Raw genomic sequence first — 72,089 nt, 5'->3', positions numbered from 1 at the left:
TGTCACCGAGCATTCGCTGGATATCCGAGCTGGAGCCCGACCCGTGAAGCAGCCTCTGCGCCGATTCGACGTAGAAAGGCGCAGAGCCATAGGCGAGGAGATCCACAAGCTGATGGCTGCAGGGTTCATCAAAGAGGTATTCCATCCCGAATGGTTAGCCAACCTTGTGCTTGTGAAAAAGAAAGGTGGGAAATGGAGGATGTGTGTAGACTACACCGGTCTAAATAAAGCATGTCCGAAGGTTCCCTACCCTCTGCCTCGCATCGATCAAATCGTGGATTCCACTGCTGGGTGCGAAACCCTGTCATTCCTCGATGCCTACTCAGGGTACCACCAAATCAGGATGAAAGAGTCCGACCAGCTCGCGACCTCTTTCATCACACCTTTTGGCATGTACTGCTATATTACTATGCCATTCGGTTTAAGGAATGCAGGCGCGACATACCAAAGGTGCATGAATCACGTGTTCGGAGAGCACATCGGCCAAACGGTCGAGGCTTACGTCGATGACATTGTAGTCAAGATGAGGAAAGCCTCCGACCTCCTCTCTGACCTTGAAACGACATTCAAGTGTCTGAGAGCGAAGGGCGTAAAACTCAATCCTGAGAAGTGTGTCTTCGGAGTCCCCCGAGGCATGCTCCTGGGGTTCATCGTCTCCGAGCGGGGCATCGAGGCCAACCCGGAGAAAATCGTGGCCATCACCAACATGGGGCCTATCAAGGACTTGAAAGGAGTACAGAGGGTCATGGGATGCCTTGCGGCTCTAAGTCGTTTCATCTCGCGCCTCGGCGAAAGAGGCCTACCCCTGTACCGCCTCTTAAGGAAGACCGAGCGCTTCACTTGGACCCCCGAGGCCGAGGAAGCCCTCGAGAACTTAAAGGCGCTCCTTACAAGCGCGCCCATCCTGGTGCCCCCCGCTGCGGGAGAAGCCCTCTTGATCTACGAAGCCGCAACCACTCAGGTGGTCAGCGCCGCTATCGTGGTCGAGAGACGAGAAGAAGGGCATGCATTGCTCGTCCAGAGGCCGGTCTACTTCATCAGTGAAGTACTGTCCGTGACCAAAATCCGCTACCCGCAAATTCAGAAGCTACTGTACGCGATAATTCTGACGCAGCGAAAGTTGCAACACTACTTCGAGTCTCATCCGGTGACTGTGGTGTCATCCTTCCCCCTGGGGGAGGTCATCCAGTGCCGAGAGGCCTCGGGTAGGATTGCAAAATGGGCGGTGGAGATCATGGGCGAGACAATCTCGTTCGCTCCTCGGAAGGCCATCAAGTCCCAAGTCTTGGCGGACTTTGTGGCTGAATGGGTCGACACCCAGCTTCCAGCAGCTCCGATCCAATCGGAACTCTGGACCATGTTTTTCGACGGGTCGCTGACAAAAACAGGAGCGGGTGTGGGCCTGCTCTTCATCTCACCCCTCGGGAAGCACCTCCGCTACGTGTTGCGCCTCCATTTCCCGGCATCAAACAACGTGGCCGAGTACGAGGTTCTGGTTAACGGGTTGCGCATCGTCATCGAGCTAGGGGTTCGGCGCCTCGATGCTCGTGGCGACTCGCAGCTTGTCATTGACCAAGTCATGAAGAACTCCCACTGCCGCGACCCGAAGATGGAGGCCTACTGCGACGAGGTTCGGCGCCTGGAAGACAAGTTCTACGGGCTCGAGCTCAACCACGTCGCTCGACGGTACAACGAGACTGCGGACGAGCTGGCTAAGATAGCCTCGGGACGGACAATGGTTCCCCCGGACATCTTCTCCCAAGACCTACATCAACCCTCCGTCAAGACCGACGACACGCCCGAGCCCGAGGAGGCCTCGGCCCAGCCCGAGGCACCCTTGGCTGCCGAAGGTGAGGCACTGCGCGTCGAGGAAGAGCGAAATGGGGTCACGCCTAATCGAAACTGGCAGACCCCATACCTGCAATATCTCCACCGAGGAGAGCTACCCCTCGATAGAGCCGAAGCTCGGCGACTGGCACGGCGCGCCAAGTCGTTTGTCTTACTGGGTAACAAGAAGGAGCTCTACCACCGCAGCCCCTCAGGCATCCTCCAACGATACATATCCATCGCCGAAGGTCAGGAGCTATTGCAAGAAATACACTCGGGGGCTTGCAGTCATCACGCAGCACCCTGAGCCCTCGTTGGAAACGCCTTCCGACAAGGTTTCTACTGGCCAACCGCGGTGGCCGATGCCACTAGGATTGTACGCACCTGCCAAGGGTGTCAATTCTACGCAAGGCAGACACACCTGCCCGCTCAGGCCCTGCAAACAATACCCATCACCTGGTCGTTTGCTGTGTGGGGTCTAGACCTCGTCGGTCCCTTGCAGAAGGCACCCGGAGGCTTCATGCACCTGCTGGTCGCCATTGACAAATTCTCTAAGTGGATTGAGGTCCGACCCCTAAAACAGCATCAGGTCCGAGCAGGCGGTGGCGTTCTTCACCAACATCATCCATCGCTTTGGGGTCCCGAACTCCATCATCACCGACAACGGCACCCAGTTCACTGGCAAGAAGTTCCTGGACTTCTGCGAGGACCACCACATCCGGGTGGACTCGGCCGCTGTAGCTCACCCCATGACGAATGGGCAGGTAGAGCGTGCCAACGACATGATTCTGCAGGGACTTAAGCCGAGGATCTACAACGACCTCAACAAGTTCGGCAAGCGATGGATGAAGGAACTCCCCTCGGTGGTCTGGAGTCTGAGGACGACGCCAAGCCGAGCCACGGGCTTCACGCCATTTTTTCTAGTCTATGGGGCCGAGGCTATCTTGCCCACAGACTTAGAATACGGTTCCCCGAGGACAAGGGCGTACGACGACCGAAGCAACCAGACCAGCCGAGAGGACTCACTGGACCAACTGGAAGAGGCTCGGGACATGGCCTTACTACACTCGGCATGGTATCAGCAGTCTCTGCGACGCTACCACGCCCGAGGGGTTCGGTCCCGAGACCTCCAGGTGGGGGACTTGGTACTTCGACTACGACAAGACGCCCGAGGGCGCCACAAGCTCATTCCTCCTTGGGAAGGGTCGTTCATCATCGCCAAGATTTTGAAGGTCAGAACATACAAGCTGGCCAACAGTCAAGGCGAGGTCTACAACAACGCTTGGAACATCCGACAACTACGTCGCTTTTACCCTTAAGATGTTTTCAAGTCGTTCATATACCTCATTCTCTTTACATACACAAATAGAGTCTAACCGTCAAGGAAGGGTCAGCCTTGCCTCGGCAAAGCCCGACCCTCCCTCAGGGGCTAGAAGGGGGGAACCCCCTCTGCGTCAAAATTTTCCTCGGAAAAAGTCTTTCTGCCAGAACATCTTTCGCGCTTTTCGACTACTTCGATAGCGGGATCCTGAAAACGACAGAGTACACGTAAGCGGCAAGGCCGACCGAGCCGAGGGACTCCTACGCCTCCGGGATACGGATACCTCACTCATCACCTTCTATGATAAGTAACTCATGCTCGGATAAGCGATTCTGCTGACCGAACAAGTCTTAACGCTCGAAAACTTTTCTGCCAAAACGACTTTTCGTGCCTTCTCGACTATATCGATAACAGAATCCTGCGGACGAGTAAGGGTACACGTAAGCAGCGAGGCCGACCGAGCCGAGGGACTCCTACGCCTCCGGGATACGGATACCTCACTCATCACCTTCCGCGATAAGTAACTCTCGCTCGGATAAGCGATTCTGCTACCGACAAACAATTCCTGATACTCGAAACAAGAGGAAAAGAAACGCAGCTTTATAACACGACAATGATATGTTTGGGCCTCGGCGGCCGCAAAAAACATACGCGTACTACAGACAAACTGTTCCTGCAGGTTCAGACATCAACAGGGGGAGCAGCAGCACCCTCGGCGTCGTCTCCACCTTCGGCGGAATCTGGCCCGGCCTCGGACGGCGACACGAGCGAAGGATCTCCACCTCGAAGGAAGATGTCAGCACCGCGCCTGGGCCATCGCCGCCAGGGTCTCCTCCAAGAACCCGACCCGAGCAGACGGCTTGACCGGCCGCTCCGTAGCCTTAGCCAGCTGTCCCCCGAGGACATCAGCCCGGCTCATGGCCTCGGCAGCCCGACTCCGGGGTTGGTCCCGCCAGTGGACAACCTGGCCAGGTTCCAACCGCCACTGCTACGCCTCCTCGGCCTGGGATGTCACCTGCTCCTGGGCCGACGAAGCTTCTTCTCGAGCCGACTCTGCCTCTGTCCACGCTGACACCGCTGCCTCCAGCTCTGGCTTATCGTAGAGCGGCCGAGGGTTTCTTTAACTGAGCGAGAGAAGCCTTGGGTGGCAAGGCCGACCGAGCCGAGGGACTCCTACGCCTCCGGGATACGGATACCTCACTCGTCACCTTCCGCACAGGGCAACTCACACTTGGTTAAGCGGTTCAGCTAGCCGACAAGCGAGTCCTGGTGCTCGAAATGAGGAAGAAACACAGTATTGCACCCAAATACCTTGATGTTCAGGCCCCGACAACCACAATGAACAAACACCGGCACTCAAGGTGCCATTACAAACGGAACTCCGGTTCCACTCCCGCGGGTATGAACAACCTCCACATCGGAGGGCCCGCGGGACGACAAACTCCGGGTGACTCGCCGGCGACCTCCGCAACAGCAGCGATGGTCCCAGGGCGAACGCTACCGCTGGAAGGCTCTTGTTCGTGTCCCCTCGCGGGGGACGAGAACCAGCTATTAAAGCCAAAGAGCCGGAGGCCCGGAGCGCAGATGGCACCGATGATCTCGTCGGCGGAGAAACCTTCTCCGGCTGCCACCACCTCAGCACCGACGGTGGCGTCCACCTGCCCACCAACACCGCACCAGCAAGCGCCGGCCGCCCCAAAGCACACCGGCAGGTCCTCACCCCCGTCCTCGCGATGAAAACGAGAACGGGACCATCCCAGAACACGAGTACCGCCCTCGCGGTGTACGACGTGTTGCGAGACCTTCCGGTGCGACCGACCACAGTCGCTCGGACAGAGGATGGAATGTTGCACCCTGGCCGGGCAGCAACAGTTCGCCTTCCCCCGCATGGCTGGAGGACGCCCCCTCCGCAGAACTGGAGGATGGTTTCCACCCCTAGATGCCGGAGGAAGAAGCGGGACGCCAGCCCACACGAAGGCATGCCCCGGCTCGCCCCGCCCTCCTCCCCAGCAAGGATGATGAAGATCCTTGAAGCTGAGGGCGGGGCAGAGGCCGCAGCCCGGCTTGCTTCTCCCCACCATCGAACTGGTGGTCACCGTCCTGGGTGACCATTGGTGAGGGAATGCAGCCGGGCTGCCTGATGAAAATCCTTGAAGCCGAGCAATGGCTGAAAGGTGCCAACCTTCGCGAAGTTGCGCTCCTCCAACAGCAGCAAGACGAAAGCAACACGGGCGCTCCCCATCCGGGGGCTCGGAAGGTGGAAGGGCGCAATGCATGAGGGGAGTGCGAAGGCGTGGCTACCACCCAGGGGGTCGATCCCTTTTTAAAGGCGACTCTCCCCACTCGCGTCCCCAGGCGTCGCGGACTAAGTCTTCACCAACGCGCTCCAGGGTCCTCCCCCTACGACACGGGGGCTGGGTCCCACACGTCATGCAAGCTGACCTGGGACAGAAGAAGCCAAACCGCCGCGCGCGGAGCGTGTAACCGCCCAGCGGTAACAAGCACTCCTCCATCTTCGCCTAAACCAGCGGGTGAAAGGGTGGACCCCCATGCAGGTGGCATGCAACTGCACCACGGAGACGCACCCTTTCGACTTCAACGCATCCAGCATGGAGGCCTAGGCCCACACGTCATGTAACCGGCGCGCCGGTTACTACGTGCGAAAAACTGCACCGCCACTTACACCAATGCCGCGCCTTCTCGACTGCGGAACCGGTGCCGTGACTCGAGGCAACCCTGTGCATGGCCCAACAGTGCCAACCAAGCACATCGGTCACGGGTCATTCAGCCGCGGGAGAAGGCGCGACGATCGATATGGCCAAAAGTGGGCCGACAATAATGACGGCAGCAGGCGGGCGGAAGCAGAAGTCAAATCATCTGTAGGCTCACATCCCCTCCTGAAGCAGCAGGGGAGCCCTCTCCGACGGCGTGAAGACGACGCGCCCGTGTTCCGTCCCTCGAACGGCTCGCACAAAGGCTGCCCCGCGAACCACTCGTCCTGTCGCATTAGCTTCGCAGCAGGGCAGGCGACACCTTTGGCAGGTAAAGCGGGCGACGTTTCACCTTCGCCATGATGACCACGTCAAAAAAGGTGCGCCACATCATTTAAATTCGTATCCTTTTCCTCTTCCCCTTTCTCTCTCTTGCTACAGGGACCGGGAAAGGGGATACTCCGAAAGGGATCCTTCTCCGCGAAGGAAGCGGGCCTCGAGCCCTCCTACTGATCAGGGGTTCGAAGGCTGGCCTCTCGGAAGGGTTCGACAGCCGCCCCAGAGCACTCGAGCTTCAGGCTCATTACTGATCTGAGGTTCGAAGGCTGGCCCCTCGGAAGGGTTCGACAGCCGCCTCAGAGCACTCGGGCTCCGCACCCACTACTGATCAGGGGTTCGAAGGCTGGCCCCCCGAAGGGTTCGACAGCCGCCCCAGAACACGCAGAGCGAGGGATGACTCTGGGTACGTCCGATACATGGCCGAGGCTCGGGCTACGCTCCCGAGGTACCCTAGGACATTTCCGAGACCAGCAGGAGCGATTCTGTAACGAAATCCCATCAGAGGGAGGCATCGAGCCCTCGGACCCTATCAAACGGGACCGGGTCCGGCAAATCACCTGCAGGTACTTTTGGAGCGCGCCTTTGGGCTACTAGCCGACCCTTATCGAACGGGGCACGGGTGTCCACTCGGATCACCCGTTAGCAACTCACTGGAGACACCATGTTCGGCGCCCTCCGAGGGCAACATGGCGCTTTCCCCCCCTCCTCCTTGCGGAAAGGCGACGAAGGGGCGTATGATAAAAGCCGAGTCAGTCCTTGACCGTCCTCTCGCTCTGTGCAGAGGCTCAGGGGCTGCTCTCGCAAACCCGGCTCTGGCCAAACCGTTGACAGCGTCAACATACCAGCCCGAGAACTCGGAACGTGACCATACACCCGGGCTACGATCAGATCGCATGAGGGAACAACCAGACCGGCCGAGGCGTCACAAAAGGCATTAAGACCTCGGAGGAGTCAAACCACTCCTCCGAGGCCTCGGGGGCTACACCCGGCGGGTGTGCTCGCGCGCACCCACCGGAACGAAATGTAACCAAGAAAGGCCGGTCCCCTTGCAAAAAAAGTGCGACAAAGCCTCCAAGCGAGTACCAACACTCCCTTTGAGGCTCGGGGGCTACTGTCGGGGACCATAATTAGGGGTACCCCCAAGACTCCTAAACTCGGCTGGTAACCACCATCAGCACAAGCTGCAGAAGCCTGATGGGCGCAATTTAGGTCAAGGCTCCGTCCACTCAAGGGTCACAATCTCGCCTCGCCTGAGCCCAGCCTCGGGCAGGAACAGTAGACCTAGGCGGATTCACGCCTCGCCCGAGGGCCTCCTCAAGCAACGGGCGCACCCTCGACTCGCCCGAGGCCCAGCTCGGACATGCTTCACAGTGAAGCAACCTTGGCCAGATCGTCTCGCCAACCGACCGTATCGCAGGAGCATTCAATGCAAGGATCGCCTGACACCTTATCCTGACGCGCGTTCCTCAGTTGGCAGGGCCGAAGTGACCACAGTCACTTCGCCCCTCCACTGACTGACCTGACAGGAAAACAGCGCCGCCTGCCCTGCTCCGACTGCTGTGCCACCCGCTAGGGAGAGGCTGACAGCAGCCGAGTCCAGCCTCAGACGCCATAGGAAGCTCCGCCTCGCCCGACCCCGGGGCTCGGCCTCGGAAGGTGGTCTCCGCCTCGCCCGACCCCAAGGCTCGGCCCCAACCTCGACCTCGGAAGACGGTCTCCGCCTCGCCCGTCCCCAGGGCTCGGCCTCAACCTCGACCTCGGAAGGCGGTCTCCGCCTCGCCCGACCTTGGGCTTGGACCGACCACGCCACAGGGGGGGGTACATCATTACCCTACCCCTAGCTAGCTCAGGCTATAGGGAACAAGACCGGCGTCCCATCTGGCTCGCCCCGGTAAACAAGTAATGATGGCACCCCGCGTGCTCCCATGACTACGGCAGTTCTCAGCCCCCTACAAAAGCAAGGAGACGTCAGCAAGGTCCCGACAGCCCCGACAGCTATGCTTCTACAGGGCCCAAGCGCTCCTCCGACGGCCACGACATCACATGCACAGGGCACTAGCACCTCTCCGACAGCCACGTCGGCATGTACATAGGGCTCTGGCTCCTCTCTGCCAGACACGTTAGCATATTGCTACACCCCCAGTGTACACCTGGACCCTCTCCTTACATCTATAAAAGGAAGGTCCAGGGCCCTCGTACGAGGAGGTGGCCGCGCGGGAGGACGGGCTGACGAACAGGCTCTCTCCCTCTCCCTCGCGAACGCTTGTAACCCCCTACTGCAAGTGCATCCACCCTGGGCGCAGGACAACACGAAGTTGCGGTTTTCCCCTCTTTGTGTTCCGTCTCGCGCCGACCCATCTGGGCTGGGGCACGCAGCGACAATTTACTCGTCGGTCCAGGGACCCCCGGGGTCGAAACGTCGACAAATGTGTTACATCGTTGTCCTGTCGGAGTCCAACAGGGTTTAGCGACGAGGGCTCTGAATTTGATTCATGGTCATCGGGTAGCGAAGGATGGCTGAGCCCCTTCGCAAGGATGGACGAGGAGTCCTCGGAAGAGGATTTAGATTTCTTTATTGCGTTAGATGTGTCCACGGTGGAATCTAGCATGGGAGAGTCTTCGTCTAGAGCCCCGTCGATTGTGGCAAAAAGTAAGAGAAGAGTTGGAGTACCGAAACGGAAAGTGGGAAATGTTGGCGTGCCGCCACGAGGAGGCGAAGGCTCCCGAAGGCATCACCGTATGGGACTGGGGGGCCTCGCCCACGGGTCTCGCTTTGCGAGGTGCTTCGCATGTCACCTCTGCGTCCTCAAGAACGGGAGAGGGCGCAGTCGGAAGATGGGCCTCACCGGATTGTTCTTGCACCAACAACTAAATGGGGTTTCAAAGAACAATACCTTAGGGCGCTTTTTCTGAACGGGGTTTCAAAGAACAAAACCTTAGGGCGCTTTTCAACGGCGAAGAGCTTAGACTTATGTTGTTTAATTTCTGGGAGGCTGGTCTAATCCCGAAGGCGTAGCCTTTGTAAATTTTGGAAGATTTGTATAGTCGTGGCTCGGCGGCTTGAGTGAAATGTTGCACTCACCCCTTCGCTGAGGGACGACTATGCGAGTCTTCGGTTCTTGAATGTACTGAGGCTGTGTCTTTTTCTGTGCCTGGTGGTTTGCTTTGTGTTTCGATGTGCATATCCGGCTGCACCCTTGAGCGACTTGTTGCTCAGATGCGTCTGTGGACGATTTCGCACCCTTAGGTGTTTTTGCGCACTTTTTTTGCTAATCCGGCTGCACCCTTAGGTGAATTTTTGCTCGGATAGATATTGCATCTATTAGACAACTTCGCACCCTTAGGTGTATTTGCGTACTTTTTGTGCTAATCCGGTTGCACCCTTAGGCAACGTTTTGCTTAGATTTGATTGTCGCACACAATGGCTGACTTAAGTCTTGTCGTCGTGGTGACTGTCCTGCCGTCGAATAGCGAAGGCCGACCTCGCGACCTTTTTCGACGTATTTGGGCCGCACTTCCTTCTTTTGTGGGGGGGTTCTACTGTTTATTTTATTACATGGTGCTACCTCATTAAAAACCTCACCCCTCTGCGAGGAAAAGAGTGTGGGCCTAAATGGAGCGATGTATCAAAAATTATTACAAGGATGTGAAGGCCCTGACTATGTGTCGTCTTACAGATAGAGTTTTCTCAAATTTTCTATGTTCCAAGAATGTTCGAGGTCTCCGCATGTTTGATTTGCAAGCATGTATGCATTCGGGGACGTTTTATTTTTGACGATGAAGGATCCTTTCCACTTCGGCTCGAGTTTGTCTTTGGATTTCGTTCTATCGATCCTGATGAGGACGAGGTCTCCTTCTTCGAACTCTTTAGGAGTGACGGCTCTAAATTTAGGGTTTGGAATGAGAAGGTTTGCATCCATGCATGATGGTGGGTGCCTTTTTCAAATGCATACTGAGAAGGATGCTCTCTGATGTTCGGAGATCGACTAGTGGTTTCTGATGTGCTTGTTTGGTCAAATTTGATTTTGTGGTGTGCAGAAGCGAAGCGACAGTCTCATGGTCAAGTACAGAAACAGAATGCAAAGTACCAGTGCACTACCAAATGCAATAGTGGAGATAATGTGGGTACAAAAGCTACTTGATTGATTAGGGATTGACCATCCCTCTATAGCTCGTCTCTCTGGTGTGCGTTACAACATTGGTGTTATGTATATCTATGAGCAAATCCAGCTTCCATGCTCATGCCAAACATATTTCAAATAATTTTTTACTCTATAAGGAAAATTGTAGTGTGAAAACTTTTGGATATTCGGTTCGTTCATTCAGAAAACCAGCTCGCTGGTAGATTTACAAAGGCCATTATAGTTATTGGTGCATTGATGGATAAACCCAGGAACAATCTCAACCATGTGGCCGGTTGAGATTGAGTAAGGCATTAAGACATGCGTGTTGTTCAGTAGGGACAGTTAGACCTGTTTTAATAATACTCCTCGTACCTATAGTCAAACTTCACTATAAGAACAGTATAATAGATAAGCTACTCGACACGGTTTAACTCACTATGAGAATAGTATAATAGATAAGCTACTCGACACGGTTTAAGGTAGACTAGTTTGGTTGTATCTATCTTACTGTATCACTAGGTATATACCCGTGCGTTGCAACGACACACAAAATATTCAAATTAAACACATCTGAGTAGTCATTCAGTGAAACTATTTTGGTACTTTTCTCACAAAGACAGAAATATCTAAATTTGTGTAACCTGACATGACAGGTAACATGACCCATAAGAAAAGTTGAACACAAATATCCCCCCGGCAAGCCAATCACGTGCTTCCTCTCCTTGAACACAAGTAGAGTCCATCCCATCTAGATCTAGTCGAGCCTCATATCGATCTGAATCATAGAACTCCGAACCACCTACAATAAAGTGTGAAAAAATATAGAAGAAAATGAAACAAAAAACGGGGTTAATGTATGTAGTTCTTCGTGTCAATAAGTGGTGGGACAACAAGAGGTGTCCCTGTTGTAATCATGTCACCTTCCATTGGATTTCCATACACATTAACTGGATCCATAGACTGGCAAAGGAAAGATTGGTTTAAGAAATGTCTAAAAAGACAAAATACAGAGAAAATAAAAATAACTTTTACCTACATCCTCTGGTCATTGTAGATGCAATGCAAGGTCAAAACGAAAACCATAAACATGCATTCCTGTTACCCAGTATCTACAACATCAAACTCAGTTATTAGTGTATAAACAATTTATCTTCACAAATATATAGCTTAAACGCTGATAGTCAATGATAGAATGTCAATTAAAGATAACTTGTTTCTTTGTTTTGTTTGAATACAAAAATTGCTATCTATACCTCAAAAATTGCATCATCTAATAGAATGACAAGCGATAGAAGGAAATTAGGAGCAATTTAATAGAAGTTATATACAAATTTGTACCTCAAGCAATCCACTATAAATTCACAGACTACATGATGATTACAATTGAAGTTATTTCCACAACCAGAATAATTATTGAACTCTCCCTGCACAGATAAATGCCTTTCAAATAAATTGTTATATAGACATGAATCTATGAAACAGAATACATAACTATTTATGTAGTCCATGAAAATCAGAAAACCAACATAGGTTGCTAAATGAAAAAACAAAGAGAAGAATGATCTTACAGAAGTCTTCAAATTGCAGAACGAGCACACTCCAAAAAACTTCTTCAATGTCAATTTAGTTGTTCCACCAAAAAATAGATGTAAGAGGGCAATTGCAACTTGTGTGGGTGGGTGGGTTGGGGGGATTTCTATTGCTAGAGAGAGCAATGGCAGGCTTGCGAGCTCTAGATCGCTCTGCAGTTTTCACCCAGTACCGCTTTCTAGCGCCAGTCTTCTCCAAACAGTGGCAGCAACATCTAACAAAACTGTAGGTTTTACATTGGGATCGGGTGGAGGAGCACCTGCGTGGAGCGGTAGGAGAGGATCCAGTCCGAGCTTGCGCTCGTGCGTCGAGGAGCATGGGAGAAGAGGATCCGCGTAGAAGGTGTTCCTGCCCACCTGATGTCCATGGCGTGCGTCTGGCTAGGGTGCCCACGTCGTCACTGGTGAGCAGGTCAGAGAAGAAGGACGAGGGCAGGGTGTTGGATCCAGTGGCGGTGGGGTCAACCGTTGAGGAGGAGGCAGATGAACTCTTCCCAGTGAGGCTGGCGGCGCGGTGGAGGAGAGCCGGGCGATTCCAGACTTCCATCGAAGGCGCCAGCGCGAGGATCTCAGACGGGGACAGGAGTGCGAGCATGTCAGCGAGGATGGCGGGAGGTGCGTACAGGGAGGCGTGGTCAGCTTTGCTCAGAAAATCATGGACGTGGACGGGAAGCGAGAATCCTGGTCGCGGTCGGCGTCTCGGACGGGGCGGGGGCATAGCGCAACGGTGGACGCCCACACTGCTGTCTTATAGAGTAGTAGTAGATACTGACTCCTCGCTTGGCTTTAATTTATACCATATTTTATTATTTTTATAGTGTTTTGTCTCTATATATTTCAGCCGCACCATCAAATTAAGAAACCGTTTTTGGTATATATATATAGTATATGTATTTAGAGCCCTGGGCTCTCTTTAACTATTGGAAGCCCCAACCACCCACCGACCAGGTGCGCAGACCGCACCGGACACTTTTTGGCTTAATGTACCTAACTGCTTACGTCAAATTATAATACGTGTTATGCAAATTTGTGTATCAGTTTATACACTTATGGTATGCGCATGTTCCGGGCATCCGGGACAACGAGAAGATTGTGTTCCCGCAATCTGGGCAGCCGTACTAGTCCCCACACAAATTTTGGTATTACGATGTTTTATGTTTACGTTTACGAAACAGTAATCCATGTGTCAGTCTATGGGCCTTCGTGTAGATTTCGTCCCGCAGAGTACGTGTATCAGGCCCACGATTCCACCCACGAGCACGCAGTTATTCAGCTCACCTCACCCGCAACGCACGCGGCGGCCGAACCCTAGAGATTCTCGCTGCCGTCTCCTTGTTCTTCTCCACCGCAGAGACTGAGCCGCTGTCGCCTTGTTCTTCTCCACCATAGAGACCGAGCCGCCTTCGCTCCATCACGGCGGCCGAACCCTAGAGATTCTCGTCGTCGTCGCCTTCATCGTCTCCAACGCATAGACCGACCCGCCGTCGCCTTCAGCTTCTCCATCGCAGAGACCGAGCCATCGTCGCCTTGGTCTTCTCCACCGCAGAGGGACCGGCCGGTCCTCATTCCCCTCCACACACTGGTAAGTCCTCCACCGCCATCTCCTTCATTTTCTCAAGAACATTCGTGTTGTCGCCTTCATCTTCTCCACCGCAGAGAGACTTCATCCTGTTCGCCGAACTTCATTTGAAGGAAGCACCAAATAATCGCATCGGAGGAGCTGCTATCAGTAAGTTCTAAATCTCTAACATTATATTTGATTCGTTGATTTTATCGTTGTTCTACAGTCTCATGCATCACCAAAATCATTGTACCCGTCTTGCTAGCTAGCATGGGACAAAATATGCTTAAAATCTTCCCTTCTTTGTCCAGTTGAAAGTCAGAAAAAATTGTGGATTATTTTTCTTGCATAATGAAAAAAAGATAATAGCTTCGACACATCATTTGCATTTCTTTCCCTTTGCCATGCTTTCTTCCTGTAAAAACATAATGATTATGCACTACATATTTTTAACACATGTCGATTGTTTCGGTAATATATAATAACCATTATTGTCAATGAATAATACACTTATAGGTTACTCATGTCCTGCACGGTTATTGGAACGTTTTCCAGACCACCATGCATTTCGGAAACAAAATTCATAATGCAATGTTGTGAAATCCTGCTTTCTTGCATCGCACTAAGGAACTCCATATAATCACGATCATGAGTTTTGTTGCATTGCAATTGCCCTTTTTCTGTATCTTTCTTCAAGAATTCATGATTATGCTCATAGTTTAGCAGATCAATTCAAACGGAAATAACATTCTCTTTAGCATCATCGTAGATTTTTTTAAGTTTCATCCCACCCTTGCACTGTGTTCGTTTCGAACATGTGTTACGCATCCTTGGATTTCCAGCTCCCCTTTCAGCATTCTTTCCTTCCATTGAACAATTCAACCATTTACAATTCTTCTGCTCCGAATATTTCTTCAATGGAAATCCAACCTCATATGCATATTGACTATAAAAATTATACGCCTCGTCCACGTTACTAAATGTCATACCGACTTTAGGTATCAACCTTATATCAATATTGTCCGGCTATGCACAGAAATTTAACGAATCAATGACGACCAAATTTAACGAAATATTGCTACAACATTAAAAAAAGTATGTACGTAACTGATATTATCATATTAGAGAGAACTTACATGGCTTTGAAGAATGTGAGGTGTGCCCTGTTCATGCGCCCCAATATGTCCCATGTGGATGCGTTTATTTGCTCCTACCATGTTTGCTGATCTTGTGTTGTCTTCAATATGTCCAGGTGCCCTCAACGCCGTTGGGGGAGTAACAGATACACCGTCTGTGTATCTGGTGATCACAGACGGTACAGGTTCGATGTACATGCCAGTAGACGTACCTATTGATCGATGCACAGACGGTATGTCCGGTGCTGTCCCTTCCGCCGCCGTTAACCGATGCCAAAACGCGTCTGGTGTTGTCCCTTCCGCCGCCGTTAACCGCCACCAAGAACACACGGATACGATCGTGGATCTACTGTGGCTGTACAGGAAAGGCTAAAACAAGGCTACGCCAAAGTCTGTAAAGAAAATTTGATTTCCTTGTACTAATGCCACTCAAATCGTAACCTGGAGTAGAATCCGGTAACTGTCCCTTTATTTTCGCGATTGTACATCACGTCTTTCCTTATCTCAAACCGATCAAGATTTACATATTGCATGGTTTATGCTGTCAAGTTACATGTCTTTATGCAGTCGTAAACGCTGTACACAGTGTCATATTCGTTCCACGTGATTCGAGCGTCAAAAGATTCCTTTATGCATGGTTTATGCACCTTAATCCATATATATATGCATTCGTATATTGCCTTACGCATATCGTCCTGGATTCTTGGCTTTCGACTGCATGGCTGACGCAAGCACGCGGGTGCTAGGCCGACCGCGTCCTGGCTGGGGCTTCCCCTACTAATGGAAGCACATGGCTTCCATTACCTCAACCCTATATAGTATATGTATTTAGAGCCCTGGGCTCTCTTTAACTATTGGAAGCCCCGACCACCCACCGACCAGGTGCGCAGACCGCACCGGACACTTTTTGGCTTACTGTACCTAACTACTTATGTCAAATTATAATATGTGTTATGCTAATTTGTGTACCAGTTTATACACTTATGGTATGCGCATGTTCCGGGCATCCAGGACCACGAGAAGATTGTGTTCCCGCAATCTGGGCAGCCGTACTAGTCCCCACACAAATATTGGTATTACGATGTTTTATGTTTCTGTTTATGAAATAGTAATCCACGTGTCGGTCTACGGGCCTTCGCGTAGATTTCGTACCGCAGTGTACGTGTATCGGGCCCACGATTCCACCCACGAGCACGCAGTTATTCAGCTCACCTCACCCGCAACGCACGCGGCGGTCGAACCCTAGAGATTCTCGTCGCCGTCTCCTTGTTCTTCTCCACCGCAGAGACCGAGCCGCCTTCGCTCCACCGCGACGGCCGAACCCTAGAGATTCTTGCCGTCGTCGCCTTCATCGTCTCCAAAGCGGAGACCGAGTCGCCGTCACCTTGTTCTTCTCCACCATAGAGACTGAGCCGCCTTCGCTCCATCGCGGCAGCCGAACCCTAGATATTCTCACCGCCGTCGCCTTCATCTTCTCCAACGCAGAGACCGAGCCGCCGTCGCCTTCAGCTTCTCCACCGCAGAGTTCAAGCTGCCGTCGCCTTGGTCTTCTCCACCGCAGAGGGACCGGTCGGTCCTCATTCCCCTCCACACACTGGTAAGTCCTCCACTGCCATCTCCTTCATTTTCTCAAGAACATTCATGTTGTCGCCTTCATCTTCTCCACCGCAGAGAGACTTTGTCCTGTTCGCCCAACTTCATTTGAAGGAAGCACCAAATAATTGCATTGGAGGAGCTGTTATCAGTAAGTTCTAAATCTCTAACATTATATTTGATTCGTTGATTTTATCGTTGTTCTACATTTTAGTTCGGCAGCTTTCATTGCAATTAAACATTTTGATTTTGACGCAGCAAATATATGAGAAAAACACACATAGTTGCATCCGGTTATTTAGATTGACCATCATTTGATATATATATATATATATATTTTAGTTATTGATCTGCATGCCATATTTACACAAATTGTATCATAAATCAGTGTCACCTTATAGTAACTCAATCGTTTCATATATCAAAAAACAAATCAGCATAAATTCATTGTTAATTTAGCGTAAGTCATTTAGGGCCAGTACGCAAGAAAGAGCCTAGATGTCGTATTTGGTAACCTAATGGTCATTTGTGGTTTGTACGCTGTCGTGGCTTACTACATTAATTTGCTGTTGCATATGTGCAGATTTTTTTTGGTCCATAAGATTGTATTTATACGTTTGATATGTACATGTGTTGTTTGTTTTGATAGGAAAATCATACATGAAGAATGTAGACCGACCTCCGTCTAATCCAAAGCACATTATAATTCAGTCTACTCAAGAGTGCTTTAGTGTCGACATACCCCGTGTTCCGGCGAATACTGTCAGTCACAAACCAATGCATGCCGGTGACGAGGACGATGACTTTATGCCAGTATCAAAGAAGCGTAACTTTGATAGCAGTCCTCCAAAAATCTTGAAGAAGATAGTTACAAAACGGATGAAAGCAGTGGATCACCCCCCCGACAGGTTAGAATTGATGGTCAATGCCAATTTATCATTTTTCTGCGTGAAATTATGTTGTACTGAGTTGTGATTATGCAGATGTAAATGTTTACGTTATTCATTGTTACATTTTTACAGCAGAGGCTTAATGTTAGATGCAATCCCCAAGATGTTATAGTAAGCATTCAGATTTTAAATGATAGACAACGTCAAGCTATTGCACGGAAGGGGTTCTCCAGTATACTTGATATGAGAGTTGATGCGCTTGGCAGTAGATCTTATTTATCTTGGCTGATGGAAAAGCTTGACCATAATGATATGACAATTCGAGTCGGCCCAGAGAAGTAGCTAAAAATTACAAAGGAAATGGTGCACCTTATATTGGGGTTACCAAATGCTGGGGGAGGAAGCCATTAGGCATTGATGAAGTTGTTGCTGCAAATAATTTAAGGGCTGAACTTGGTTTATCCAAAGAAGAATTTGGTGTTGCAGCTCTACAATATCATTTAAGGAAAGGATTTGACGATGATCTAAGCATCAGATCCTTCTTTCTGATACTGTTCAATAGGTTGTTGTTCCCTACTGCAAGCTGGGGAATAACTAACCATGAGGTTCTTTTAACTGAAGAAATGGATCGTTTCCACGAGATGGACTGGTGCCAGCTCATATTCGATGATTTATGCCAAGCGGCCAAGAAGTGGCATACTAGGAGCGTTACCAATGTTTCTACAACCATTTACGTATGCTCTATCATCATTCTTGTAAGCATATCACTTTTTTTTGTTTGTTTTATGTAGCCAAATTTTTGTATGCAAATATCATCTACATTAGATTATGATTTCTTATGTGTCACAACGATTTATGTTATGCTTTTGTAGCTTTACTATCTGGATCATCTTCATGACTCAGCTACACCTCAGAATAAACATGGAACACCACACATAAAATATTTTGATAGGAATATTATTCAAGCATTGACAAGAGCTGACAAGGGCAAGATACACTAAGGACAAGAACCATTTCACTAGTACAATTTGGCTCTATACAATCGGTAGACTTTTTACATCACAGGCGGGCTACTCGAACCGCCTGTGATGTATTAGTATCACAAGCGGTTTTTGTTTAGGACCGCCTGTGGTGCTCTATTCTTTTCACAAACGGACCCTAATGAAAAACCGCCTGTGATTGTGATTTGATTACCATATTAATATTTTAATTTTTAACAGAAATATGAAAAATACAATTTAAATGAATTAATATTTTAATTTTTAACAGAATATGCAAATACAATTTAAATGAATTAATATTTAATTTTTAACAGAAATATGCAAATACAATTTAAATGAATTTTAATAGCACACATAGATAACTAGAGAGATTTTAAATTAATTGGCAACCACAATGCATAGTCGATCATACATGATAACAAATACAATTTGATTCATACAATTTTTCACGAACTACCATTTTTCCGCATGTATGGCTTTAAGTTATTATCAATTTTCTTTTCCACACGCTTGATTCTCTCTGGACCGTTAAAGACGAACATCTCTTCATACTTATTGTATTCCTCATCTCCATCTCCCACATTCTCAACTCCAACATTTTTTTGCTTTCCAGAAATAACTACATGCATCTTCTCATCTGCTGGATCGAGTACATAGAACACTTGTGCAACACATTCGGCGAGAACCCACGGGTCATATTTATATCCTACTTTCTTTAAGTCTACTAGTGTGAGTCCGTAGTTATCCACTATCACCCCCACGGGATGTTGTACCCATTAGCACTTAAATAAGGGTATTTTCATGCTTGGGCCATAATCAAGTTCCCATATTTCCTCTATGAATCCAAAATATGTGGTCTTCTGTCCATGTAGGTCAAAAGCATCGATACGAACACCGCTATTTTGTGCAACACTTTTCATGTCTTTTGATTTAGTGTAGAATGTGTACCCATTGATGTCATATGCTTGCCATGAAGTCACAAAACACGATGGCCCAGAAGCCAAATTCTTCATTGTTTTCTCTTCCAAAGAGTCTCCGAATGGGATGTTTTTGTCCATTAACCATTCGCTGAAACGATGTTTGTGCTCCCTCATGATCCAGTCCTGAGTCCTCTGTGCGGTTCTGATTTTCTTTACGAAGCTCATCCAGGTGTTCCTCTATGTAAGGCTCGGCTATCGTGAGATGTTGTAGTACACTACCATGAGCACAATGTACTAGCTTGTAATCCTCAACGCGAAAAGTTTTCCTGCCCATTCTCCCTCTCCCACATAGTTTACCCTCATGTTTAGGTATAGGCACACCTATCATTGTTCCGTCACTGATGTAATCTATACAACTCTCAATCACTTCTTCTGTAGTGTATCCCTCCATGATTGAACCCTCTGGGTGAGCGCGATTTCGCACATAACCTTTTAATACTCCCAAGTATCGCTCCAACTGAAACATATGATGTAAATATAATGGCCCTAATATTTTTATCTGATCCACGAGATGTATGATTAGGTGTACTTGCATATCAAAAAATGATGGAGGAAAACACATTTCAAGTTTGCACATAGTCTCGATGATGTATGCCTTTAGATAGTCCAAGTCTTCTAAAGCTATTACTTTTTGTGAAACCGCATTGAAAAGGCAACACAAGCGTGTGATGACAACTTTGACATGCTCTGTTTCGAGGGCTCTTACCGCAATTGGGAGGAACACTGTCATCATCACATGGCAGTCATGAGAGTTGTAGCCAAATAGAGACAAGTTCTTCATCCTGACTAGTTTGCTGATATTGGATGAGAAACCTATGGGCACTTTGACCCCACACAAACATTTGCAAATCTTTGTTCTCTCCTCAACTGACAAGTTGTACCTAGCTGGGGGGAGGTAAGGCTTCCCTTTGCCACTATCCACTGGATGAAGTTCCGGTCTGATTTGAAGATCTACTAGATCATTGCGTGATTTAAGTCCGTCCTTTGTCTTACTCGGCCTGCCCAGCAAGGTTCCAATGATGTTGTCAAAAACATTCTTTGTTACATGCATCAAATCAATGCTGTGGCAAATTTCCATATCCTTCCAGTATGGGAGGTACTTGAAAAAAATTGATTGCTTCTTGAAAGTTGTGTAAGTTGAAGGGTCAGTTCTCTTTCTCTTTTCTCCTTTGTTTTTTTCCTTTCCGAATACAACATGAATGTTCTTTACAATTTCAAAAACAAGTTTCCCACTATAAGGATTTGGTGCACCTTCACTTTCCAGTTCATTGTTAAATTCCTCTTTCATCTTTCGGTACTTATGCTGCTTTATCAAGAACCGTCTGTGTCCCATGAACACCAACTTCTTGGATGATTTAAGGTACATGGAAGCAGTTCCATCGACGCACACTACACAACCATTCTTTCCTTTAGTCTTTTGCCTTGATAGTGTGGCGCCACCGGGAGAATCATGGATGGTAACAAAAATAATTGCTCTTAAGTTGAAATATTCATGGCAATACTCATCCCATATTCTAACTCCTTCATTCCAGAGCTTTGTCATATCTTCCATAAGAGGTTCTAGGAACACATCAATATCAACACTAGCTGATTTCGGACCTTGAATAAGAATAGTCAACATAATGTACTTTCTTTTGTGACACAGCCATGATGGAAGGTTGTACATTGTTAAAGTCACGGGCCAGGTGCTATGTACACTTCTTTTTCACCAAATGGATTCATTCCGTTTGTACCCAAAGCAAATCTTACATTTCTGGTTTCTTTGGCAAACTCAGGATACATAAGATCGAAATTTTTCCATTGTGATGCATCAGCAGGGTGTCGAATCTGTTTGTTATTCTGCTTGCGATTTTCAGCATGCCAACGCATAAGCTCAGCCTCCCTAGGATTTGAGAACAAACGTTTTAAGCGATCAATTACTGGAAGATACCACATCACCAAAGCTGGGATCTTTGACTTCTTTTTCCCATCCATGTCATCAAAAGTGTCATCGTCACTTTCAGGTCCAATAGTGGATTTCTTGTTTTTATTTTTCTTCGGGAATTTTTTTACACAGTCTTGATTGTAGCTCTTCTTGTATCGACTGACATTGCAAACTGGGCATCTTGATGCGTTCTCAAAATCGCCACGATACAGAATACAATGGTTCGGACATGCATGAATTTTTTGCACACCCAGAGCTATGGGAGATATAAGCTTCTTCGCTTTATAAGTGCTTGTTGGTAGTTTGTTGGGTTTTGGTAGTAATTGGGATAGAAAATTCAAAAGATCTGTGAAGCTAGTATCAGACCATCCGGCGCTAGCCTTCAACTTAAGAAGTTCTAGAACTGTACGCAGTGTAGTAAACTCTTTGTCACAACCCTTTGATTCATCATATAAAGGTTCTTTTGAGGCACTTTCCAGTCCCTCCATTTTAGATAGCCCTTTCTGCGATCCCACAGAACTCAACATTTTGGGTTCCATATGGCGCAACATCTCTTCGCAATCAAATTCTTCAAATCTTGATTAGCATCCACATAATCCACTTTACCATCAACTTTTCCGACAACTCTCTCGTCATTACCAGGCACTTCACACGGATCCAACTCATCATGTTCTGACCATATCGTGTAATTGTTTTTAAAACCTCTTTTTAGCAGATGTGATTGGATTACTCCTGTATCTCTCCAAGCTATCTTATTATCACAATCGATGCACGAACATAATATCTCCTTACTCTTTCGCAAATTCGCATGCTTGTTGGCCGCTTCAATAAAGCTTCTCAAATTTCGAATGTACGACGGATGTGGTCTTGGCACATTGTACATCCAACCTCGGTCCATTACCTATCCCTATATTGATTAACATCAAAAAAATCATTAATTAATTGAATTCATCCATAAAACATGAAACGAATTGATGTGCATGAAAATGAAACAAACATTGCAGCAATAGGTACCTCGAGGTGAGACAACTGTGTTTCTAAAGAATCTTTAAATTAGATCAACTACTACAAGTCCAAATCTTGGAATTCTTAAGCTTTTCTTCAAATCCGGTCTATATTACAAAATTGAGGCAAAAAATCGCATCAAAATGAGAAAGAAAACAAATGGAGATCATATATATGCATAAACTATTGAAATCAATCAATAAATTCAAAAACAAAACCTTCTCCCTGTAGATCTCAAAAAATACCCGCCGCTGCTACAGTGCTGTGACTGTTCTGGGAGATAGGGTTCTGGAACCCGTGGGCTAGTCCTTTTATACTGTGCACACATCGCAAGAAGATTTTTAGAAAAACCGCTTGTGATATATAACATCACAGGCGCTTTTTATTCCAACCGCCTGTGAAGTTAATCTATCACAGGCGGTCGGAATAAAAAAGCGCCTGTGATGTTATATATCACAAGCGGTTTTTCTAAAAATCCGCGTGTGATTGTTTACAATATAACTGGCTTGTTGGTTCCGGCAGGAACCCTAACTCGTCTCGCCCGAGCTGACACAGTTGCGTCGCCAGGCTGCCGCCGTCCCCGAGCCTGAGCCCGAGCGCTGTCGTCCCCGTCCCCGAGCCCGAGCGCCGTCGTCCCCGTCCCCGAGCACGAGCGCCGCCGTGTCCCCATCCCCAAGCAAGTGCCGCCGTCCCCGAGCCCGAGCGCCGAGTGCGCCGCCGTCCCTGAGCCCAAGCGCCACCGTCCCTGTCTCCGAGCCCGAGCGTCGAGCGCTGCCGTCCCCGAGGACAGTAAGGTCGAAGTTCAGGTTCCATTTCTTCTAAGTTCATGGCTCGAATTTCCTCGGTGCACTCCTTGATCATGGTAGCCCTCTCGAGGGTTAGCTCATGCAACTTAGCCAAGTATTCAGTGGATTAATTGGAGCTAGATGTAAGTTTTTGTCCTCTCGGACTTGCTAGAATCATGTCCAAAAGCCTCTTGCCACTCACTGACAATGGGGAGCAGCTGTCCATGTCGTCGGCATGGACGTGCGAGCTTGCGGTAGCCGCCATCGATGTCCTGGTAGTAGCTTTTCGATTGGAGGCATCCACCAAAGGTTCCCATTTTAATTCGTCCTTCAAGACATACCAGTAAAGCATATACTAGAACACCTTGCCTTCCTCCGTTGCAAAAGAAGGTTCCCATTGATATATATATGTGTTTGAATCATAGCTTTCCAAATTTTAGAAGTTAATTGATGGCAGATTACTTGTTACAGACTTTGTGTTGTTACTGTATTGTTCCCCTGATTATCAGTGCTTAGATTAATTATTCGTCTGAACAACATCCCTGGTTTGGCCACTATGACTCGTGGATAAAATGGCTATCCAGAAAAGAAATGGTTAATCAAATGCTTATCAGAACTGTTGGTCATTATGCTTATATTGTTGGTGTTTTCACTTACATATTTTGTTAAGGTCACCATTTTTGCTTTAGCAGCTTGTTGACAGTTAGTTATAAGATACTTGCTAGCTGTGTATGCTTATTGCTTGGTTGGCAAATGTGCTTATGGCCACATACATCATGGAAGTACATCATGGAACCCCTTATCGAGCACTGAGTATGTGCATTGTTGGCACACATGAATTCCCTGTGCTTCCCAACCCTATGTTATAAGACTTGTTCTTATCTCCCTTCTTTGACTTGTTCATAGCCATGACAATGTTATTTGGACCCCTCTTTTTGCCTATAAGCCACATCCTTGTTTTCCCTCTGATCCCTGCCTTTGTTGTGATCTCAATTTTGATTGTGAGACTTGGTCATTTTCAGTTTCAGAGATGGAAAAAGAGCCACTTGACATGGTTGAGAGCTCAGTTCGAGTCATCGAGACACATGTTGACATCATTCGCAGTCTAGTGACTGATGGGGTTGTGGATACTAGTGAACCGGAATCAGTGTACACACTTAAGACCACTTTGTTTCAAATTGGAGATGTATGCGACATGCTTGAGAAGTGTGCTCTGTCCATCAAAAAGTATGCTAACTCCAAGAGGGCTAAAATTATTCAAGATGAAGCCCTGCAATATGCTGAAGATGATGAAGCTGCAGATGATTTGGAGGAACTCCCAAGCCCAGATCTCCTTACTCAAGCCGACATATTGGAAAAATATTTTGGAATTGAGTATGATAGCGACCAGTCAAGGGGTTGTTGATGTTTAGTCCTAAACAACACGATATGAGTATCGTAGGTTTCACTCTTAGAGATAATGTATTTTGTATGAACCTCTTAGAGAGTGTCAAGTCAATGAACTATCTTCGAGTACTATTGGAAGTGGATCTCTTTGATGTTTTTATTTTCCCTAGTGATATCGATGGTGCCGAGTAGCACCAAATTTGGACTTGTGTCCATATCTATAGATGCTAGTAGTTGAGCACTAGCGCCTACAATCTTGACTACCTCATCCCTATTCTCTGTTTGGGACTTATACGGAGAATGGCATCGGCTGAATGCCTGAATCGGGTCGGGAAGCACGGAGCAGATAGAAGTGCACTTTCCAATGCTGTTGGACAGAGAAGGCATGGCTGTGATGTTATAATGCTGAAGGACCCCAAGAAGAAATTATGGCCTGTCATCCACCACCACTGCCGGTTATTTGTGGGCTTCACCGAGGGCTGGAAACATTTGGTGACAGCAAACGACCTTCGGGCTGGGGACGTCTACGAGCTTGTTAAGGGGCCAGACGATGGTGAGCCGGTGTACTATGTCCGGATGTATGGTCACAAAATTTAAAGCCGCCTCGGCTTCATGTGTGTGCTTCTCTTCTCTTAGGTGGGATGCTAAGTGATCTTAATAGCCGACATAAGAGAAGAGAAGTGCACAGATGAAGCCGGGGCGGCTTTAAATTTTGTGACCACACATCCGGACAGAGTACACCGGCTCACCATCGTCTGGCCCCTTAACAAGCTCGCAGACGTCCCCAGTCCGAAGGTCGTTTGTTGTCACCAAATGTTTCCATCCCTCAGTGAAGCCCACAAATAACGGGCAGTGGTGGTGGACGACAGGCCATAATCTCTTCTTGGGGTCCTTCAGCATTATAACATCACAGCCATGCCTTCTCTGTCTAACTACATTGGAAAGTGCACTTCTATCTGCTCCGTGCTTCCCGGCCCGATCCTGCTCCAGAGGCGGGTTTGGGCTTTCTATTTGGGGAGGAAAGGAGGGACACGAAGGCGGGTTTGGGCTCGATTTATTTTGAATCACCTTTTCTCCAAGTTCCCTTATTGATGGAACTAGTATATCAGACTAACAGTATATCCCTTTATTGATGGAACCAGCTGTGCACTAGGTACCTACTAGGATGGATGTAGTCTGCACCGGTGCGTCTAACAAAGTTGATGAAGACGCGACCAAACTTGAATGGCAAACAACGAGCAGCTCCGGTGAAGGGAGCGGGAAGGATAGTTCTAGTGACGACAATCCTTGTCCTCCTATACCTCCAAGGAAGAAAAAACATCAGATGAGCTTGATGCCGACTATATTCCCAACGATGAAGAGGTAAATAGAAATATGCCGACTATATTCTAAAATAATGTTCATATATGAAAGGCCATTAATTGTTTCAATATATAGATTTCAAATGAAGAGAAGAAAGAGGATGCATGTTCTACACGAAACACGGAGGATGCTCCGATGCCTGAATCATCCGTTTCACATAAGCGAAAATGAGGGCGATGAGGTCCCAATCAGATGAAAGAAGGTGCAGTTATGTACGTAACAAAACTAAATGCAGAGGGGTTTCCTGAAGAACCACTTGACGTGGTTACAAAGTTTCGAAATTCCTGCGGGTCTACTGTTAGAGATATAGTGCCAATCACACTTCAAAAATGGAAGGATTTAGATGAAGACACCCGCAATAAGCTATGGGCTAAGTTGTCTGAGTCATTCAAGGTCCCAAAAGGCACAGAGGATGCAGTAAGGAAGTCGATGCTCTCTGCTATGGCCAAGATGTTTCGTGGGTGGAAGGCCGAGATGAATAGGGATTTGTTAAGAAGAATAAGGTTCCTCCGCCTAAGAAAGTGGGGAAATCACTCAAGCTCAGTGGGAGGAATTTGTTCGTCAGAAGACCGAACTGAAGGCCAAAGAACTGGGCGAAACTAATTCTCAGAGAGCGAAGATGAACAAACACCCCCATCGCCTGGGGTCAACCGGATATCACCATAAAGTTGTGCAGTGGAACAGGATAATCGAGGAAGCTATAGCTAACAACACTTTGGACCCAATATTAAAAGATATCGATGAGCGAGCTATTCGTTGGATTTTAGGTCGGGCAGGTTTGAGTGAGGACGGCAAACTTTTGCATCCAGAATTGGTAGGCGAAGTTTCGACAAAAATTCAAGAATATGCAGATAAGAGAAAGAAGGGCGAATTTAAGCCTGGGAGGGAGAATGACATACTAACTGCAGCACTAGGCAATCCTGAACACACTGGACGGGCTCGGGGAATCTCTTCTAAGATTTCCTGGAGAGAGGCGTTTCCAGAGTATGCGGCGTCATATAGGAAACACGAGAAGTCAAAAAGGACCCTTGAAGAGACTATTGATGAAAGGGTACAAAAGGCTATTAATGACGTGATGAACAAAATGAAGAAAACAGAATGCTTATCATTTGAACTCAAGCCAGACCACATGAGTCCACCTATAGTCCCTAGTAGCGTAGGATCTATGCAAGATTTCACCAAGTACCCTATAGACAATATTGTTGAGGACAAGCCTTGCTTTCTTCATATTCCAATCAATCGATCTGGGACAAAAACAAAACAAGCTGCTACTGGTTTGGTAAAACCAGGACTTGTTAACTACAAGGATAATCCTATCATGCCATACTATGTTGTGGTCCAAGTTCTAGAGATCACAGATAGTGGTTGTGAAGATTGGGATATAGACTTTCCAGTTGAGGGGACCATAACATTGCAGGAGGCAATGAACAAGTTGGTCCTTTGGCATCGACGCGACATCAAGTTGGGTGATGAGCCGATCTTAAGCCGTGTATCGCGTCAGAAGTCACCAACTCCGAATTCAACACCAATGCAACAAAAAGATAGTTCGATCATTCCATACCCCATGGTGCAGGAAAATATGGCACCGACCTCCACAAAAATCGTTGAAACAATCATATCACCTCTTGCGAAGGAACTCGACGAGGGGGACATAGACAAAATTGTTCCTCAGAATGTCGACGCAAACATCAAAAAGGAAGCAAAGGTTGACACCAATGTTGAAGGGCCAACTATTTCAAATAAAATTCATCAGTGAATCGCCACTAACGATGTCAAGAAACCGTCAGAATCAGTGGCATGCTACCTGCATAAATTGCGGAGAGTTATGACAAATCAATCAAAAGCGGAATCAACATCTCATGGAGTACGCACACGGTCCCAAATAGACAATTTCGAAGTATGGGAAGAAGATGGAATGATTCATACTCGAGAATCATTACGTCTTAAAACCAATGTCTCGATATACAAGAAGGAGGATGTTCCTCCTAAATTTGTGAATGGGAGGCCGTTCTTGACGATGGTGCAACTTTCTAAGTTGTCGACTCCGAAGATTAGAATGCATGAGTGGTACATGGTGGCTAGCAACAAATACAAACTCGAGGACTTCATATTTGTTGTGCCAGAAGATGCATTTTGGAGCAAAGATAATATAGATCATGTGCGGCATTTCTTCTTTGATGATCTCTGGTCGTTGTACCACCGACAAATGATGGAAACCAACTACTTAACCCTCTTTTGCTTGTAAGTACCTCTAAACTTTCATATTTGTTAGTTTTGTACACGCACACATAAACGAGAGTCTAACGATTAACACCTTTACACGTAGGATGCAATACATGGATGATAAGAAGAAACAACTTAAGACAGGGTTTCTTGACCCATTGATGATATCCCAAGCTCGCTACAAAGAAGTTGCTCGGAGACATGGAGAAGAATACAAAGACTTGGATGATGCTGAATTTGAGAAAGCCATCAAACAGAATCAGAGAAAGAAAATGAAGGTAATGGCGGCATACATTGGACGAGCCATGTATAATCATGTACAACATGGCAAGGACTTAATAATAGCTCCGCACCACTTTAAGTAAGTTTTCGACATGGTTTTGAACTATAAATTATGGCAATCGTGATCTTAACATGTGTTTTCGTCTATGTCTATATAGTGACCACTACATTTGTATCATGATCTTTCCAAAGCATGGTAAAGTCGTGGTCTTCGACTCACTGAGAATGGAAAAGGCTACGTATAATGACTTCTTGAAGATTTTAGAGAAGTATGATTATTATTGCACACTTGTACTTATTACAACTTAACAAATGTATTCTTAATCTCACAATGTTATTCTTATATGCAGTGCATACCGTTTTTATTGGAAAGATCTTGGCGGCGAACATCCAGAGGACAAGCCTAATTTGTCAATATCATTATTTCCATATGGTGACAAACAACCTCCGGGTACTATCCTGTGCGGTTATTATGTATGCGAATGGTGTCGTGTCACCTTCCATTACATGGTCAATCGTGAGGATGTAAGTTCGCTATCATTGTCTATGTTGCAATTTTTATGTTATATTGTTGCTCATCACATTACTCTTAGTACTGCTTGCTTTTTGCTTTCATTGTAGGTTCCTAAATCCAAGATCGATGCTAAATGGTTAGAAAGAGATATGGTTTCCGTCGGCGTGGCTAAGGTTGTAAAAGACTTGCTTTACTTTATGCGCCGTGAAGTTCTTCATCAACAAGGGCTATTCTACAATACAAATGGAAATTTGCAACAATTCCCAGAACTAAGTTTGTACACGATATCACACAGTGTTTAGATCTTTAGTTAGGAACTTTAGATGTTTAGTTGTCTATGAAACTTTGAGATGTTGAGTTGTTATGCAACTTGATATGTGTATAAATCTGTGTATGATGGAACTTGATATGTGGATGAATCTGTGTATCGAACTTGTTATGCAACATATCTGTGTTTGAATCTGTTATTAATTCTGTATATGAATCTGGAATCTGAATATGAATCTGGAATCTGTATATTGAAATACAGTCGGACTTATATTTAAAACCGCCTGTGATGTGTGGCTAACACAAGCGGCTAGGATTAGAAACCGCCTGTGATGTGTGTCTATCACAGGCGGTTCCTTTAAACTGGACCGTCTGTGATGTGTGTCTATCACAAGCGGTTTTTGATTGACCGCCTGTGATGTTGTTTTACATCACAGGCGGTGCACCACAAGCGATTCCTGGAACCGCCTGTGTAGAGGCTAACCAGACCGCCTGTACAGAGGTTTACTGTAGTAGTGTTTGGGCATTGTTCGGTATTTTTTTATGCGCATCTATTATATTTTTTATCAATTTAATTTGCCTTATATATGGTACATGGATAGAAGCAGTGTCGTTTTAATGTACAAATGAAACTCCATTTTATATGTGTGTATCAGTTTGTACTCCATCTTACACGCCTTTTTTTAGTTCCGAAGCAGCAAAGAGACCTGCTACACAGCTGTACCACCCGTTCAAACACAATTTAAGGCAAGCTTCTATTTATATCTTTTTTGTCTTAAAATTTCAACATAATGTTCATTTATACTTTATACATTTACTTAATAATATTCATTTTACAACAACATAAGAATAGGACAAACACATTTGATGTACCGTGTCCTGACCCATGTGGCCAGCACACCATTCACATCGAACTCCCGCTCATCAGAGATTTGATATCAAGCAAGCTGAACCAGCTTCCATCCCGCCACCGTCTGGGATTCATAGAGAAGTTGTCACATTATGACACGGAGGTTGGCAAGGCTTGTTCAGTGATCAAACAGACTCTTCACTACATTGTTGAGAAACAATACAATCTATCTGATGTTTTTGGTGATTTAATTGATGAGGTCCTCCGTGCTGAGTCAAGGAGAATGAAGATGGTTATGATGTGCAGCAACCAACTAAAAATTAGATGACATTCTTCACCATTCGGCGGGTTACTCAGTTTTATGGTCTTTATGTTACTGTAAACAGTTATACAAACATTTTCAATATCGTTATGATGCCATTATTAAATAATTTATTTCTTTTGCTTAAATGTTACATAAAGAAGGATGTACGAGTCCGGCCACTCAAACTATACCGGATATGTCTACTCCAGCATCCCAGCATGAGACGCAGTTGACAGACACACATGTACATGAATTACTGTTAAGGCAACAACATATTCGTGTAATTACAAAGTTTCCCTGATGAAGTTGACATTGATCCACTGGTTCATACAAATATAACGAAACAGATCAACACCTACAACCCCAGTGGTTATGTTTTTTTATTACTTGTATTTTCCTTGAAGGTTTCTATTCATTATTTTATTTAAATAGCATATAACCCATTACATTTTTCTCAGGGTCAACATGGTGACGCTGGCAAGAACATGCCGAGCAACACAAACATCACTCCTCAAGCAACACCAGAATGCACATTCAACATACCACAAACGGAATCTTGCTCGCTGATATTTGATGCAACACCGCAAATAAATGTATGATTACTCCCCCACTCTGTTTTTCTATATAATTAGTAGTGTACTAAACATCTAATCCATTTATACCATAATTGTTAGTTTCCCATAAGTGTCCACCCGGCGGCACAAATAGATCTCCCCGACAGTGGCCCATGTTTTGATCAGACTCCATCTGAACATGTCAGCTCGGTAATATACATTTTCATTATAATTGCCAAAATTGTGCAGAGATTGAAGTCTATATATCATATACCTTTTTTTAGGTTTCTGTTGAAACCGAACCAGATATGAACACTTCTCAGGTTGACCAGGATTCACATGATTCAGATATGCAATGTGTTAGCTCTACGCGACTACTTGTGTGGTACGCAATCTAACAACAGCATGTATAAAGTCGACTAAAATTAAAATTTGTTGATATCCTGGTAGTTGTACGTGACCTCACTAATTGTTATCAAAATTTCCACAGGAACATAATAGACTATGGTGAATATTGTGCGACATGTTCTGATATATATGAATCTTTCGCCGACGGGAAGTGCCTCGACAATGTGTTCATGCAGTGCTTCATTAAATGTGTTGATGATGATGCCATAAATCAGCAGCCTTCCATGAGTTCCAACAGATTAATTCTCGACGTTAATGTTGGGGTAAACTATCGTAACATACCTATATCATATTCATATACACAATGGTATCCCAAATATACTGACTCCATTCATTTTGTTTATTGCAGTCACTACTGAACTTTGAGGAACAGGAATGGCACAGCCGAAACCAACAACCTTTTGATGAATCTGTCCTACACACATTTCTCGACAGTACATTGCCCGAGACAGACGAATTGGATAAATGCAAAGCGGTAACAATCGTATTATAATTTACAAACATAATTTATGTTAAATGGTACATATCACATCTTCATGCATAACCATATATGTTTCTGCTGATCTACATGTTTTTACACGATCAGACCATGATTCCCATGGTAAGCAGGGGGCACTGGACATTGTATGTTGTCAATACAGTCAAACGGTGCATTCACATTTTAGATTCTAATCCCTATGGCCCAAAACTTGGTGGTACTACTTGGAAGGATTACCATTTTGCCCAAATGGACTTAGGTGGCAGGAAGTTACCATGGGCTAAGGTTATTATGAGTAGGTTAAACAAAGCCCTACAACATGTACGCCCCAGGTCATGTTTTCCAAAATTTGGCAACTTCGCAATTGACTTGTCCCCAAACTGTCCTACCATGGAAGCAGGATCCAATGATTGTGGGTTTTACGTTATGGGATACATTCTGTTTTATGACTGCGTCGAAGGATCTCTCCGGTCAGACATAGAAGCAGTACGTACAAATTTATCAGTTCATTTTATAGTTGGCCCCAAAGCAACATATGGTACACATGTATATCTAACACATTTTTTATTGGCTTGCAGGGCAACACTAGGGAGATACGGTCTCTTGCGCTGTTATCAGTTTTCATTTTCACATACTAATAATATATTATAGCAATGTTATTACCTTTCTAGCTTCCACATCCGTAGCACTATTATCAACCAGACACATATCAGTGTTATGTTCCAATGTTAATATCGGCATATTACATTGAACATCGTTAGTATTGTATTCATTTGTATTAGACCCCATTACAATTTCCAGTGAAATAACACAAAACCAATGAAGACACAAATGCTAATGAGCAGCATAAATAATACATTATAAACGACTGTTGCATACCTCGTTCCCAGCATCTACATTGCGTAAATTATCTCTAATTATGTCTTCTGCTTCATACGCTTCGACCTATATCATTTAAATTACAAACATGCATCATTATCGACATTTCATACTTTTGTATTCATAATAACACTATGTGCGTACCTGGATGTCATCGCCAGCACTGGTTCCACAACTCTCACCAGTACCTATATCAGGCTCCAAACACATCAATAACCCTAGTAGTTCATCCATCATCTCTATGGCTCTATCATTCCTAGCTTTAGATAGACTCGCATGGTGTACTACCTTCATTGCATTTTTAAGCAACATATTCTGTCTATATGATCTAGTTTCTCCATCCTTTCCTTTCAAATTCCTATCTGTTGGGGGCCTTCGGCTTCCGAAGGTCCTCAAAAACATGATTTGACAATGTTTTCCAAGTATGCGAGCAGGTATCTTCGGAATCAGGTTACGGGTATACAAGAGCATGGTCAAGACGAAGCTTGACTGGGATGGAAGGCGATCATGACGAAGGATAAGACGATCACGAAGCTATGTGCAGAAAAGCTTCGGCATGACATCAGAAAAGGGGAACTGACTTAAAGATGAAAAGCCAAATTAGACCTCGAAGAATTACTATAGAGTTATTGATAAATGTAAAGGGCATTAATGTAATTTTACACGGGCTGCGTCCCGTGCCTATAAATAGATGAACAGTTCACGCTGACTTGGCATTCGCTTTTTGCATCACGCCTGTACCTTTACTTTTCATCAATCCGAAGGTACATTTATAATTTGTTTCTATGGATTTGATAATAAAAAGAAGTTAATGAAAATATCTGTATTATTATTTGTATTTCTTATATGTATTCTTCTTCATCATCTATCGAACTTACGAAGGTCTTTTTCCTCGTAACCTTCGTCCAGAATTCATTATATCCTAAGGGATATAATGTTTATAAGGACGAAGGACTTTAACATTTAACACTTTTTATGTTGCCTTGTTCTTAACTCTTAGCATTTGAGAACAAGTCCCCAACATTGGCGCCCACCTCCGGTGAACTCACGTCCATTTCTTGAGTTTTGAACACCTTCGGCAAGCATCACCTTCGTCATGCCGCCGAAGAAAGCTTCAGCCACAGGGGCTGCCACTCTGCAGCCGCTGGATCCCAATCAGGATGTCCTTTCTCTTAGGGAGGCCCGAAGCCAGAAGAGGAAGACCACCAGTCCGACGCCTCCGGAGGATGATTTGGATCAGGAAATCCAAAACTTGGAAATGCTCCACCAATAGGTTCAACGAAAGAAGGAGAAGATGGCTCGTCTAGCTGATCTACAGAGGCAGATAGATGAAGCTTCGGAAGAAGTTCGTCATCTTGCTCAAGATGACCAGAACCGAAGGCCTCCGCGCAGAGAGCTTCATCAGGAGGGCTTCTACAACGAGGATGACTGGTATGAAGATTTCCATCATGGAAATTTTGCTTTTGATGATGCTTCTCCCCTGTCAACAGAACGCAGGCTACACCATGGCTCCAGTCTTACAAGCCCCCCAGCTCCCCATGCACGATGGTCATTCAAACCCGAAGCAATTCTTGATAAGCTATGAAGCAACCATATCTTCGTATGGTGGCAATACTGCAGTCATGGCAAAGTCCTTCGTCATGGCCGTCAAGAGTGTTGCACAAACCTGGTACTCTTCTCTTCGGCCAGGAACAATCACTTCATGGCAGAAGCTGAAAGACATGTTGATAACCAGCTTCCAAGGGTTTCAAACCAAGCCGGTCACTGCTCAAGCCTTATTCCAGTGCACCCAGGACCACGAAGAGTACCTTCAGGCGTATGTCCGAAGGTTCCTGCGTATGAGGGCACAGGAACCAACAGTGCCCAATGAAATTGTCATTGAGGCCATGATTAAGGGACTTCGGCCGAGACCTTTAGCTCAATATTTTGCCAGGAAGCCTCCCCAAACTTTGGAGAAGCTGCTCCAGAAGATGGACGAGTATATTCGAGCTGACAATGACTTTCACCAAAGAAGGGAGGAAGCATTCAGATTCTCTGAAATGACCAGGGGCTTCGGAGGAAGATTCCATCCGAGGCACGTCAGGTCAATTTACAATTCTACTCAAACTGATGATAGAGGGAGTCAACAGCAAAGACCACAATACTCCTCGCAAGCTTCAGGGCAGCAGCAAAGCTCTTTCCGGCCGCCAGCGCCAAGGGGCAGAGGCGCCAGGGGCTTCGGGGGAAGATTTGGGGATCAGCCAAGAAAAATTTACTGCCTATTCTGTGGTGAAGACAAGGGCCATACCACCAGGATGTGCCATGTTACCATCCAGAAGCAAAAGGAGATAGTACAACGAGCTCAGCAGCCAGAAGGGAGTCAGCACACTCACCTCCAGCGGGACTTCAGAGAGGAGTCCGAAGCTCGCACAGTCAATAGCACTGTGCCAGAGTCGAAGCACATTTACTGACAAATATCCTACCTCGATAGCAGCTTTTCGCATTTTCGCATTCAGTATTACTTTCTTTTTAGTAAGGAACAATTATGGGAAGTTTAAGTGTCTTTTATCGTTTTTTCAATCTCTTGTAACAGTTTCGCTTTTTATCATAATGAAAATATATCTTCTCCATAGGCTTGAGTTGCCGAAGCATAAGAATTTATGGTGGCATGGAGGACCTTCGAATTATCAAAAATTTGTTCTAAGGAACGCAGTGCAACTTCTTCGAAGTAGTAAAAAGTCGTTTCTAAGGGAGCGCAGTGTAAGTTTTCTGCTCAAAAGTCGTTCCGAAGGGAATGCAGAGCTTACAGCGAAAAATAAACGCTGATTCCGCTGAAAGTAAAAGGCGAAGAAGCTCCTAAGGGAGGCTTACAACGAAAAATAAACGCTGATTCCGCTGAAGTAAAAGGCGAAGAAGCTCCTAAGGGAGGCTTACAGTGAAAAATAAATGTCAACCTTCGGCAAATATCATTTTGCACAACATTACATCATTACATCATTTGCATAGCATAACATCATACATCATAGTGCATCAACAACGCAAGAAGGGGGGTCTCGATATTGATATTCGAAGATTGTTTTGAAGAAATAGTGACAAGGCACAAAAAATAGCCGTTGAAAAGTGATACCATCGTCAAACTCTGGAATGGAAGGATCTATTGATTACTGATTTTACAAGGATTGATTATTGATTTTTACGAAGCATGAAAAGAAGGGAAGGTGTTTTTTCGCCGAAGGCTCAAAAATGGTATGTATATGATGTTTCATGCATCATCAAAAATAGAATTATAAACAGCTAATATGTTATATCCAAAGTTACACAATGTTACACATGATTCTCAATAAGCATTATAATCTAAATGTTTTTACAGCAGCATTTAATCTTCCTTTAAGACTACTTCTGCAGCTTCGTTTAGAAGCTGATCAACAACTCTATCCATGATGGCTTCGGCCATTTGTCTAATTTCGTCATCCCCCTTCGTGTGGGGGCTTGGAGATAGCTCAGCAGGTTCTGAGGGAAGAGAAGATACAGATATATTACTATTACAAACCATGAACAAGTTCGAAATCAAAAAGTTACAACGAAGATCCAGTTATCACTAATTAATACCTATTTGCCCTTCGGGCTCTGCGCTTTTCTCAGCAGCCTCTGCTACCTTTCTAGCATCATGGATGCCTTTTTCGCTTTTTTGAATAATTTCTTGGGCCATTTCTCGGCCGCCATTGTCCCAGATGTCGGTGAAAAATTTTCCACCGACCAGGCTTGCTTCGGCCGAGGGGTCTTTTATATCTTCGGAAGACAAGGCAGTTTCGGATTGTGCTAAAGATTTCACATGCTCACAGCCTTTTCTTTCCAAAACAGTAGCAATCCCCCTGGCGCCCGAAAAAGCACATATGTCTCCGCGGCTATTCAAGATTTCCTCGAAAGCCTCAGCTTCGTGACTGATCCATTCAATCAGGCCTTCTGGATTACCCCTTGTGAAATTTTCTTCGCTAGAGAATGCGCCAACGCTGGCGAAGCTGGATTTTATTTTCTTAGCACATTCTATGGATTTGTCATAGCACCTTTTCTTGGATGCACGAAGCTCTTCAACATTTATTTCCAAATGATTTGCCCATTGATCACTAAGTTCTCGTTTTGTCTCTTCAAGTATGTGTTCTTCTTTAGCTCTGGCTAGCTGTTTCCGAAGATCCTCAATTTCGCGTTTTTGGGCTTCAGCTTGAGCCTTAGAGGTAGCTTCGTCTTCCTTTATTTTATCCACCAATGTAAGCAGAATTTTATCTTTTTCCAAAGCTTCGTTCCTCAGCTTAATAACCTCTGTTCGTAGGTTGTTGAAAGCAATATTATAGCTCTCGTCTTCGGCATTCTTTTGCGCTCTCAAAGCGTTGCTCAGTATTAAACCCTATATGAAAAAGAATTAGTATAAGAATAAAAGAATGATTCAAAAATTATAAATTTCTAAATATACAATTCTCATACCTTCAGACTATTATATGCAAGGCTATCCGCAAGATCGTCCTTCGTCATAGCGCAGAGTCCAGCTTCAAGCTTCGGAAACCCCATACTTCTAGCCATCTCCCGGCAGACAGATAATTCTTTGTTGTCTAGGAGGCAGTATAAGAAGTCATCTTCGTCTGTGCCATTGAATACTAAGGCCCCTTTCGGATACTTCAGTTCTCGGGCATAGTGATTAGCTTCAAAAATCTCTTCTTCAGATAATTTCTTCCCCGAAGCATGTCGTACAATATAATCAAGTACTTTGGAAGATGCTTCGGGGGCAGCAGTGCCAGTTTCTTCAGCCAAAATTTGTTCTGCTATTTCTGTTTTTTCGGCTTCCAAGAATTTCACCTTGGCGGGCTCTGAAGGCCCGATTTTAATTTCAGACTGTTGCTTTGAAGCTTCGGCCACAAAGGCTTCAGTGTGTACTTCGGAAGTTTTAACAATTTTCTTTGGAGGTGTGCTTGAAGATTTGATTGTCTCTAAAACATCTAGCACATTAACCATCCTTTTTCTTTTAGGGGTCACTGCTGGACCCTTATGGCTTTTTGTCGTCTCAGTTTTTGCCGAAGGACTCAAGACTTCTAATGTCTTTATTTCTTCAGCTCTCGGTTCTTCTATTTTTTCAGTCGCTAGCACTTCGGCCAGCACTTCAATATTTGGCAGGGGAGTTGGCTCTTTAGCTTCGGTGGCCGAAGAGGTCTCACCGGCAAATTCAGGCACTGTGGTCGGTTCAATATAACGTGGCCGGTGTGTGAGAACCTTTACCCTTTTCCTCTTCGGCGCCGGCTCACTAGGAGCGGCTGAAGCAGTTTCCTTCGTAGAAGATGTATTCTTTCTTTTTTAACCCCGCGCTGGATAGCGGTAGTCGGGGTAGACAAACCCAATTGCATCAAATACTCGGTTGAGCCTCTTCCTCTTTCGGCCTCCGAAGGCCGCCGATAATGCAGTATCTTCGGCCTTTGAGTATACACCAAGCAATTCATCACTGATGGCCTCAATACTTTTCAACCAGTCATCATCTGGCTCAACGAATTTATCTCCGTATTTAAATGTGTATTTCAGCCTGACTAGTCCACCTTCGTCAGTTTCTTTAATGGTCTCCTTCGACATTTCCCATTTTTCCACAAGTGGCCATACTCTGAAGGCAATGTGTTCTTGGACCAAATCCCTTGTCCTAATAAAAGAGCAAACAACACCGAAGGCTCTCTGGCATTCTTCGGCTGCTTCATTCATTTCCACCTTCGGCCTCCGTAGGCCGAAGTGTTGCCAGATGGGACGCATAATGATACTCTTAATATCTTCTCGTGATTTCAAGTCATTCTTCACGTAAAACCATTCCGTCATCCAGTCGTCGGGTCACCTCTTTCGAAAGGTTGGCACGGGGCAGCTTGACCCAGACCGGGAGCCGAAGCTGTAGCAGCCAAAATTGTTGTGATACTGTTCTTTACCCCAGGGTTTTGTCTCGTACAATAACTCATGTATGTTGCAGAAACTTTTCGCATTAGGTTCCAAACCTTGGCTTCTCACGGCCCACACAAAGATGCTCATCCTTATGATTGCTTTGGGGGTAAGTTGGTGAAGGTAAATTTCAAATATCTTCAGTATTTCCACAACAAAGCTGCTTAAGGGAAATCGTAGTCCAGCTTTCAAGAAGCTTCGGAATACCACGACTTCATTTTCCTCAGGAGTCGGACAAGTCTTCTCTCCTTCGTCAGCCCTCACAACGGACAAGTCCCGAAAATATCTGCCCCTCATATTGACAAGATGATTTTCTTTAATACTTGATTTACCAAAAACTGCATGGCTTGGTCGCCAAGGTTGATCTTCGGAGTCTTCACCACCACTATCCACATCATAACTGTCACTGTCACCAGTATCTTTAGATAAACCCTCCAAAATCTCTTTAGTAATCTTCTCTGTATTAGTCTTTGACATTGATTGAAGAAAGCCCAGATGCATCTCCTCAAAAAGACTCGGCTTCGAATCACCAACAACTTTTTTATCATCAGACATCCTTGCAAACGCTGAGAAGGTGCTCTCGAAACCGAAGCTTAAAATCTAAAAAGCCAAGCAAGTGTTGTTGCGCGCAGGCTAAAAGTTGGGTGAGTAAAAGCAGACGGCAAGAGAGCGTGCCAAATAAACTCGTGATGAGCTCTTATTTATACACCTAGTGCGTTGAAAACTGGAGGGTCCCGCTTGTCAAAGACTGTTGCTATTCTAGCAAAGAGAAGGTGTTTTTTCGGACCTTCGGCTCAAGGCCTTCGTCCATGTCGCAATATGAATTTATCATTCCAGCAAATTAATATTGCGAGGGGCTACTGTTGGGGTCCTTCGGCTTCCGAAGGTCCTCAAAAACATGATTTGACAATGTTTTCCAAGTATGCGAGTAGGTATCTTCGGAATCAGGTTACGGGTATACAAGAGCATGGTCAAGACAAAGCTTGACTGGGATGGAAGGCGATCATGACGAAGGATAAGACGATCACGAAGCTATGTGCAGAAAAGCTTCGGCATGACAGTAGAAAAGGGGAACCGACTTAAAGATGAAAAGCCAAATTAGACCTCGAAGAATTACTATAGAGTTATTGATAAATGTAAAGGGCATTAATGTAATTTTACACGGGCTGCGTCCCGTGCCTATAAATAGATGAACAGTACTCCCATACTGTTCACGCTGACTTGGCATTCGCTTTTTGCATCACGCCTGTACCTTTACTTTTCATCAATCCGAAGGTACATTTATAATTTGTTTCTATGGATTTGATAATAAAAAGAAGTTAATGAAAATATCTGTATTATTATTTGTATTTCTTATATGTATTCTTCTTCATCATCTATCGAACTTACGAAGGTCTTTTTCCTCGTAACCTTCGTCCAGAATTTATTATATCCTAAGGGATATAATGTTTATAAGGACGAAGGACTTTAACATTTAACACTTTTTATGTTGCCTTGTTCTTAACTCTTAGCATTTGAGAACAAGTCCCCAACACTATCGTCTCTTGAAAAAGCCACATCTTGTCGCGCGGAGTATGTGTATCGTTGCAAAATGTACTCACTCGGGATCCTTTCAATTTGGAGACGCATGAATGCACGTACAAGATGAACACAAAATAGGCCTATAATTGATTAACCATACAATAAGTCATATATTAGTCGCAAACCTTGTTATATAATACTAATTTATCATTTCATATAGGAATATTCGTTTAATATAACACACGTGTATGCTCCCAATGCTTGCACTCACATGAATATTTCCCGGCATCCACATCAGCCCTTATTTTGAATTGGTGTTGTCCCCAAACAATCGTTTACATCACCCTCTGTATCACGGTCTATTCGGTATGTAGTTGCATATTTTACGGTCTCCTGGAACCTTGTCATTACAGCTCTAGTGTATGCCCTCGCAACTCTTATTTCAAACATAAACAATGTAGTTGTATCCTTTTGACCCTGCAAATTACACAATACTGTACTAATCCCCGTTTTTTAAATAGCATAAAACATATGTTTTTCATTTTTGTCACTTACCATGCACCCTAGTGCCTCTTTGGCCTCTTTCATCTTCCTACTATGCAGGAGCTTCATCATTTTCTTTGCAAATTGATGAAGCGGTGTGTTTGCATCCACGTGGGCACTCTTGACCAGCTTGTTCATGGTCTCGCTACGTTGTGTAGAGACCATAAGACCACAATAGTCTCCTTTGAAAAATGCAGGTACCCAATCTTTACGTATTTCATACAATCTGACAAGGGTGTTGTTTTCGTGTAGCTGGAAATCATTTAGCATCATTTGCCAGGAAGCCTCGAACTCCATTTCATTCAATGGATGATGTATTATAGATTGGAACCTTATTTTAAAATCCATTTCCTCAAATCTTGCATACAATTCATTCAAGTGGGGCATATACCTGTTTTGCACATGCCACAAACACAATCGATGTATTGTGTTTGGGAATACTCTGCCTAGTGCGATTGGCCACAGGGTCTTGATCTGAAATCAAAACATTTACATAACATTGTGCAAGTCATTATGATATTATATAGTACGTGCTTAATCAATACGAGCCATTTATTACAACATACCTGTCAACATTACTCGTGGTCCGTCACATCCCATGCATGTTTTGAACGTATTGAAGACCCACTCGAATGTATCAACTGTCTCGTCTCCTAGTAAAGCAAACACAAATATTGTGCATTGTAGGTGGTGGTTCGAGCCAACAAACATTCCAAATGGCTTATCATACATATTAGTCTTATGTGTAGTATCAAAGGTAACTGCATCACCAAAATCAATGTACTCGGCTTGCTGGATAAAATGGGACCAAAATATGCTTAAAATCTTCCCTTCTTTGTCCAGTTGAAAGTCAGGAAAAAATTGTGGATTATCTTTCTTGCATAATGAAAAAAAAAGATAATAGCTTCGACACATCATTTGCATATCTTTCCTTTTACCATGCTTTCTTCCTGTAAAAACATAATGATTATGCACTACATATTTTTAACACATGTCGATTGTTTCGGTAATATATAATAACCATTATTGTCAATGAATAATACACTTACAGGTTACTCATGTCCTGCACGGTTATTGGAACGTTTTTCGGGCCACCATGCATTTCTGAAACAAAATCCATAATGCAATGTTGTGGAATCCTGCTTTCTTGCATCGCACTAAGGAACTCCATATAATCACGATCATGAGTTTTGTTGTATTGCAATTGCCCTTTTTCTGTATCTTTCTTCAAGAATTCATGATTATGCTCATAGTTTACCAGATCAATTCGAACGGAAATAACATTCTCTTTAGCATCATCGTAGATTTTTTAAATTCCATCTCAGCCTTGCACTGTGTTCGTTTCGAACATGTGTTACGCATCTTTGGATTTCCAGCTCCCCTTTCAGCATTCTTTCCTTCCATTGAACAATTCAACCATTTACAATTCTTTCGCTCCCTATATTTCTTCAACGGAAATCCAACCTCATATGCATATTGACTATAAAAATTATACGCCTCGCCCACGTTACTAAATGTCATACCGACTTTAGGTATCAACCTTATATCAATATTGTCCGGCTGTGCACAGAAATTTAACATTTACGAATCAATGACGACCAAATTTAACGTAATATTGCTACAGCATTAAAAAAGTATGTACGTAACTGATATTATCATATTAGAGAGAACTTACATGGCTTTGAAGAATGTGAGGTGTGTCCTATTCATGCGCCCTAATATGTCTCATGGGGATGTGTTTATCTGCTCCTACCACGTCTGCCGATCTTGTGTTGTCTTCAATATGTCTAGGTGCCCTCAACGCCGCTGGGGGAGTAACAGATACACCGTCTGTGTATCTGGTGATCGCAGACGGTACATGTTCGATGTCCATGCCAGTAGACGTACCTGTTGATCGATGCACAGACGGTATGTCCGGTGTTGTCCCTTCCACCGCCGTTAACCGATGCCAAAACACGTGCGGTGTTGTCCCTTCTGCCACCGTTAACCGCCGCCAAGAACACACGGATACGATCGTGGATCTACTGCGGCTGTACAGGAAAGGCTAATACAAAGCTACGCCAAAGTCTGTAAAGAAATTTTGATTTCCTTGTACTAATGCTACTCAAACTGTAACCTGGAGTAGAATCCGGTAACTGCCCATTTATTTTCGCGATTGTACAGCACGTCTTTCCTTATCACAAACCGAATCAAGATTTACATATTGCATGGTTTATGCTGTCAAGTTACATGTCTTTATGCAGTCGTAAATGCTGTACACAGTGTCATATTCGTTCCACGTGATTCGGGCGTCAAAAAATTCCTTTATGCATGGTTTATGCACCTTAATCCATATATATATGCATTCGTATATTGCCTTACGCATATCGTTCTGGATTCTTGGCTTTCGAATGTATGGCTGACGCAAGCACGCGGGTGCTGGGCGATCGTGTCCTGGCTGGAGCTTCTCCTACTAATGAAAGATCAAGACTTCCATTACCATATATATATAGTTTAGGTATTAGGAGCCCTGGGCTCTCTCTAACTAGAGAAAGCCCTGACCCTCACCCGACCAGCCCACAAGATGTTTCAGATGCACCGTCTGATCCATTCAATATAACGCCAACAGACTTTTATGCTTTGTTGTACACAAGTTTACGCTTATTTTGTCATACTGTCTGAAACCGCCTCCTGTACTATCATATAAAACCGACCGCGACGACTGCTTTGCCCGAGAGGACTAGGGTTTGAGCGGCGGCGGCTGCCGAGCCCCATTCCCCGATCTGAAGCACCTCAAACCACCGCTTTGCCCAGATCCAGATCCACCCAGCTACTGCGGCGAGCCCGTGGGGACGGTGGTGGCGGAGGACCCGAGTGCACGGTGATGCTCAACTACGACCAGGTCTTCATCAGGGACTCTGTGCCCTCCGCGCTCGCCTTCTTCCTCATGCGCGGCGAGACCGAGATCGTCCGCAACTTCCTCCTTCACACCCTCCAACTTCAGGTGACCTGATCCCGATCCTGCTTACTAGTTTCTCGTCTGGACCATTCCTTGCTACTTTTCGGAAACCATTTGTGATGCTGCCGTGAAAAGACCCGACCTCAAATCTGTGTGCGCCCATATCTTTGGAACAGCAACAGCCATAGTCGCCTGGGGGCTCAGGTGTGGCCGTCGTCGCGGGGCCCGACCCTAGCCGCGGACGCTCTACCGCCAGCCGCGGGTCCGGCCATCTACGACACTATTATCTTTTGATTTTGATGCAGTCTGGCAATGAACAGTATATGTTTATGCAGTACCAAACTCTTTTTTTGTGTATTCAATGATTAACTGGCAACGTATAGTTAATTGTTATATTTTCATACCAATTCATTATACAATCATAACTAGTTGACAATTGGTTCATGTCATAACAGCGCAGCTATTAAGTACTGCTTCATCTCTTGCTTTTTTACTGCCTCTTGTTTTGTCTCATCCGATCCCTTCCTTGCAACATGCTAGCCCAAGGTTCGTGCTCTAACATAATTATATCTCTGTGTGTGCGTTTGTATGCGAGATGATTTATTAGGTATATCAAGTCCATAGTTAACTTTTAATTAAAAGGTACACCAAAACATGCATTTCTTGTGGACAAAAATCACCATAATCTTTTATTCATGCAACAAGAACATTATGATATTTGGTAATAATATTTATGTAAAACACCACTATGCAGTGTCTCCTCACTTTTTTGTCTATTTCTATTTGTACAAGGCAATCTTAAAGTTGAAACAGATCCATCACATATTATACTGCAATGTTAAAATAAAGGTAGTAGTTTTAAAAGCAGCATCCAATTGGAAAACAGAATTAGAAAACATATTGTGCTCATATGTGGACACAACTCAAATTCTAGTATAAGATTGTTAAGTGGAACTCTGCTATAGTTATGATATACATTTCTGGAACCGAGATGCTTATATGTATAAGGCTTTGGTTTGTTGCATATTTGACACTCATTAACTTAAATTCTAGCCCTGTACAAGATGTTGATTATTCCTACAGAACTGGAGGTGCAACTAATGTCATTAACTAATGTCTTTATGCTTTATACATGCTTACACAGACCTGTTTTGACAAGAGCCGAGCAGCGATGCTTCCATTTTGGACCACGACCTAGGTAAAGGCTAATGGTTCCAAATGTCTGAAGTACCGAAGACAGGGCTAACTCGTTTTTTGTCATGTCAACAAAATCGTGTATGATTGCAACAATATTGGCAAAATATCATTGTACTTTATATTTTGATATATTGTGAACAAAACAAGTTCCCTATGAGACCATCCTGATTTATGCATTTTCAAACTAAATTTTACGACACTTCTTGTTGTGTTTTATGCTTCCATTAAAAAACAGTCTTACTGCGTTTTATGCCAAATTTATGACACTTTTTGATGTGTTTTACAGCAATCTCTTGCGAAGTGAGATTGTGCGCGTGTTTTACACTAAATTTCATACTCATTTACGCTGTTTTTGCTCACATTTTACGCTAAAACCATTCGAGCCAGAACCCGCGCACGATCGGCTGCACGCGATTTTCACGCCGTAATTTTGGGCCCGTTTTCTGTTACAAAACAGATATAGGATTTACGCTAAATTTCATACTCATTTACGTTGTTTTAGCTCACGTTTTACGCTGGAATCTGCCTGAGCCAGAACCCGCGCACGATCGGTTGCACGTGATTTTCACGCCGTAATTTTGGGCTTTGTTTGTTGTTATAAAACAGATATATGATTTATGCTAAATTTCGTACTCATTTACGCTGTTTTAGCTCAGGTTTTATGCTGGAATGCGCCCGAGCCAGAACCCTCGCACGATCGGCTGCACGCGATTTTCACGCCGTAATTTTGGGCCCGTTTGCTGTTACAAAACAGATATAGGATTTACGCTAAATTTTGTACACATTTACGCTATTTTAGCTCACGGTTTACGCTAGAATCCGCCCGAGCCAGAACCAGAACCACATACTGCATGATTTATGCTATCAAGTACATGTCATTATGCAGTCATAAACGCTGTCCACAGTGTCATATTCGTTCCATGTGATTCGGGCGTCAAAAGATTCCTTTATGCATGGTTTACACATTTTTATCCATATATATATGCATTCGTATATTGCCTTACGCATCCATGGCTGTCGACTACATGGCTGACGCAAGCACGCGGGGTGCTAGGTCGATCACGTCCTGGCTGGGGCTTCCATTAGTAGGGGAAGCCCAGGGCTTCCATTACCTCTTCCCTATATATATATATACTACTCTATAAGACACTAACGAGGGCGTCCACCACCAGCTTCACCGTGGCTCCGCTCCCGTGATTCGCGTGCCCCCGCCTGCTCTCGCACCCGTCATCGCGATGCCCGCCCATGCGCCTGCTCCGTCCCCGTGACGCACGCCGCGGTGCCTCCGCCCGCTCGTGATGCCCCAGCATCGCTGGACGTGGGCGTGTGCATCCCGTGCTATCACCTGCCCCCATCCGTGCGTGATGCTCGCGACCCGCGGTGAAATCCTGGAGCCGAACCTCGGCGTCGGTGGCGGAGGAGGACGGGCCTGCGAAGGACAGCATGGTCGAGCCAGGGTCCGTCGCCGCCGCGCCCCACGACGGAGACCCGGAAGCCGCTGCCCAGTCCATGCCGCCGCTGGCCAAGAAGGAAAGGAGCACCTCCGCCCTCCAAGCCCCAGATCTGGCCGTCGAGCGCGGGCTCCGGTGCCCCCGCGCGCCCAGCCTCCTCCTCCGAAGAGGAGGCGGCGCCCGTCGGCGGCAACCCCAGCTCATCGTCCGAGGCCTCGAGTAGGAAGCCCAGCTCTGGCTGCTGCCCCGGTGCCGGCGCCGGCGCCTCCACGGCCTCGTCAAAGCTGGCTATCTCCTCCTACAGGCTCCGCATGACCGACGCTAGGTCGCCGACCGCGACCGTGTCGGTGTCGTCCTCCAGCATGTCGAGCAGGTCCTGCGGCTGCAGCCTCTTGGCATCGGCCTGCGGCGAGCCCTCCTCTCCTCAGCCTCCGACGGCGAGGTCGGCCGCCTCCCGCGCCCGCTTGTGAGAAGAGTTCTCCATGGAACGAACTCAGAGGAAAGGGGGATGACTTGATTTTTTTTCTCTCTCTCTCTTTCCTTGCTCCTCCCTCTCGCTGCGTTCGCGTACGCCGAGCAAGGCAAGGCACGAGCCAGCCAGGCGAGCGAGACGAGGCGATAACGCGAGGGCAGAGACGGAAGAGTACAAAAAGTGAGGTGTTCTGCGAACGATGTTTCTCACAGGGGGTTTGCCGCAAAAATTGCTCGTGCGCGCCGCTGCCCAGTCCATGCCGCTGTCGGCCAAGAAGGAAAGGAGCGCCTCCGCCCTGCTCCCAAACAAGAAACCTTCAAGACGGCGGGGACAAGTTCAGGAAAAAATTCCTCTGCAAGAAACAAACAACTAGCCAAGAGAGGAGCATCCACGCAAGAAGGCCCGCAGGATGTGCAATAAAAGCCACCACAAGAGAAGATATACGCATGGCGCGAAGGACAAGGTGGATATTCAAGTGCAAGCAAAACAGAAGGGGGTCATGAGGCAGACTTCACGCAGGAGGAGCTCGGCACATACGATCGGAGAAAGACGCCTCGACAGCAGCACTGTGGAGAGCGGCGGGTGTGGAGGTGGGGAGCGAGCGAACAGTGCGGGCGCGTGCTCGCGTCTGTGCAGCTCGGAAAACCGATCAGTCGCGGCATCCTGTGCTGGGGGTATATATCGGCAGAAAGGGCAGTCTACAGCAGGGTGGAAAGAGACAGTGAGAGTGATTGACGTCGTGTGCAGTTTTTTTTGTTTTTTGTTCTTTATTTTGTTTTGACCTGTACACTGTTCATGGATTCCTAGATTTTTTTTAAGCGGATATGGCTTTAGGTTTTGCATGCCTGTCCCTGTAAAACTCTTCGTTAAGCCCTTCAAAGAGAATTTTTTACATGAGCATTACCTTGTAGACTTGTAGTTGTAGAGAGTGAGGTAAATGATCCAAAGGTGAAGTCTTTACTACTCTATAAGAGAGCAAAGTAGGCGTCCATAATATAACATACATTTGTACATAAATTATCATGATATTATTGGTGTGATTGGTTGCCCGAATGGGCATGGCCAGACCCGGCGGCGCGTGCGTTGACCACGCTTGAAACCGTGATTGGTTACCTATACGTCATCGGCGTAGTCTGCATGCGCGGACGCAACCTAGGCACGAAATCACCCGTAAGCCTGCATGGACGGAGACGCAAGCGTGCAGCCTTCTCTACCGGACCAGACCGAGGCGAGCCGAGCGCCCTCTAACCCACAAACCAATCACGCGGAATATGTTTCCGTTGCAACGCACGGGCATTCACCTAGCATATATATATACATATTAAGAGCCCTGGGCTTCCAATAATAGAGGAAGCCCAGGCTAGTCAACATGGGCATTTTGGTTGAACCACACCGAGTCAACAGTCCTAGTCACGGCGCCGTTACCCCCGTCAGCCAGCCACCTCTCCCACGTTTCCTGTTTCTAAAACCGTAGTCGCGCATTCAACGGAGACAAACCAGCGCCCATTTGAAGAAAACCCCAGCCGCACAGATTTTCCTTTCGTCGGAGGCGACTCCCCATGCGATTTCCGCGCCTCCAAACCAGCGCAGCGCCAATCCACCGCCGCTCCAATCCAGCGCCCTTCCATTCCACCTTACATCCTTCAATCTCCCAGCATTGGAGCCCGATTCAAGAAGTTCCAGGTAATCCAACATTGAAATACCCCGAGTTTGCCGTCGATTTCTTGAAGCCTATCGGTCGATTGAAGTGGATTTGATTGTAACCCTTATTCTCCAGCTAAATGTGTGATTTGTATCCGCTTAGACATCACTGTAATCGGGTCATTGCATCGCGCATTGCATCTCCTTTTTGTTTACAGGGTCCCCGATATTAGGGCATGTGTATTTATTCTATATTCCCACTATCGCCCGACATTCATAGATTTAGACAAAGGCTGTGGATTAGGTATTTACTGATGAGTTAGCAGAGAGTACTCTTATACAACCCAAGTAACACATATATTCTTTTTGTATGTAATATATATGCATATCTTCAGTATTGTTTATGCACATTCACCTGAGTCATTTGTTTACACATTTGTTTTATTATATATGCATATAGTCAGTACTCTTTATGCACATTTACTTTAATGATTTTTTTTCACATCTATTTTATTATCAAATATGCTTATTTGTATTTGATATATATGCATATCCTCAGTTCTGTTTATCCACATTCACTTGTGTCATTTGTTTACACATTTGTTTTATTATACATGCATATAGTCAGTATTCTTTATGCACATTTACTCTAATGATTTGTTTTCACATCTATTTAATTATCTAATATGCTTATTGTATTTCATTTATATGCATATCCTCAGTACTTTTTATGCCCATTCAATTAAATCATTTGTGTACACATATGTTTTATTATATATAAAATATACTCATTGGATTTGATATATATGCATATTGGCAGTAATGTGTATGCTCATTCATACACAAGTTTATGAACATATATTAAGCATATTTGAATTGTTATATTTACTTGCATAATTAGTTTACACTCCTGTTCATTATATATAAATACATACAGATACTGTTATTTAAGCAAATGTTATTTAAATATTCATGTTATTTGAGCTAAATGTTTTTATTACTATGAACTAGTTATTAAAATATGTTGTATAGTTAGTTGATGCAAAAAGGCTCTTATTTTATCCTGATCCATTTACAATTATATGAAATATTAAATCAATCTTTATGCTTGTATATAACCATTGTTCATTAAATGCTATCGCATAAATGTAAAAGGTAGTTTAAGTTATGTAATTCCACTTAGCATTATATAGTATGCATTTCAGATAGTTATAGTAAAAATTAGTTCTTTTTTGGCATATATTCATGCATAAATCAATGTATTTAAAAACAACTTTTTTTTCTACAGATCTATTCAGTATTTAATCATGAAGTCTGTTGATCGCCCGCCCAGTAATCCAAAAAGATTAACCATTGAATCCAGTCAGGAGGTTTTTTCAATAGACATTTCCAGACGTACAAGATCCAGCAGCTCAGCTCACCAAGATGATATTCCCCAAAATCAGGAGCAGAATGAGCCACAGCCAGCCCCAATCCATCGTTTTCACAGAAAGGCGTTAGCTTGTCGTTTAAAAAGAAAACCTCCTGCTCCATCCACACTGTCCGACGACGATTTCATGGATGCTCCATCGTTGAAGCGCCAATTCAGATCTGCCTCACCTTCTCCTTCAGAACAAATCAGTGCAAAGAAGTTAAAAGTACCTTCTCCTCAAGTTCCTTGCGTGAAAAGAAGTCCAAAGTCTAAGATCATTACAAAAAAAACTCTCCTAAACAGAAGACTCCTAGAAAATCACAGGTAACATGTATATATTTATGTTTATTCATGTGTTAATTTTGGTGTCCAATCATGTTTGTATTTTCCCCCACTTTAAATTTATGTATACTATTATCAACAAATATGGTGTTTACTTTTTTTTATTGTTGTAGACTAGTTATTTACAAGCATGTAATAATTATCCCTTGTTTGTAAATATTGTATCATTAGTTCTAACTATATATATACTTTGTGTATTAATGCATATTCATTTATGCTTCCAGAAACTGAACATCCGCTGCATTCCCTATGATGTTATTGTATCATCTTGGATAATGAGCGATCGGCAGCACGATGCTGTCGCTAGGTTGGGATTTTCAAGCATATTTGATTTGCGAACTGATGCCTTAGAGAGCAGATCACTCATCAGGTGGTTGATGGATAAATTGGACCCACATGACATGACCATACGCCCAGGGGCTGGCAAGGAACTGAAGATAACAAAAGATACGGTTCATCTGATTTTGGGTTTGCCATGTGCTGGAGGAGGCAGGGAGAAACTGAGACGTGACCTCAATGTTGGTAAAGAAGAATTTGATGTTGTCAAGCTTCAAGACAAGATAGTGCTTGGCAACGATGATGAGCTATCAATTAGATGCTTTTTTCTGATTCTATTCAATCGGCTTCTTTTTCCTTCTGCTTCTTGGGGCATTACAAACAATGAGGTACTCATGACTTCAAACATGGCCCGAATGTCTGATATTGACTGGTGTCAACTAGTTTACACGGATTTGTGTGATGCTGCTGCACGTTGGCATAAAAGGAACAAAACAAACATCACAGCAACAATATATGGATGCTCACTCATTGTTCTGGTAAGTATTTTTTTGTTTAATGTGCATATATATGATATGCAAATAGTTGTTATGTACTACTTTTATATATTTATGCATTCCTTTTTTCAGATTTACTACCTTGATCACCCTGCATCTTCTGCTAACAAATATGGTACTCCACGCATTAAGTTTTTTGACAATGAGACCATAAAAGAGTTGGCTCGTGGTGACAGCCCCCCCCCGTAAAACTGGTGAACCATTCGGATATGCAGAGGTTAGACATAAACAACTTTTTGTCCTGTTATGCAGATGTTAAAATATTATTACTGCTAACTGTTCTATATTACTTTATACAGTTTCGTAGCCGTTCAGAAACGTGTTACGTCATTGCTCCAGAACGGCCTGCTTCTGCCGTTTTCAACATATATGTGCCACGTATCAATAATTTGATTGGCAACAAGTTGCAATGTTTGCCCTCCCAGCAGCGTCCAATGTTTCAATCATTGTTTGATGCTCATGACAAAGAGGTGGATAAATACTGTGATTCCCTTCAGCTGAGCCATCAGATGATGGTTTCGAAGCAGATTGAACTCTCTCAAACATTTGGTGAAATGATCGATGAAGTTCTGAGAGCTGCAACGTAGCGCGATTCACAGCCAGAAGGTTTTAGTATTTATGTTTATTTTTTTAAACTAATCAAGTTCACGAATTATTTCCTGGAAAATAATATATACTTATACGATCTCAAATAATTTATTATATGCAGTTTTGTATATACAAATTATATATTAATTTATACTCATACAAGCAGCAACATATTTTTTCAGTGTATTTCATTTTTTGAAAACTGTATTTTATTTATGCATCCTGATAGTATACTGATGTAGTTTGCAAATGTGTATGTTTAACCATTTTTTTATAACGATACATTTATAATGCAGTTATATTTTAGTAACAACTACTATATTATTATATGTTCCAAATGTAGATAACCCCCCCCCCTCACTACCTCAATGCCTCCAACAAATGATCCAGTATCCACACCAACTGCTCCAACACCTGATAAACAGCAACATGACCAGGAAAGCCATGTTCCTACTGATCATATCAAAGTATCAGATGATGTAAGTTTTCTCATACAAACTATATATACAATGCATATATTCTATTCTGCATACAAGTTACTGTTTACTCAAATTTCAGTTGTTTCCATTATAGATTGTCAGTGGGAACGTCTGCAAAAAAGATGAAGTTATGGATGCCCCTATTTTTGACAAGACTCCAAAATCTAATGTTTGACTTACTTATATCACAATTATTATTATTTCATTTACAATGTATGCAAGAAACATTAATATATATGCATGCTTTATTTTTTTAAATCCTCACGCTCCCACAAAAGACAAGCCTGCTGCTCCTAAGTTAACACCAGATGTAAATAGTGTAAGTATTTATACCTTCATCATATTATGCTAATATTAATTATACCCTATGTTTCATTACGTTTATATTAATAAATTTATTTGTTACAGGAAGGACAAAAATCTGTTACACATGATACTCCTGTATCTGGTGCACCTCTGTTCGATAAAACCCCACTGACAGATGTAAGACATGTTGTCATTTTCATATTTTTCCTATTTATACACTAAGACATACATATTTATGCAACTGTTTACTAACATTTATTCATATATTAGGCAACTATTGACCTGGTTGCAAAGGATAGTTCCTTTAAAGCTGCAGTTGCTGAACATCCCCACGTGTCACGTGAAGACTGTGCTCGCAACCTTCTTAAGTTCATTTTGTCAGGAAAACTAGATCCGAGCATGTATGTATTATTTATTCAAATTCCAATTAAGTATAATTAGAAGAATTGTAATCAAAGTTTTTTCCCCAGGTCTATCATTAATTTTGGAGGATTTGAAGGGTCTGTCCTTGATGTTGTCCAGTCGTTTGGTCCCAACAAATGTCTTGAGAATACTTTCATGCAGGGATTTATCGACTGTATTCGTCAGGATGATGTATTATACAATCCAGATTCTGTAATCAACACTCTAATACTGAATGTCAACGTTGGGGTAATTTTTTCTCCACAACTTTGTATCTTATTGCAACACTTACTGTATAAATATATAATACTAATCAATTTATTTTCTTTGTCCAGACCGTTTTGAATATCGAGGAGTTTGAACAACACAGTTCAAATCCACAGCCCTTCACAACATCACTTCTTAAAGAACATCTTGAACCGACCCTTCCTTCAGATGATGTTCTGAACCAGATTAAATTGGTGAGTTCTTATCAGTTTCATTTGTACAAATGTTAGAATGTTCTTTTGGTCACTAGTTTTATGTTCTATTAGTTTTAATTTTTCATATGCATAGTATAAATCATTCATAATTTTACATATATATTTAACAGATCCTGGTTCCTATGCTACGCCAAAGTCACTGGACCCTTTATGCAATCAATTTTGAACGTCGTCGAATAGACATCTTAGATTCAAATCCTTATGGTACATTGCTTGGAGGCACTACATGGAAACAAATCCATAATGATCAAATAATGATAAATGGAACGAAGATACCTTGGTCCAGATTAATAATGAGAAGACTTAGCATTGCCTTACATGAAGCTCGACCTGAGTCAACTGTACCAAAGTTTGGCAACTACAAGATTGGGCTCCTTCCCAATTGTCCAACCATGACACCAGGGTCAAATGATTGTGGTTTTTTTGTCGCAAACTTCCTCCGCTACTACGATTTTGATGATGGCGACTTATCAGAATTTTATACTCCGGTATGTCACTAAATTAGTCTTCTAATCTTGCATATATTACTCCTCAGATTTTATTCTACCATTAATTTGATATTATGGCTATTTCAGGATGAACCAATGGACCTAACGTGCCTTTGTTCTGCATTACCTTACCTTTCATCGCAACAACATGGTTGCCCCCCTTCCTGCAGAACTGCTGCCTTTCAAGTATTCTCCAAGGAGACGCCGCTGTTTGAAAGCCAAGACTTAGATAGCATAGCTGAACATGATTCCCTGTGGGATCCACAAAACTGTTTATGTTACTTGTTAAGTCACTTATGTCAGGCCTCTGATCATGTGTTTGATACTCCGCGTGCCATTTATGTTCAATGTGTCTAATGTCTATGCTACTTCGCATCAGTTTCTATCTGAAGTGTGTCAAACATAATTGTTACCAGAATGTCTATTTATGTTTTCTGTTAACAAATTCTATGTTGTTTTCATCTCCAGTTTGTGAGTTGGTTACTCGTTTTGCTTCCAATGTTTGGCTTATTTGTATCATCATATTGTTTCAATATTCAAGTTTTATGCATAATATAAAGTTCCTTATTTTATATACACTAGGTTCATCTTTTATACATTTTTCACGCTAATTATGCTAATTGTAACAAGTGTTTATGCTATATCCTGTTTGTTGTATTTGAAGTGTGAAACCGACGTATGCACTCCCATTTGATTAGTATTGTTAAGTGTATACAGTTTTATATACCATTAATGTCCAGACCTTCCGATTGCTAAACGTTCAATGCCAATTTGTTGTACATATTCAGTTACATAATTTGTGTAATTGTCTATAGTTACGCAACATTTTATAGTTTTATATCTAAGCATTATATAACTCTTTCATGCAAACTATTGAATTTCCAACAAAATAAAGCATAAGTCATTGTGATATTACAAGTTTCTACTAAATCGACCCCTCTTTAGTCACACTTCAAATTATTCGCCCAAATCCATATGCTCATCGGCTTCTTCATTTTCCACTTCTTCATCAATACGATGTTTTTTTGCAGTCGATGTTTCATTCCACTGTGGAACAATTGTTTTATTATTTAGTCTTGATCCGGCTGGCCGTCCTCTCTTTCGATTAGACAGTTTTGCTAGCCTTGCCCTGTTCTCTTCCACAGACAGACATGTTCTGTTGTTATGCCCATCTGCTATTCCACACAAATGGCATATCCTATTCTTCTTTTTCTCTCCTTTCGCACCTAGTCTCATAATCCTATCTTCTGAATTTTTGATTGTCCGGCCCTTTGGTCTTGCACGATCCGGCATACTCAGATTTATAACATCCACATTAAAATTCAACCTCTGCATAATAATAGACGTTACTATTTAGTATACGCATATTTACATCTATTTATACCAATCAGTAAAATCATTTATCAATGCTCACCTTTTTAGCTTCTGAGGATGCAGCAATATGTTCCATTTGTTCATGTGCTACGTGACACGGAGAACTTGTATCACCAACCTCATGTGAAATTCTCATGTTGTCCTCCTTTAGAGCCCAACCCAAATACATCAACATTTACATGCAGCATAAATATATTTTTTTCATTTTAGACAAATAAACAATATTATTTTAATATGTACCTGGTTACCAGTTGTTATTATTGTTAACGCATGTTCACATCCAGCCTGGTGTTATGCGAATCCTAGAAAATATTATTTGCTTATTACATTGATATTATATATTCATTATGTACAATACTTCATTCAAGCTTATATTTATATCTTTTACATACCTTATTATTACATGTAATTGTATTGTCATCTTCCATCCCATCGCCAGCATTATTTTTATTCAACTCTTCTTCCTGGTACAAAATAACATGTTACTATGCATAATTTATGTTACAAATAGTATAACACTAAAACATCTGCAATATTATTACCTTGTCTTCCTCATTATCACTAACATCTGTTGACTCATTACATCCAATATCTGGCTCCAATCGGCTTAGAACGACATCGAGCTCATCCAACACATCCATCGCCTTATCATACCCTGCTTTTGACATACACGCCTGGCGAACTACTTTCATTGTTTTCGTTAACAACATTTTCTGTATGTATGATTTAGTAACTCCATCCTTCCCCCTGAAGCTCTTATCAATTCTTTCAAACGGAACATCTTTTCTTGATGAGACAGTGTACCTTTGCAATATATACTTTGAAGGTATCTTTTCAACTTGAAGATGCATGAAGGCTCTTAAAAGATGAACACACAATAGACCTGAAAACATGAAAACGAACCATTATTTCAAAAATATACATTAATTCGTACTACAATCATAAAATTCTCTAGTATGCAAATTTTTTATGCTAACCAACATAATACGTACAAACCTATATGTTCCCACTGTTTGCACTCGCATGTATACTCCCCAGCTTCTATGTCTGCTGTTATCTTGAATTGATGTTGTCCCCACACAATTTTATTAGACCGTTTTGTATGCTGTACGATCCATTCATTATTACATCCGTCTGGGTCCTTTAATATTTTGTATGCAGTGGCGTATTTCATTGATTCCTCAAATCTATTCATAACAGCTCTGGTGTATGCTCTAGAGACTCTCACTTCGAACCTATATAATGTATCTGTTGTCCTTGGTGCCTATAACACATTACTATCATAATTAAACAAATTATTTACATAAATGTATGCAAACCGTTATTGCTAACAAACACGACATACCTTGCTCACCAATGCCTCCTTTGATTCTTTCATTTTCCTGCTGTGCAACATTTTCATCATTTGTTTAGCGAACTCATGCAGTGGGGTGTTCGCATCTACATGTGATTGCTTCACTAATCTGTTCATGCTCTCACTTCGTTGTGTAGATATCATTACCCCATAGAAGTCATTTTTAAAAAATGCAGGTATCCATTCTTTTCTTATTTCATATAATTTGCGTAGAGTCATATCTTCATGAAGATTGAACTCCTCTAGCATCATTTCCCAGGCACATTCAAACTCATGAGGAGTTAATGGATGATGTATAATAGACTGGAATGTTGTTTTAAAATCCTTAACAACAAACCTGGCATATATCTCATTTAGGAATGGCATAAATCTGTTATGTACATGCCATAAGCACAGTCTGTGAACTGTTTTTGGAAATACATTTCTCAGAGCAATTGGCATTGCAGGATCTTGATCTGCAATTGCTCACAGATTATTCAGTTATTTTCACAATAAATTGATTCACTGTTTTGCATAACAAATTTATATATCACATACCTGTAAGCATAACTCTTGGACCCTCGCATCCCATACATGTTTTGAATGAATTGAAAGCCCATTCAAAAGTATGTACAGTTTCATCTCCCAACAAAACAAATCCAAACAATGTACACTGCAGATGGCTGTTAGCTCCAACAAACATGCCCAGTGGTTTATCATATATATTTGTCTTGTGTGTTGTATCAAATGTCACAGCATCACCATAATCTGCGTATTCCCCCTGCATACTTGCGTGTGACCAAAAAATACTAACTATTTTCCCATCAATGTCTAGCTGGAAATCACAAAAAAATTGTGGATTCTGTTTCTTGCATTCTCTAAAGAAAGCCAAAAGTTTGGCTACATCATTTGAGCAATTTTCTCTTTTCCTCGCTGCCCTCCTACATTTGTTTGCACAAAAATATAATTACACACACATTTACTATAATAATATTCATGGCTATTGATATATACACATGTAACAAAAAAGTATTGCTTACATGTTTTTCAGATCTTGAGCAGTTACCGGTACGTTCTCCGGCCCATCATGCATTTCTGATATAAAATCAACTATGCAATGCTGCGGCACTCGGCTATCATGCATTGCATCCACAAAATTTATGAACTCAGCATCCCTAATTTTGTTGCAACGTAAATGTTGTTTCTCTGCTTCGTCAGTTATGAACTCATGGTTATGCTCCAAGTTTACAAGTTCAATTTTTGTAGCTACAACCATTTTGTTTTCATCATCATATATTTTTTTTAATTTTATTCCAGCTTTGCATTGCGTACGCCCCGATGATCTATTCCTCATCCTAGGTGTATCATTTGATTTTGCTGCACTTTTACCTTCACGTGAACAATTTATCCACTTACTGAATGTCTTCTCTCTGTATTTCTTTAGTGGAAATCCCACTTCATATGCATACCTTTTATAGAATTTATATGCATCATCAACATCCTTGAAAATCATCCCTACCGTTGGCACTATAGTTGGATCAATGTTTGTTGCCTGCTATTTCATTGTCATTGTTGTTTGTACCATGGAATATGTTCACAACAATATAATCAATCAATAATCAAATACAGCGATTGGACTTACATGTGAACGCAGTATCTGTGGCGTATCCATCTCCCTGGAGCTAATATTGGACATAGGAGGTCGAACCCTTTGTTCTCCTTCTTCCCCTATGCTCATCTCGGCGATCTCAGGACCCATTAGAGCAGGAGGTGGTGTCACCAGTGAGTTACCACCAACTCCTCCCTCTGTCTCTGGATCAAGACGAACGTCATCTCCTTCCATCGCCGGCGACCCTCCAGAGCCGGCCATCTCCAACTCCGATTAGTTATGCAGGCTTAGTGGTCTTTTTTTTGAATGAAAGTAAATCTCGGATACTATAAAAGTAACCGCATCCAAGTTTACAGGGTCTCTCCATTATTTCCGAAACCGTCCCTAAATTATGGCGACGTCTTTGTCAAACTAAAATTCATAATATAAAATTTACGCACAATGACACAACGTTTTACGCCAATCGGTATATACTGTTTATGCATCTATTATGCCGTTTCGGTTTTATGCCATATCTTTCACCATCTTATGCTTCATTTTTTTTAACCTACCGCACATTACTTACCATGCAAGATCCGTAATTTACGCACCCACGTATCACAGTAATCACGTTTGCATGTGGCATCTATTCCCTTTAATTCCGCGCAATTCCCTTACCATTCAAACAACCGCGTCACGGCGCCGTCTCTCCTGCATGCCGCCTCTCAGCCCGACATTAAAACACAGGCGCGCATGTTCCATCGACCAGACCTCGGGAACCGACCTAGGCTTCCTTTAATATCCGAAGCCCAAGGCTCCCGTTATATATATATATATATATATATATATATATATATATATATATATATATATATATATATATATATATATATACTACCCTATAAGGGTCCAAAGAGGGCGTCCACCGTGCCCTCGCTCCCGTCATCTCCGCCGAGATGCCAGCGATGCTCGCGCGGTCGCGCCCCCATCCTCCCCGACATCCTTTGCGCCGTCATTCTCACCCCCGCGCCCCCTCCATTCTCGCCCCCACGCCCTGCCTCCCACCCCTTTCCCCGTGCACGCACCCCGTCCCCAATCCTTCTGTGCCAGCCTCGCCCGTACACATGTGGCAAGGGGCCGCCACCCGATGGCGCGTCATCGCGATCCACTCCCCCCTCTGCTTGCCATGGAAGGCCGGCGCCGCCATCCGAAATCTCCGTGGCCACCCGCACGACCGCGCGATCGACTCCCCCACGCCCGATCTGCTCTCCATGGAAGGTCGTCCCTGCGTTCTGCTCTCCATGGAAGCCCGGCGCCGTCCTTTAGAAATCTCTGCGCCCACCTGCGCAACCACGCGATCCACTCCCCACACTCTGCTCATCAACGACATGGCCGTCGTCGCGCTCCTCCTCTCGCCGCGGAGTGTCTCTTTCCCACCTCATCCGAGCCTCGCCCCAGGCTTCACCAAGAGACCACCGCCCTACCTCCTCAGCGGTCATGGCGCCGGCGCGAGGTTCCGGGCCGTCGGGGACGGGCCCGGCGCGGGGCTACCACCTGAGCAGGCCACGATCTACCACCCGGCGCGGGGCGTCATCCTCACAGGTCTGTTTAAGGTTTTATTTGCTTTGGATCTGTTGCCAAAGGTTTTTTTTTGGGTGTGGAGGCAGCAGGCAAGGTGGACGAGAGGCTTAGCAAGGCTATGGTGGTGGTGGCGCAGTTGAGGGTCTGGCGCGACAGCAGCGGATGAGCGGCCGACATCGGGTCACTAGGCGGAAGAGCGTCACCATTAGCCCGGAGCTGATGCAGAGACGGAACCGCATGTACCTCTGTGGCATCGTGCCACAGCAAGGACCTCCTCACGCACAAGTAGGTCATCCAGCTCACCAGGAAGAGGCATTGTCAGCAAGGGCCTCCTCACACACAAGCAGGTCATCCAGCTCACCAGGAAGATCAAGGACGGCATCTGAAGTACTTTGAAGTTTGATGAACAGTAAGGACATCCTCACGCACAAGTTTGATGAACAGTAAGTACTCTGAAGAACTCAGCCCCGTTTTAATTTCTGGTGATACAAGTATTTCTTAAAAGCTGGTTATGTGATCATTTTTCGTCCAGCAGCGATGCCCCGGCCCCCTAAAATCTCGCCCGCGGGGCAAGGATTTTCATTATTACTACTACTGCTATTAATATGCCATTTGAGTCAATGCATGCATACAACATACATGTGACTCCCTAGACGATGAGATCCACAGTTCGTGTTCATCAAAGGAGTTACGAGTTTAGCAAGGTCTGCCTGACGTAGAGGATACTCAGCCTGCACTAACATGTCATTCGGTCCAACTCGCAAGCAACGAAAATCGCTCGCTTTGCAGCACATGCTGCTACACGCACATGGTATTGAATTGAACAACTCCAAGTTGAATTTGGTTCATGTGAATCTCTATAAATTCCAAGCGTTATACTTATCATTGTTCTGTAGTCTTGACATAACAAGTCCTGACCGTATAAAATTATGTATATATGTTCGGAGTATTCATCATATCCCACAGATCTTGGCAATGTGACGATATTCCATTTTGAAAATTATTCAGATACTTCTTCAATGTAACTGAAAAGTGGTTCCACCAATCCCACTATATTTACCTATCATTATGGTTCCATAGGTTAAATAGATCCCTTTGGGAGTTAATGATGTATAATGTGTGAATTTGTTGGCCATTGTTGTGCCCTTGTTGCCTTCCATCTATCTCAGATTTGATATTTTGGATTCATATTGGCAGTTGGTAGTCATCACTTATAAGAATGGGTCCATCAGACCATCAATATGTAAACCGTAGCAACGCACAGGATTCTAAAGAAAACTTCATTGATAATATATGTGTTCTTTTTTATGTAATCGGTGTGCGCTCACATTTTGTTGAATATTTGTGTGTCGTTGCAACGCACGGGCAACTAACTAGTATATATATATATATATATAACTCGTTACATCCATTTCAATAATGCCTAGTGGTAGTAGCAAGTACGTACCCGCTGTACTCCATGCGATCGAGACCAGATGGCTCCATAGCGGCGACAGTGCATCGGAAGATGATCCTACCTTGTAACTCAGTTTCATTTGGTTCCGTATAGGTACAGGAAAGCCTTGGGAACCCGTTGGCCGTTGCGTCAAGCCGGACAACGACTTCACCTGCTTTCTGCATGCCCTCCTCCCTGTTGCCAAGCGATCATGCACTGCCATCATTTTCACGGACCGAAAACCACGACTTCCCTGCACCACACAAAAGCAGCCTGGCAATGTTAGTAGTATTTTAATATTAAAAGGAGACCTCCGTGACAATAAATAAATAAATAAATAAAAGGGCCACCAGCATGCATGCGTGGGTGCGTGGTGCGTCGCGACTGAGTATATGTGTGTTATTCCCACCAACTCCACAGACAGACGTCACAGACCCACGACTGAGAATCTAATCCCCGCTCCAATTCGCCCAACCACCACTTTCACTTTGTTTAATTTAAGGTTGTTTAGTTAGTGACTAAATGTGCCACACTTTGCCTAAGGTTAGTCGTTCGAATTGAAAAACTAACCTTAGGGAAAAAAAAGTTAGACAATGTGTGGCAACTTAGGCATCAAACCAAACAGGCCTTTAAATCTCGCGCACCCGCCGCCGCTATGCTAACCAGACACCATTGCCCCATCGCCAAGCACGTACGCTGCTGGCCTTCCCAACCTTTTCCCCCGCCGCATTATTCGCTCGGCGATTACACGCCGCCGTTGGGCGTGCCCTTGTGGAGCGCACACGACACCGCTTAGCACACACGTCCCTCTCTCGCGCGCGCGCACGGCACGGCACGGCACGGCAGGCACCCGAGCCGTGCTCTGGCTGCCGCCGCGGGCAAGGAAAGGAGCACGAGCACGCACCACCGTGCGGGACCGCAAGAACGTTTCGCGAGCATCCGCGCTTTTCTTCGGCCGGAGTAGAACGCCCGCCGAAATCCAAGAATTTCCTGGCCTGCAGAGCAGAGATAGCTAGCGCGCGCCGAGAGGGTGGTGGAAAGCCGCTTTCCTGGCCGCCATTCCTTTCTTTGGGCGTCCGGCGGCGCGTGGAAGAGAATGACGTGGCCGCGTGGTGGTGGTGGTGTGCCGCGGCCGCAGGCTTGCTGGGAGCACCGGCCGGCTGGCCGTCCGCGTTTTGCGTGGAAGAGAATGACATTTATGCCTGAGTTGAATAATACCATCTATATCGTTTGGTTCACGAAATATAACATAAATGGTAATAATCACAATTGAATGCTGACGGTAATAAATTTGAATAAGACGATATCCATTTGTAGTGTGATATCAATTATAATTAAATTTAAAGAAACATGATTTAATATTATCGGTTATCTATTACGTTACCAATATGTGAACCAAACGACACCTTAATTTTATAAGCTAGCTGCACTCTTTTTTCTTTTATATTTTTTCACTAGGTACGGTATCCCTTTATCCAAAAAAAAGTTTTAATAAGACAACATTGTACTAACAACTCAATATTCATTTTTTTTGTTGTCTATGGACACTAATCAATCGATATACGTTTAAAGGTGGGGGATCTTCGCTCCAGTGATTTTTTTTTAAAAAAAGGTGCAACGTGGTCATGGAAAGATGTCAACATGTACTCACGATTTAAATACTAACTAGTTGGTTGCCCGTACGTTGAGACGGCTTATAACAATACCCACGTAAACTATCCATCAAAAAGATCTCAAGATTTTTTATTGATTGTCTCCGCTCTCCGTATAATATTTTTTATTTGACTAACTGATGTTGTTGTTTACTTCGTCCAATATGTCTTTGTACGGCCAATAAAGGGAGCGATTAGAAGATAGTTCATAACGTCTGACTGAACGAACAGAGATTATAGAATGACATAATTTCACCATACAGAGACCAAATAAGAGAAAGTTGTGAGCTCAAGTTTCTAAAATAAGTCACATGAACTCAAACTTATAAAAAAGATAGATCAAAATATGAAGTGGATACATCAGGCATCAATAAAAACTAGATGCGCTCCATACAAATTATGGTACTTCGTAGCAATTACTAACATTTAAAACCAACAAATAACTTTTCCTTTATTGTTAGCGTGACAAATTGTTGTTGCTCCATCCAATTGAGCAACCTCAAACATCATGGAGTCCATTGCGCCAATGTGGTCTCAAAATAGACCTAATGCATGCAAGAGCCAAGAACACAAGGGACGAGCACCCTGTGGTAATGCCCGCATGGATCTCCAAATCCTGACACATATTTTGCAGGATCCATGAGCCATCATCAAAAGAACGCAAACCATGTGCAGACAATAAATAAAGTATTAACACACCCAAATTATGTTCAGACCTTAGCACAACAAAAAACTAACATCCAAAACAACAGAATAATCTTTGCAATGACAGAAGGATGCTTAACAGGTACATAAAAGTGGTAGAAGCATACCGAGTCGACACTGTGGTAAGGGAAATGTCATGTAGACAGGCGATGCTGAGCCATCGAACGGGTACCATAGGCAGCAAATCAGGGACCCTCATCCCTCACCTCCCCCACTTACAAGGTTTCGCAGAGCGGGAAGAGAACGGAAGAGGCGGGCATACCTATTCGTTGCTGGAGAAGGACACGACAAATGCCTAGGCATCTAGAGGCGACATAGGCAGTATACCGCTATATACATATAGGGAGAGAGCACGCAAGCGGGGAAATAAGCCCAACCGGAGTAGCTCCAAACCAAGAGGCACCCACACCAGGCGTCAGTCCAAGAAGGATGAGAGAATGTGAGTGCTTCCCTGCCCTGGACCCACTGAGGCGACACAACACCACAACCAACTCCATAGCATATGTTGACTGCTGTCGCGCTACGGGCCTTGGTTGTCCAATATGTCAGACTTCGACTCCTCATAGCCAATATAATCTAAGCGTGGCAGGCGCCATCATGTTCTCCTTGGTGGCAAGCACGGAGAAAGGCCAGGAGCAAGACCGACTCGCCCCGTATCCGTGTCGACGAGCGTCGGTCGGCTCACGGCTGCGACCGTGGACAGGGGCAGCAGGTTGGGGAGGAAAAACAGGGCGAAGGCCGAGAAGACGAACGGGACGTCCGACGACGGCGTAAACGATGGTGTCGGCGTTTCGACCCCGGGGGGTCCCTGGACCGACGAGTAAATTGTCGCCGCGTGTCCCAGCCCAGATGGGTCGGCGCGAGACGGAGCACGAAGGGGGAGAAACGGCAAGAGGGGAAACCCGCGGCCTTCATGTTGCCCTGCGCCCAGGTCGGGTGCGCTTGCAGTAAGGGGGTTACAAGCGTCCGCGAGGGAGAGTGAGAGAGAGACTGTCCGCCAGCCCGTTCTCCCGCGCGGCCAACCTTCTCGTACGAGAGCCCTGGACCTTCCTTTTATAGGCGTAAGGAGAGGGCCCAGGTGTACAATGGGGGGTGTAGCTGTGTGCTAACGTGTCTAGCAGAGAGGAGCTAGAGCCCTAAGTACATGCCGTCGTGGCAGCCGGAGAGGTTTTGGCGCCCTGTTCATGTGATGTCGTGGCCGTCGGAGGAGTGCTTGAGCCTTGTGGAAGTACAGCTGTCGGGGCTGTCGGATCCTTGCTGACGTCTCCTTGCTCTCGTAAGGGGCTGAGAGCCACCATCGTCATGGAGCACGCGGGGTACCATCATTACTTGTTTACCGGGGCGAGCCAGATGGGACGTCGGTCTTGTTCCCCGTAGCCTGAGCTAGCTAGGGGTAGGGTAATGATGGCCTTCCCTGTGATGTGGCGGGTCCGAGCCCGAGGTCGGGCGAGGCGGAGGCTCCTCCGAGGTCGAGGTCGAGTCTGGGCCCTGGGTCGGGCGAGGCGGAGTTCGTCTTCCGGGGTCGAGGTTGAGTCCGAGCCCTGGGTCGGGCGAGGCGGAGACCGTCTTCTGAGGCCGAGGCTGAGTCCGAGCCCTAGGGTCAGGCGAGGCGGAGTCCGTCTTCCAGGGTCGAGGCTGAGTCCGAGCCCTGGGTCGGGCGAGGCGGAGACCGTCTTCCGAGGTCGAGGCTGAGTCCGAGCCCTGGGTCGGGCGAGGCGGAGACCGTCTTTCGAGGTCGAGGCTGAGTCCGAGCCCTGGGTCGGGCGAGGCGAAGCTTCCCATGGCGCCCGAGGCTAGACTTAGCTGCTGTCAGCCTCACTCTATCGAGTGGCACAGCAGTCGGAGCGAGGCAGGCGACGCTGTTTTCCTGTCAGGTCGGTCAGTGGAACGGCGAAGTGACTGCAGTCACTTCGGCTCTGTCGACTGAGGAGCGCGCGTCAGGATAAGGTGTCAGTTGATCCTTGCATTAAATGCTCCTGCGATACGGTCGGTTGGCGTGGCGATCTGGCCAAGGTTGCTTCTCCGTGAAGACTGGGCCTCGGGCGAGCCGAAGGTGTGTCCGTCGCTTGAGGGGGCCCTCGAGCGAGACGTGAATCCTCCGAGGTCGGCTGCCTTTGCCCGAGGCTGGGCTCGGGCGAGGCGAGATCGTGTCCCTTGAGTGGACTGAGCCTTGACCTTAATCGTGCCCATCAGGTGCAGCTTTGTGCTGATGGGGGTTACCAGCTGAGATTAGGAGTCTTGGGGGTACCCCTAATTATGGTCCCCGACAGTAGCCCACGAGCCTCGAAGGGAGTGTTGATACTCGCTTGGAGGCTTTTGTCGCACTTTTTTGCAAGGGGACCGGCCTTTCTCGGTTGCGTTTTGTTCCGGTGGGTGCGCGCGAGCGCACCCGCCGGGTGTAGCCCTCGAGGCCTCGGAGGAGTGGTTTGACTCCTTTGAGGTCTTAGCGCGTTTCGTGGTATTTCGGTCGGTCTGGTTGTTCCCTCATGCGAACTGGCCGTAGCCCGGGTGCATAGTCAGGTTCCAAGTTCTCGGGCTGGTATGTTGACGTTGTCAACGGTTTGGCCGGAGCCGGGTTTGTGAGAGCAACCCCCGAGCCTCCGCACAGAGCGAGAGGACGGTCAAGGACAGACTCGGCTTTTTTCATACGCCCCTGCGTCGCCTTTCCGCAAGGAGGAGGGGGGAAAGCGCCATGTTGCCCTCGGAGGGCGCCGAACATGGTGTCTCCAGTGAGTTGCTAGCGGGTGATCCGAGTGGACACCCGTGTCCCGTTCGATAAGGGTCGGCTAGTGGCCCAGAGGCGCGCTCCAAAAGTACCTGCAGGTGATTTGCCGGACCCGGTCCCGTTTGATAGGGTCCGAGGGCTTGATGCATCCCTTTGATGGGATTCCGTTACAGAATCGCTCCTGCTGGTCTCGGAAATGTCCTAGGGTACCTCGGGAGCGTAGCCCGAGCCTCGGCCATGTATCGGACGTACCCAGAGTCATCCCTCGCTCTGCGTGCTCTGAGGCGGCTGTCGAACCCTTCGGGGGCCAGCCTACGAACCCCTGATCAGTAATGGGCGCGGAGCCCGAGTGGCCTGAGGCGGCTATCGAACCCATCCGAGGGGCCAGCCTTCGAACCTCTGACCAGTGGTGGGCGCGGAGCCCGAGTGTTCTGAGGCGGCTGTCGAACCCTTCCGAGGGGCCAACCTTCGAACCTCTGATCAGTAGGAGGGCTTGGAGCTCGAGTGCTCTGAGGCAGCTATCGAACCCTTCCGAGGGGCCAGCCTTCGAACCTCTGATGAGTAGGGGGCTCGGGGCCCGCTTCCTTCGCGGAGAAGGATCCCTTTCAGAGTATCCCCTTTCCCGGTCCCTGTAGCAAGAGAGAGAAAGTGGAAGAGGAAAAGGATACGAATTTGAACGTCGTGGCACACCTTTTTTGACGCGGTCATTATGGCTGAGGTGAAGCGTCGCCTGCTTCGCCTGCCAAAGGTGCCGCCTGTCCTGCCGCAGAGTTAATGCGACGGGACGAGTGGTTCGCGGGGCTGCCGTTGTGCGTGCGAGCCGTTCGAGGAACGGAACATGGGCGCGTCGTCTTCACTCCGTGGGAGAGGGCTCTCTCGCTGTCCCAGGAGGGGACGTGAGCCTGCAGACGACTTGACCGCTGCTTCCGCCTGCCTGCCGCCGCCATTACTGCCGGCCCACTTTTGGCCATATTGACCGTCGCGCCTTCTCCCGTGGCTGACTGACCCGTGATCGATGTGCTCGGTTGGCACTGTTGGGCCATGCGCAGGGTTGCCTCGAGTTGCGGCACCGGTTCCGCAGTCGAGAAGGCGCAGTACTGGCGCAAGTGGCGGTGCAGCTTCCCGCACGTAGTAACCAGTGCGCCGGTTACATGACGTGTGGGCCTGGGCCTCCACGCTGGATGCGTCGGAGTCGAAAGGGTGCGCCCCCTTGGTGTGGTTGCATGCCGCCTGCATGGCGGTCTGCCCTTTCACCCGCTGATCTGGGCGAAAGTGGAGGAGTGCTTGTAACCACTAGCGAGTTACGTGCACCGCGCGCGGCGGTTTGGCTTCTTCTGCCCTAGGCCAGCTTGCATGACGCGTGGGACCCAGCCCCCATGTCGTAGGGGGAGGACCTTGGAGCGTGTTGGTGAAGACTCAGCCCGCGACGGCTGAGGACGCAAGTGGGGAGAGTCGCCTTTAAAAGGAGGGTGACCCCCTTGGATGGCAACCATGTCTTCGCACTCCCTTTATGCATTGCGTCCTTCCACCTTCCGAGCCCCCGGATGGGGAGCGCTCGCATCGCTTTCGTCTTGCTGTCGTTGGAGGAACGCAACTTTGCGGAAGTTGGTACCTTTCAGCCATCGCTCGGCTTCAAGGATTTTCATTAGGCAGCCTGGCTGCATCCCCTCGCCGGTGGTCACCCAAGACGGTGACCACCAGTTCGATGGTGGGGATAAGCAAGCTGGGTTGCAGCCTCTGCCCCGCCCTCAGCTTCAAGGATCTTCATCATCCTGGCTGGGGCGGAGGCCGGGCTGAGCCGGAGCTCTACCTCCCGCACGGGTTCGTGGGTCACCTTCTCCCTCAGCATTCAGGGAAGAGGGCGCTCACCGACCTAGCGGAAGGGGCGGACTCCGACAACGCGGGGCTGGTCGGCCGCGAGCGTCGTCAGCTTCAGCGCGTTGGGCTCACTGGCTCAGCTGGCCCTGGCTCGGCTCCCGGTGCCCCCTCCCGCCGTACGAGTGGTCATCGCGCCGCGCGCACCGGAGGACTGCCCAAGACGTCGCGTGCCGCTAGGGCGGCGTTCGTGTTCTTGGGCTGTCCTGCCTTTGCTCCGGTACGACGCTTCTGTGCGGAGGTCGGTGCTCGCTCGTCCGGGAGGATCCGAGTGGGGATCTGCCGGTGGGCAGATGGCTGCCATCGTCGGTGCCGAGGTGGTGGCGGCTGGAGAAGTCCTCGTCACCGACGAGATTGCCGCCACCATCCGCGCTCCGGGCCTCTGGCTCTTTGGCTTTGATAGCTTGTCCTCGCCCCTCGAGTGGGGATGCAGGCGAGGACCTTATAGCAGCAGCGTCTGCCCTGAGGTCATCGCTGCTGCTGTTTGGCCACCCGGAGCGGAGGTCGTTGTCGCTGCTGCCGGAGCGGGAGGCGGCGAGCCACCTAGGGTTTTGTCGCCCCGTAGGCCCTCCAATGTGGGGGGTTGTTCGTACCTGCGGGGGTGGAACCGGAGTTCCGTTTGTAATGGCACCTTGAGTGCCGGTGTCTGTTCATTGTGGCTGTCGGGGCCTGAACATGTATGTATTTTGGCGTGAAGCCGTGTTTTTTCCTCATTTCGAGCACTAGGACTCGCCTGTCGGCTAGCCGAACCGCTTAACCAAGTGTGAGTTGCCTCGTGCGAAGGTGACGAGTGAGGTTTCCGTATCCCGGAGGCGTAGGAGTCCCTCGGCTCGGTCGGCCTTGCCGCCTGAGGCTTCTCTTGCTTAGTTAAAGGAACCCTCAGCCGCTCTGTGATGAGCTGGAGCCGGAGGCAGCGGTGCTAGCACGAACAGAGGCAGAGATGGCTCGAAAAGAAGCTTCGTCGGCCGGAGCCTGGCCGGGCCGTCCGCTGGCGGGACCGACGCCGGAGTCGGGTTGCCGAGGCCACAAGCCGGGCTCATGTCCTCGGGGGGACAACTGGCTGAGGCTACGGAGCGGCCGGTGGAGTCGTCTGCTCGGGCCGGGTTCCCGGAGGAGACCCCGACGACGATGGCCCAGGCGTGGTGCCAACAGGATCCTTCGAGGTGGAGATCCTCCGACCGTGTTGCCGTTCGAGGTCGGGTCGGATTCCGCCGAAGGTGGAGTCGACGCCGAGGGTGCTGCTGCTCCCCCACTGATGTCTGACCCTGCAGGAAACAGTTTATCTTGTAGTGTGCGTATGTTTTTTGCGACCGCCAAGGCCCAAACATATCATCGTCGTGTTGTAAAGCTGCGTTTCTTTTCCCCTTGTTTCGAGTATCTGGACTTATTTGTCGGTAACAGAATTGTTTGTCCGAGCGAGAGTTACTTTTCACAGAAGGTGATGAGTGAGGTATCCGTATCCCGGAGGCGTAGGAGTCCCTCGGCTCGGTCGGCCTTGCCGCTTACGTGTGCTCTTACTCGTCCGTAGGATTCTGTTATCGATATAGTCAAGAAGGCACGAAAAATCGTTTCGGCAGAAAAGTTTTCGAGCATTAAGACTTGTTCGGTCAGCGGGATCGCTTATCCGAGCGTGAGTTACTTATCGCAGAAGGTGATGAGTGAGGTATCCATATCCCGGAGGCGTAGGAGTCCCTCGGCTCGGTCGGCCTTGCCTGCTTACGTGTACTCCGTCATTTTCAGGATCCCACTTTCGAAGTAGTCGAAAAGCACGAAAGATGTTCTGGCAGAAAGACTTTTTCCGAGGAAAATTTTGACGCAGAGGGGGTTCACCCCTTCTAGCCCCCGAGGGAGGGTCGGGCTTTGCCGAAGCAAGGCTGACCCTTCCTTGATGGTTAGACTTTATTGGCGTATGTAAACGAGGTGTATGAACGACTTGAAAACATCTTAAGGGTAGAAGCGACGTAGCTGTCGAATGTTCCAAGCGTTGCTGTAGACCTCGCCTTGACTGTTGGCCAGCTTGTATGTTCCGGGCTTCAAAATCTTGGCGATGATGAATGGCCCTTCCCGGGGAGGCGTGAGCTTGTGGCGCCCTCGGGCGTCTTGTCGCAGCCGAAGCACCAAGTCGCGCACCTGGAGGTCTCGGGACCGAACCCCTCGGGCGTGGTAGCGTCGCAGGGACTGCTGATACCGCGCCGAGTGTAGTAAGGTCATGTCCCGAGCCTCTTCCGGCTGGTCCAGTGAGTCTTCTTGGTTGGTTCGATTGCTTTGGTCGTCGTACGCCCTCGTCCTCGGGGAACCGTATTCTAAGTCTGTGGGCAAGATGGCCTCGGCCCCATAGACTAGAAAGAACGGCGTGAAGCCCGTGGCTCGGCTCGGTGTTGACCTCAGACTCCAGACCACCGAGGGGAGTTCCTTCATCCATCGCCTGCCGAACTTATTGAGGTCGTTGTAGATCCGTAGCTTGAGTCCTTGCAGAATCATGTCGTTGGCACGCTCTACTTGCCCATTCGTCATGGGGTGAGCTATGGCGGCCTAGTCCACCCGGATGTGGTGATCCTCGCAGAAGTCCAGGAACTTTCTGCCGGTGAACTGGGTGCCGTTGTCGGTGATGATGGAGTTCGGGACCCCAAATCGATGGATGATGTTGGTGAAGAACGCCACCGCCTGTTCGGACCTGATGCTGTTTAGGGGTCGAACCTCGATCCACTTGGAGAATTTGTCGATGGCGACCAGCAGGTGCGTGTAGCCCCCGGGTGCCTTCTGCAAGGGACCGACGAGGTCCAGACCCCACACAGCAAACAACCAGGTGATGGGTATTGTCTACAGAGCCTGAGCGGGCAGGTGGGTCTGCTTCGCGTAGAATTGACACCCTTGGCAGGTGCGTACAATCCTAGTGGCATCGGCCACCGCGGTTGGCCAATAGAAACCCTGCCAGAATGCGTTTCCAACGAGGGCCCGAGGTGCTGCGTGGTGACCGCAAGCCCCCGAGTGTATTTCTTGTAATAACTCCTAACCTTCGGCGATGGATATGCATCACTAGAGGATGCCTGAGGGGCTGCGGTGGTAGAGCTCCTTCCCGTCCCCCAGCAAGACGAACGACTTGGCGCGCCGCGCCAGTCGCCGAGCTTCGGCTCGGTCGAGGGGCAGCTCTCCTCGGTGGAGATATTGCAGGTACGGGGTCTGCCAACCTCGATTAGGCGGGACCCCATTCGGCTCTTCCTCGACGCGCAGTGTCTCACCCTCGGGGGCCGAGGGTGCCTCGGGCTGAGCCGAGGGCGCCTCGGGCAGGGTCGAGACCTTCTCGGGCTCGGGCGTGTCGTCGGTCTTGACTGAGGGTTGATGTAGGTCTCGGAAGAAGACGTCCGGGGGAACCGTTGTCCACCCCGAGGCTATCTTAGCCAGCTCGTCCGCAGTCTCGTTGTATCGTCGGGCGATGTGGTTGGGCTCGAGCCCGTAGAACTTGTCCTCCAGGCACCGAACCTCATCGCAGTAGGCTTCCATCTTCGGGTCGCGGCAATGGGAGTTCTTCATGACTTGGTTGATGACAAGCTGCGAGTCGCCACGAGCGTCGAGGCGTCGGACCCCTAGCTTGATGGCGATGCGCAACCCGTTAACCAGAGCCTCGTACTCAGCCACATTGTTGGACGCCGGGAAATGGAGGCACAGCACGTAGCGGAGGTGCTTCCCAAGGGGTGAGATGAAGAGCAGGCCCGCGCCCGCTCCTGTTTTCATCAGCGACCCATCGAAAAACATGGTCCAGAGTTCCGGCTGGATCGGAGCCGCTGGAAGCTGGGTGTCGACCCATTCAGCCACAAAGTCCGCCAAGACTTGGGACTTGATGGCCTTTTGAGGGGCGAACGAGATTGTCTCGCCCATGATCTCCACCGCCCACTTTGCAATCCTACCCGAGGCCTCTCGGCACTGGATGATCTCCCCAAGGGGGAAGGATGACACCACGGTCACCGGATGAGACTCGAAGTAGTGTCGCAACTTTTGCCACGTCAGAATTACCGCGTACAGTAGCTTCTGGATTTGCGGGTAGAGGATTTTGGTCTCGGACAGTACTTCACTGATGAAGTAGACCGACCTCTGGACGGGCAATGCATGCCCCTCTTCTCGTCTCTCAACCACGATCGCGGCGCTGACCACCTAAGTGGTAGCGGCGACGTAGATCAAGAAGGCTTCTCCGGCAGCGGGGGGCACCAAGATGGGCGCGCTGATAAGGAGCGCTTTTAGGTTCCCGTGGGCTTCCTCGGCCTCGGGGGTCCAAGTGAAGCGCTCGGTCTTCCTCAAGAGGCAGTACAGAGGTAGGCCTCTTTCGCCGAGGCGCGAGATGAAACGGCTCAGGGCCGCAAGACATCCCATGACCCTCTGTACTCCTTTCAAGTCCTTGATGGGGCCCATGTTGGTGATGGCCGCGATTTTCTCCGGGTTGGCCTCGATGCCCCGCTCGGAGACGATGAACCCCAGGAGCATGCCTCGGGGGACTCCGAAGAC

General features: G+C 46.3%; 1 long non-coding RNA gene and 1 pseudogene across 1 annotated transcript; one reads left to right on the top strand and one right to left on the bottom strand.

Annotated features, from left to right (window-relative positions):
* Nucleotides 1-45,770: 45,770 nt before the first annotated feature.
* Nucleotides 45,771-46,411, bottom strand: LOC103637196 (uncharacterized; annotated as a pseudogene).
* Nucleotides 46,412-50,661: 4,250 nt separating this feature from the next.
* Nucleotides 50,662-51,353, top strand: LOC103635737 (uncharacterized). The gene is made up of 2 exons (XR_002263972.1): nt 50,662-50,796; nt 50,879-51,353. It is a non-coding gene; the product is annotated as an uncharacterized lncRNA (long non-coding RNA).
* The last annotated feature ends 20,736 nt before the right edge of the window (nt 51,354-72,089 follow it).

This window comes from Zea mays, chromosome 8 (genome assembly GCF_902167145.1).
Source record: "Zea mays cultivar B73 chromosome 8, Zm-B73-REFERENCE-NAM-5.0, whole genome shotgun sequence".
Taxonomy (NCBI): domain Eukaryota; kingdom Viridiplantae; phylum Streptophyta; class Magnoliopsida; order Poales; family Poaceae; genus Zea; species Zea mays.
This window is presented reverse-complemented; position numbering and strand designations above follow the sequence as displayed.